Source organism: Panthera leo, chromosome D2 (genome assembly GCF_018350215.1).
Source record: "Panthera leo isolate Ple1 chromosome D2, P.leo_Ple1_pat1.1, whole genome shotgun sequence".
NCBI lineage: Eukaryota > Metazoa > Chordata > Mammalia > Carnivora > Felidae > Panthera > Panthera leo.
In genome coordinates this window covers 13,541,993-13,613,325 of record NC_056689.1, presented here as the reverse complement: position 1 = coordinate 13,613,325, position 71,333 = coordinate 13,541,993, and the positions used below count along the sequence as shown (strand labels likewise).

The 71,333-nt window shown below is 51.6% G+C and overlaps 2 long non-coding RNA genes across 2 annotated transcripts; both read right to left on the bottom strand.

Moving 5' to 3' along the window:
• Nucleotides 1-33,231: 33,231 nt before the first annotated feature.
• Nucleotides 33,232-35,335, bottom strand: LOC122202410. Its single transcript, XR_006194645.1, has 4 exons — nt 35,250-35,335; nt 34,768-34,967; nt 34,589-34,626; nt 33,232-33,429 (listed from the first exon to the last, which is right to left on the bottom strand). It is a non-coding gene; the product is annotated as an uncharacterized LOC122202410 (long non-coding RNA).
• Nucleotides 35,336-45,098: 9,763 nt separating this feature from the next.
• LOC122202597 lies at nt 45,099-49,584 on the bottom strand. The gene is made up of 4 exons (XR_006194755.1): nt 47,744-49,584; nt 47,022-47,169; nt 46,497-46,552; nt 45,099-45,326 (listed from the first exon to the last, which is right to left on the bottom strand). It is a non-coding gene; the product is annotated as an uncharacterized LOC122202597 (long non-coding RNA).
• Between the last annotated feature and the right edge of the window lie 21,749 nt (nt 49,585-71,333).

Genomic DNA, 71,333 nt, shown 5'->3' with positions numbered 1-71,333 from the left:
TTGCCTTTATCTTTGCAAGGAATGTAGAATGAATGACCTCCTCTCTCTAGATGGCCATTTTCCCTGTCTCACAACGTTGAGTTTGCTCAAGGATGGTGTTGGACCTAGGCTGATTATTTAATTCCGTATGATTTTTATTAGGAACGGTGATCAGAATAATGGTACTGGCGTCACCCATCAACATTGCATTCAACTCAATTTTATTTTTTTTTCTAAATTTTTTTTTAATCTTTACTTATTTTTGAGAGAGAGAGAGAGTGGGCTGGGACCCCTCAGATCCACTAGCAGAGGCGGCAGCAGTAGCAGGGGTGGGGTGGGGGCAGGGCTAGGGGTGGGAAGGTGCCGCTAATTCAAAATGGCGGGAGATGAGAAACAACAGAATGGACCTGTCTGGAGAACACAGGCTCTTTCACGGTAGAATTCACCCTTCAAATCAAAATGTAATGGGAGCCAAGTAGGTGAAGGCCGAGCTGTTTTTATTAAAGCAAGGGTGGAGGGGGTGGGGGCAGGAGGGAGGGCTCTGCTTCTGTTCTGCTCCCTGGACCCTGCATCGACCACTTGCCTGCTGAATGGCCTTAGGCAAGCTAACTGCCCCTCTGGCCCTTCATTCTTTCGCCCTTGAAGCAGAGAGAATGCTTCAGAGGACTATGTAGGAGAGTGAATAAAATGGCATACAGACAGCACCAAGCATAATGCACAGGACTTACTAACAGCTCCTACCCCTCCTCTTACCTGGGGTGGGTGAGGTGAAGAGGAAGCTAAACTTTGTTCCCTAAAAGGCTCCCGAGCTCCAAGCCCTTGTCTGGATAAACTATATGGGAGACCCCAAAGGCATCAGGGTGTCGGGGCTGGGTCTGCCTTAGACCCCAACCGAGACAGAACAGAGAGTGGTAATGTCCCTCACGGGGTCATAGGTCACCTGTTAATTCCATCTGCCTTCCGTCTCCAAAGGAGCAGAGGAGTGCTGGATCTCTATTCCCTCCTCTGTGTTCTGAGATCCTTCCACCGATGGGCTCTGGTGAGTGTCCCCGAAAGCTAAGGATCCACGACCCTAGGTGGCCAGTGTCCCTGCAGTTTTCTGGGTTTGGGAGCCAGCAAGAACCTTGCTCCTCACTGCCGTCGGTCTTGGGCATTTTCCTTCTGTGCTCTGGGGCTCAAAGGAGCACAACCACGTGCAAGTTCAGCACAGATTTTTCTCCACGGAACTGGCTCAGCTGTTACACCTTCTAAATCTCGGTCCAAAATGAAGCTTCCGAAATTGGATTCCAGCCCCCAGTTCCACTTTACTGAAGGCAGTTCAGTAGATCTCAGGAGGTACACTCTTCAGCCCTCCCACCCCAACCATGAACTTCCCCAAACCCCCTGGTGGCCGCCTTCTTGCCATTGCTGAAATATCCACTTGGGATAATTTCCCAAACCACATTGTTATTCTTTAAATTAAAGTCTTCCTGGAGCACCTGGGTGGCTCAGTCGGTTAAGCGTCCGACCCTTGATTTCAGCTCCGGTCATGACCTCACAGTTTATGGGATTGAGCCCCGGGTCAGGCTCTGCACTGACAGCATGGAACCTGTCTGGGATTCTCTCTCTGCCTTCCCTGCTCGTGTGGGCTTTCTCTCTCCAAATAAATACATAAGCATTTAATTAATTAATTAATTAATTAAAGGCTTCCTGGCAAAAACAACTACAAACAAGTTCATTAACATAGCCCGGTATACAACTAACATACTGGATGACAGCAATACTTAGATATACAAATAGCAATCAGGTGGAGAGGAAAATGGCATATCCTTCAAGAGATTTTTTTTTCAATAGCAACACAACAAAATATCTGCAAAAAACTTAAGATTCAGGCAAAATGTCTCAGAGAAAAGCCTTTAAGAAATTAAAAGAAGGGGCATATGGCTGACTCAGTCGGTTAAGCATCCGACTCTCGATTTTGGCTCAAGTCACGATCCCGAGGTCATGAGATCAAGCCTCACATCAGTCTCCTCCCTGGGCACGGAACCTGCTTGAGATTCTCGATCTCCCTCTCTCTCTGCCCCTCTTCAACTCACGAGCTCGCTCTGTCTCTCTCTCTCTCTCTTGCTCTCTCAAAAAAAAAAGAAAGAAAGATAAAGAAATGCAAAAGGAGAGTAGCACCAATGCAACACACGCCATGTTCTAACAGAGGAAAATTCGCAATCATGTCAAGAACCCCGTGACAATTAACACTATCATATCAATTATGTTAATTAATAAACAATGTGATTTCGATATAAATATCAACTTTTTTTAAACTAAATAAGCAGATTCTAAAATTCATATGGCAAATGAAGCAAACAAGAAGGGCCAGGAAAAGAAAAAGGAAAAGAAAACAGAGCAAAGGGGGAAAAGGGAAGGAATGAGAAGAAACAACCATCCCATGTATCAAAGTGCATCACAGAGGCTCAATAATGACAACAGCACTGTACCTGCCAATGGACAGCCCAGTCAATGGAGTAAACTATAAATCGACCCGGTTCTGGTCCGAAATTCGGTAAATTACAAAGTCGACACGCCTAATCATTGGGGAATAGGCCAATAAATGATGTCAAGATGATTGAAAAAGAGTTAAGGATACCATATCATACCTCATATTTTGCCACAGCATCAACTCTAAAGGGATCAAAGAGGGCTGCCTGGGCGGCTCAGTCAATTAAGCGTCCGATATGGGCTCAGGTCATGATCATGTGGTTCGTGAGTTCCAGGCCCACATTGGGCTTTGTGCTGACAGCTTGGAGCCTGGAGCCTGCTTCAGATTCTGTGTCTCCCTCTCCCTAACCCTCCCTGCTTGTGCTCTCTCTCTCTCTCTCTCTCTCAATAATAAATAACAAACATTAAAAAAATTTTAAAAAGGGATCAAAGATATAAAGTACTTAGATATAAAAGCACAAAGATATAAAAGTACTTAGAAGAAAACACGTCAAATTCCTCTAGAACCTTGGAGTATGGTTCTCTTTTATCAGAATCCGTTAAAAAATAAAAAGACATCGCAGTATTCTACCACCTAATTTTTAAAAAACGTATACATACACACACAACATAAGCAAAATCAAAAGACAAGAACATGGGGTAAATATTTGCAAGCCCTGTCACAGAGAGCTAATCTTTCCTTAACATAAAAGGAGCTCCTAGAAAATAGTTAAGGAAAAAGATCAAGCCAACAAAGCAATTTTTGTTTAGATGGGCAAAGGCTACGGGTGCAGAGGCAGCTCATAGAAAAGGAAAGGCAACGGCTCCTCAGAGAACGGAATGAAGCTCAGGTCCACTTTAATGAGAGAAAATGCAAATTAAAACTGCATTGAGATGTCTCTGCAGCAAGGCTGCGGGGAAAGAGGTCTCTCCTCGATTCCCAGGGGCTGCGTCTATCGCACAACCCCACTCAGAGTATCCGGAAAGCCTTGTAAATATCATAAGCACACTCACTTGTGACCCAACAGTCCTACTTGCCGGAATTCGTCCCACAGACGTACCTGCACATACAGGAAATGTCCTGGGTGGCACTGTTTGTAGTAGCCAAACCTTGGAAGCAACCCAAGGGTCCATCAGTGGGAAACTAGTTAAACAAATTTATGGTGTGTCCATAAATAGGACACTATAAAAGCTGTAAAAATGAATGGAGACACTCTTTAGGCACTGATTTGAAAGATCTCCAAGATATACAATTAAGTGAGGAGAACAAAGTCCAAACCCATTTGCGTAGAATGCTTTTGTCAGCCTTGTCACAAAGGTATTCTGCTGTCGGTCCAATTTGCACTTTTCCTAAGTGAGATGGTGGGTCCTTCCCGTTCTTTTATGACCATTTGTATTTCCTTTTCTTTAAAAAAAATTTTTTTTAATGTTTATTTATTTTTGAGAGAGAGAGACAGTGTGAGAGGCGGAGGGGCAGAGAGAGAGGGAGACACAGAATCCGAAGCAGCCTCCAGGCTCCGAGCTGTCGGCACAGAGCCCAAAGTGGGGCTCGAACTCACGAGCCGTGAGATCATGACCTGAGCCGAAGTAGGACGCTTCACCGACTGAGCCACCCTGGCGCCCCTGTACTTCCCTATCTGTGAAAGGAGGAAAGAAAAAGAAAATGCTCATGTGCATGCACACACACACACACACACACACAGAGGCATGATAAAAATGCCCAAGAAACTACCATCAGTGTTCACTTGGGTTGGGTTGAAGGGAGCAAGGGTAGAAGTCTAGCTTTTTCGAGTGTTGATTTTTGAACCAAGAAAATGAACGATCATTCCAACGTAAAAGCAAACTAAATTCGGTCTTTCCCTACCGATTCCTCAGGCTCCTGCTAAGCCTATCGTTTTCACGTCTGTCGATTATTTTTCCCACCTCTAATTGTGACTTTGGAGGAAGGGGCGAGGTCAAGGGTGAACGGGCAGCGGCAGGGGGGTGCCCACAAGACAGAAAGATCGCCTCATGTGAATGGACTCCTACCCAGTGAAGTCAGAAGAGGGGCTATTTTCACAACAAGGGGAACCAGTGCCCACTGTGGAAAGAAACTGGCCACTGAGTGGGGGGCATCTAGACAGAGCAACTTCAGCCACGGACCGCAGGTTCCTGCCGCCAGCCGGGGAAAGAGCAGGCTCCCAGTTCCAGAATAGTTCCTCTCCAGCCTTCAGTGCGGCGGCGGGACCCAGCCCCGACTTGATTTCACCGTTGTGTTCAGAGCTTTGCCTGGATGACGAATGTGCACCTGCTCTCACGTTTGGCTCAGTAATCTGCATTTCTCTTGGAGCGCCCGGGACAGCGGCCTGTCCCCGCCGCCCCCAGCTTTAAATATTTTCCCAGCCTGAGGGGACCCCGGCCACCGCTTTAAGGTTCTACCTTCCTTTACGGAAGAGCCAGGGCTGGCCAAGGCTCTGCAAGATGAGCCGGCTCATCCGACGCACACGGAAAGGAAAAAAGCAAACCAGGGGTCCCCAGAGCTTCGGGTCCCCGCAGGCCTGACGCCTGCATTTTCTTCACTTTGCTCGGATTTTATGAGCTCAGAGCACGTGCTAGAAGTTAGCAGAGCGGCTGCCCCAGGAAAGAATGTGCTTGTGCCCCCATTTGGGACTTCAAGGGAAAGCACGGAGGGGCGTGGGAGCGCAGGGAGAGGGGGAGACGCCAGCTTCTCCGGTTCCCACCAGCCTGGACGTTGTCCACATGAATGAGCTGGTTGGGTTTGGGGAGGCTCTGGTCCCTGAGAGTGAGCAGCAGGCTGGAGAGAACGCATTTGTTCTGTTGCTGACGGGGGGGGGGGGGGGGGGGGGGACAGATTTATCACTAGGATCCTGGCTCAAAGGGGGCGGGAGACGTGGACACTGGCCACCCAGGAGGGGTCCTGGAGACAGAGGGCTGGAGGCTGGGCATCGAGCAGAAGCCACGGCCCTCCGGCCCCTCCGCAACCCCGCTGCCCGAGGCATCCCCTCCGTGGGTCCCCACCATCAAGGGCTGCTCTGTTTCCCTAATTAAAAACAGCAGAGGAAGGGAGACCCTGGGCCTGGTTCACAGACTCAGTGACAGAGAGAATATGCCACGTTCCCTGGGGCTGGTGACTCATCCACTCTTCAGAGGGGACATGTGTTTTCCCTGCTGTCCGCAAAAGCACTGAAGAACCAGGGACCGTCAGTCAAGGCCAACACGCCGTTGGTATCAGGCATAGGCAGGCCACACACCAGGAGGCCCTGGGCAGGACATCCGAGGGCAGGACTTCCCTGCACCCAACCCACTGATGTTCCTCATGGGGGACGCACAAGACTGCAGCCTCCGAAGGACTTCACGGAGTGTGGTCCACCGACCGGACTAGTCTGCCGACTGGTCTTCCTACCCTCATCCTCCCCATCTGGCCGGGACCGGGCGACTCCTGGACCAGGCAGCTCATCTCCTCCCCAAGGGCCGTGGTTGTGCCTCAGCATCGATGACACATCTTTCTTCATGACAGGTGTCTCACAAAGACCCTCCCGCCCTTCGCAGACCTTGGATCCTGAGTGGGCACAAGAGGGCCCTTGGACGATTTCCAGACTACGACGTGCCTGCGGGCCTCCCCTGCAGAGTGAGAGCCCTCACGTGCCACCAGCCTCACCATTCACGCCCACGCCTGCTCCAACGTTCCCATGTCCCTCTGGAAGTGTGAGCCCCACGGTGCCATCCCCTCCCCGAGGTTCTCTGAACAGGACAGAGGGTGTCAGAGCGCGGCCCCTCAGTTACTCGTTGGCTGAATATGTGCCAAGCACTGTGCGCTCCAAGCTCTTCGAGTAGGGTTTCTAGCACAGGGTGGCTCTGCTGAGTCGGGGCAAAATGTGGCAACCCCGGACTTCTCTGGTTTGAAATTCAGAGTTCTCGGTCTCTCATACGTGCCTGTGGGACCAGGCTCTGTGTGCATCGAAGGTGACTGCCATGCGGAATCACCATGGGAGGTGAAGCTTCAGGAGGCGGCGGCTGGGAGCGCGGCAAGCCGGGGCTCTGGAAGCCGGCCCGCTGACGTGTGCCCTCCTGCCAGCCTGCTGCCTGACTCAGCATCGCCCTTCGTGTCTATTCACAGTCCGAGGGCCGTCGTGAGCGAGTATTCCAGCTTCCACACTGCGCCAGTGTGAAGTGAAGCTCCAAGCCTGGACTCCCGCCATGAAGCAAGTCGCAGGCACGTAAGGGACCAAGTGCCCCCGTTAGAGCCTGCGCGTCAACAGAGGCAGCACGGGGAGAAACAGGCAGATAGGCAGCAGTGCTGCATGAAAACTCCGGGAAGTGTGACCTATACCTGAGTCCGGACTGACTCCCAAGTCCCTGTGACCTACGGCGGATGTATTAGGCATCTGCTGCTGTGTAACAAATTAGCCTACGCGTAGCCGCTTAAACCAGCAATGGCATTTCTTATGTTGCAGTTTCTGTGGGTCAGGAATCCAAGAGTGAATTAGCTGGATGGTTCCGGTTTAGTGTCTCTCCTGAGATTGTCGTTAAAATGTCAGCAGAGGCTATAGTCCTCTGACTGCTTCACTGGGGTGGGAGGGTCTCCTTCTAAGATGGCTCTGCTGTCACACGCTGGCGGGTCGTTGCCAGCAGTAGAACTTGTTCCTCACACCCGTCCGTAGATCTGTCCACCAGTGGCCTCAGCAGTTGACAGCTGGCTTCCCAGAGGGACTTATCCAAGAGAACAAGGCGGAAGAAGCCTCAATGTCTTCCAAGACCCAGCTTCAGAGGTCACGCTCGGTCATTCCCATAATATTCTTTCGGTCACACAGGTCAGCCCCATTCATCATGGGAGGGAAATACACAGAGGCGTGACAACCAGGAGGTGGGACTTTCTGGGGGCCTTTCAGGGGCTGTCTGCCACATCGGGTGAGTCTGACTGAGAGCTGACATTTGTTTCACCAGATACCTCTCTACACCTCTACTCCCATGTCCCTTGGGGTTTGTTTCTGTAATGGCACTCCCGGTATCAAATATGTGTCAAAGGACACCCAAGCCTGTTCAGCAGAGGATGGAGGAACTCCAACTCATCTAGGAATAATGGGACGCATGCTCATCCAGGAATAATGGGACGCATGCTCATCCAGGAATAATGGGACGCATGCTCGTCCAGGAATAATGGGACGCATGCTCGTCCAGGAAAAATGGGACGCATGCTTATCCAGGAATAATGGGGCACATGTTCAATTCTGCCATAGAGAAACCACCACCGCAAAGAGACGGCAGAGGCCACATCCAACCAGCCCTCACCCCCATTCTCCATCGAGGCCCTGGTGAAGTGCTTGAGCTTAATGTAGAGACGGGGGCCAATTGTCAGGGGAGAGGGACAATTTCGGGCGCAATGCTGGGTGCTTCCATACATGTTGTCTTTCCACATATCCCCTGGACTTTGTTCTAAAGTCTTGAGGCACAGGGGACATTGAAAGAAAGGGAGTAAGTGAAACGTGGGCTTGTAATCCTGAGGAAAGTGTAAGAATTACCTACGTTTGGTCGCTGAGTATAAGCCGTTACTCTTGGGGGAGGGGGCTGCCCCCTCTTCCCATCAGGTGGCATGGGACCGTGGAGGAAGACAGCAAGAGAGACATCAGAGTGGCAGTGGTGAATCTCGAGGTCCCTTCACCAGCAGGACAGGAGCAAAGGACTCCAGAGCGGCAGCTGTGTGCAAAACTATCTCCCACCAAGGGGACCCTTTGAACCCTCCTGGGACCCTTACCTTCCAGGGAAAGGGAGGGCTTGGGTTCCAGAAGTTATGCGGGTAGGACTTTAAGCCAGAGCCTGCTGTTAGTAGGACACATCATCACTCGCTGAACATAAACCTCTGGAGAGCTGGGGAAACACAGGTTACCATGGCCACTGTCCAAGCTGGTATCAGATCCCGAAGCAGCAGCAGAAAGCTGATTTGGAGCCACCTCGGTTTCTCCATCTGCAAACGGGGTGGGGGTGGGGGGAAGGTAAAAAAACAGCTGTTCCCACGCTGGCGAAGACAATGCCCCCATGACCAGCAGGGTATCCCGGCTCAAATGTGGCCACACCAAATTTGTTAAATACCTCAAGGAGGACACAACACTGTCCATGCCACTGAAATTAAAACTTTTACTTTACTCTGGGGCATTTGGGTGGCTCAGTCGGGTAAGCATGCAACTTCAACTCGGGTCACGATCTCATGGTTCGTGGGTTCAAACCCCACGTCGGGCTCTGTGCTGACAGCTCAGCGCCTGGAGCCTGCTTCGGATTCTGTGTCTCCCTCTCTCTCTGTCCCTCCCCCACTTGCTCTCTGTCTCTGTCTCTGTCTCTCTCTCTCTGTCTCAAAAATAAACCTTAAAAGCATTTTTTTACTTTACTCCGCTTAAATGTTAAAATAGCATGTGGTGATGGAAAGAGCTTTGAGCTGAGGGTACCAGTGTCTGGGTCTGGATCCAGCTCTGCCATGAACTCGGTCAAGTTTCTGAACCTCGAATTTCTTGACTGCACAAACAGGATGGTAACGGCAAGCTCACGTGGTAACATTTGCATAAGTAGCCTGCAGTCCCTGCTTTCATGTCACCCGTCAGTTCTTCTCGCCACCCCGGGCTCGAGGGAGGGCGGGAGTGACACGGCCCACACACACGGCGCAGGGCCACCGCTGTCCTCAGAGTGACTTAGTGATGGCTCATGGGCCGACGGGGCAGAGAGGGACCCCAGGCACCATCACTACAAAGGCCCCTCGCTCTGTCCCCCCCCCCCATCACAGGTGGGCAATCCAGAGCCAGTCTGCTCAAAATTACATTGACCTGGTCTGGGCTCCGGAAGGCAGCCCAGGGAGCCGAAGCACAGGGCTCCGTGACTACCAGCTGTGTTGTCAATATTTCCTTTGAGGAAGACAAGATCTTCTCATTTCTGGCACTTTGCAGAAATTCATAAGACTGCTGAGTCGCCCGACACCTTGAGGCCTCCTTTCCTGCCGGTGCCCTGTTTTCCCGCACAGCTCCCCGGGGCTGCCCCTGCACCTGCCCAGGGGATGATCCCGCCCTCCTCCCTGCTCTTGGCCTTCCTCGTGATTTCCTCTTCCCTTATCAGCTTCAGACCCTGTGAAAGCTGCCCTACGCCTGGACTGGGTCCTCTCTGCTTCCCTCTCTCTCTCCTCCCCCCGTCTCTGCAGACGGCTCCCGGAACCACATCCCCAGCCCTGACATCGCTCCGGGCGGCCACGAGGTTCTGGTATCGAAACGCCAAACACCCTCTGCCCTGCAGACCAGCTCCCCCCCACCCAATGCTGGTGAGGACACTCTCCTGTTCGTCACCTCCCCCGGCACCTCAAAGTCCTTCTCCTCCACCCCGCATCCAGTTACGGCAAGCTCCTGAAGAGGCTTCCTTCCTAATGGCTCTCATACATATTTCTTTCTTTCCATCCCCACTGTCAGCACAGATCTTCCAGAAACACCCCTTCCCTATCGCCTTCCCTCCCGGGAAGCCCTCCACTCGCCCGTGTATCATTCAGGATGGGGTTTAATTCCGATGCCTCACCAGCCAGCCCCAATCTGCGTTTCCACACCTACCTGCTCCTGCCTGAAGCCCTCGCCTTAGCCCGACCACCCGTTTTGTTCCATTGTGGCTTCGGACGCTCGTTCTGTAAATGGCTGCTGCTTCTGTCCCTTTCTCGAAAAAGCTGATTACGGGAGCCCATACTTACGCGGGAATTTCCCCTGTTTCAGGCACTGCGCTAGCGGTTTTCCACCCAGCCAATCCTGGAATCCTTACACCAACAAGAGGAAGCACAGAGAAGTTAAGTAAGTTGCCCGAGGCCACACAGCCAGCACGTGGTTGGGTCAACCTTCAACCCTCTGCCATCCCTGGCTCCAGGGTCCCCGAACCAAGAACCCCACACTGCCAAACAAACCCGCTGGTGCAGAGGGTTTCCCTTACAATTCAGGATCTTAGCATTAACCAAGCCTGGCGTGGCCTTAAGTGATTTCAAAGAGTTCATTCCTGGAGGAGAGAAAGTTTTCCCATTGACCTTCAGGCCTGGGAGGGGATGATGAAAACATAAGTCATCCTGCCATTAAAATTAAGTTCAATCACCCCTAATGGAATGTCACCTCCAAGATAGCCATTAAAGCCACCCGCCTGAGGCACTCACGGGGGTCTACGTATATCACCATTACCTTGTCCGAGGACAGGGGAGACCGGGGGAGACACTCGGTGGCACTGAGAGCGCCCTGCAGAGGAGTCCACTGCTCGGCCCCGTGACGGGGAAGCCTGGTTTCCAGGTGGTGGAGACTGGAAGGTCTCCCGGGAAACGCAGGCTTGACCCCACACGCAGAGCTCGTGCTGCCTTTAAGCTGAAGTCAAGCTCCAGGAAGGGGTGGCCTTGCCTGGTCCCTGGGCACACACAGCTACACCGCCACAGCATTCTGGAGGTTCTAGCTCCCTCCGAGGTCCCCGGGTCCTCGAGGAGCACTCCCATGTCTCGAACATTTGTGGCACCAAGAGCCTTCATTCACAGGCACAAGGAGAGGAAGTTGTCGTTTTTATTCCATTTTGCAGATGAGACCAACAAGATTCAGGGAGGTGGGGTAACTCGGCAGAAATAATTGGAGTGCAGCAAGAGAGCCGGGGTAGGGCCTCTCTCCCACCCGGACCCCCTTCCTCACCCACCAGAGCTGGAAAGACCCACCACTCCCGAGCCAGCCTCCTCTGCCGTAGGCCAGAAGTCCCCTCCTGTTGTCCAGCCCTGCCCTTGTCTGCTCCCCCTTGGCTTGGCTGGCCTTCAAAGGCCTTCTCCTTGGTGGGTCCTCTCTGACCCCCTGCAAGGTGGCCCAGCAGGTCCTCCTACATGAACAGTGGTCCTCACTTCCCCGCCCGGACCCACTCCCACCTGCCCTGTGGACGAGCCAGACCCGGCGTCTTGCTCTGTCCTCCCTGGTCAGCACGGCCTCCTCCACTCCCCGGCAGGCAATGACGCTCTGGCCACTGATTCCCGGGGAACTCAGCTTCTGACCCGAGCCTTGTTCTGCACCCTCTGGGGTTGGTTTTGACCGGCCGCGGCAGGTGGACGTTTGTCCCTGTTCTGATTCCCCTGAAAGCACCTGCAGGGACATCGCGCATCGCTGAATTCACAGAGGCTTCCAGCTTTTAGTTATTTTCAGGAGCCTTTGTCTCCAAAGCCATGTGCTTTTCCGTGCCTCATCCCTCGGATGGATCCAGGGTGGCAGAAACAGCCCGCAACTTCGGGGCCTCCCGGACCCCCCCGTACCAGCCAGCTCTCCAGGGCTCTGCCGGGAGGAAGCCCGGTCCCGAATGGCCCACCGCTTCCCTAACTGTTCAGCCCTCAAAGATGCACCAACACCCTGTCCTCTTCCCAAGCAAGATGAGCCCAGGCGAAAGGTAACCTTGATTTCAAGCAAAGGTCCCTACACGAGTCGTTAACATTCATGAGGTACTTATCGGCACCAAGCACCATCTGGACGATTTTACCTGGACTGACCCCTCCAATCCTTCCTATGAGGAAGGCACCATTATTTCCCCATTTACAACCAGGGAGGTCGAGGAAAAGGGGCCAAGTAACTTGTCCCGAGTGAGTCATTACTGGAGTCTGCGTTCAAACCCAGAGAGTCAGACCCGAGAGCTGCGTCTTGGGCGCCTCCTCTCATGTGTGAAATGTAATCATGGCGCTGAGGGAAGAGGAGACTTCGGGGTCAGAATTGTCATTTCGCTCCTTACTCTGTGAAACTGGCGAGTTATTGAACCTGTCAGAATATTGGTCCCCTCCCCTGTAAAAACTGGGCAAACAATGACTGCCTCTGGTAGGGTGCGTGATCCAAAATTAAACAGCACTGCGTGTGGAAGTGTCTAGAACACTGTCTAATACGTGGTGGGTGCTGGGTCATTGTTGTTTCCCCTGAGGAGGTCTTCAAAGCGCCCGTTGCCATGGTGATCGCTTCAGGGCCGAGTACTTAGGGGTCAAGGGGATTTTCAAAAGCTCCTTGAACTATTCTAGAGGAACACTTCTAAGTTTTTAGAGGTTTTTTAACAATCATCTGACGTGAAGAGAAGAAAAGTCTTGGTCTTCCTGAAGATCGTGGCTGGATTAACTGCATTCACTAACACTTCACGTATACATAATAAAACACAATGGTTTTCACGGAATACATAAACCATCAAATAATCCTATTTGGTCAGTAGTCTGGTATTTCCAGCTTGTCAGAAGGCCAACATAACACAGTCTGCGTCTGCTTCAAGAAGAGAAACTTTTCCACTCTCTGAGATAAGGCTTGTTGCCCTTGGTTCCTGGTCCCCAGGAGCACCGTGGGCATGTTGTGAAGAGGCCGTAGGCAATTCTCTGCAATTCTGTTCTGGAACACAACCACCGCATGCCCCCTCACCCGGGCCCGGCCCTTCTATGACTGGCACAAGTGAAAATTTCAGAGGGACTTCACGGAGGGATGGGTGTTAACGTGGGCACCGAATAAAGTCAGGATGCTGCCCTGCTTCTCAGAGAATCTGTGGGCCTAATTCTAATTCCTCTTCCTCCCCTTGGACAAATCATTTAACATCCTCAAGGCCTATTTTTTTAATCTTTAAAAATATTTATTGGGACGCCTGGGTGGCTCAGTCGGTTAAACATTTGACTTTGGCTCAGGTCACGATCGCATGGCTTGTGAGTTCAAGCTCCATGCTGACAGCTCAGAGCCTGGAGCCTGCTTCAGATTCTGTGTGTGTGTGTGTGTGTGTGTGTGTGTGTCTGCCCCTCATTTGCTCGCATTCTGTCTCTTTCTCTCAAAAATAAATAAACATAAAATAAAAAATAAAAATTTTTTTAATGTTTATTTATTTTGAGAGAGAGAGAGAGAGAGAGTGCACAAATGGGGGAGGGGCAGAGAGAGAAGGAGAGACAGAGAATCCCAAGCAGACTCTGTGCTGTCAGCACAGAGCCCGATGTGGGGCTTGAACCCACGAACCATGAGATCGCGACCTGAATCGAAACCAAGAGTTGGATGCTTAACCGACTGAGCCACCCAGGTACCCCAAGGCATATTTTCTTTAAATTATTTCAGAAGTGTGAATGATATTACAAGTATCTCTGAAAATATAGGGTAAAAGAGAGAGAGAGAGAAAGAGAGAGAAAATGAAAATACAGGGTAAATATAATTTCCCTTTCCACATGTTATTCCACACCCTTGAAATATATCTGGAATGTTCTTCCCTCTTCCCCTTCCCCTTTCTCCAGTAAATTCCGATGCGTCCTTTGAGACTCATTGGACAAACTGCCTCCTCCAGGAAGCCCTCCCATACTCCAGCAGTCTAACATGGCTGCCCTTCTCTGTCTTCTATAATGTCCAGGCTTCCTTCTACCTTGGCACTAATGATCTATTTCATTAACCAGCGAACTCCTAGCTGGTAAAGTGGGCCTTGGCTACCTTTGGACTCCCAGAACCCAGGCAGGCAAGGCCTGGCCCATGGTAGGTTCGCAAAAGAAGCTTGTCGAACAAATGAATCACGAAGCTGAATTCCATAATCCAAGCCATATTTTCTCATCCGCTCTCAATACGGCATACAGATTATACCTCTAGAAACAACCAAGTCCGAGGTTGTGAGATCAGAGATTTGGGTCAGAAAGCAAGGTGAGGAGCAGGAAGCCCCACCCCCCGAACGTTCCAGGCCCTCAGCTCCACACAAGCTCACTAAAGACACAGCAACACGGGGAGGGAAGGATAACCTTTCTGTCCCTTGCCAAGCTGTAAAAAGGGATGGCAAGAAATCATGCCCTAATTTTCCTCCTCAGATCACGCCAGCTTGTGGAATTTAACCACGAGAAGACTGATAAATCCCAGGACAAAGCCGGAGGACGAAGTCGATGTCTGGCATCAGCCAGATTCTGGAACCCAAAGTCGCAGAGTCGTGCTGAGTCGTAAAGGTAATCTGGTCTGCCCTCTGCTCTGCATATGAACCTCACTGGACCCGGCAGTCACTCCCGGTCATGGCGGGGGGGGTGGCGATTTTCAAAAATCTTAAGACCCTAAGTTGTAAGTGGCAAAGAGAAAAGTCGCTCAGATACGGTGACATTTTTGAGAGTCAATGGAACACTTATTATGCACAAAGCGTCACGTTGGGAGGCACGAGGGGCCCGGAGATGAAGAGAATACATCACGCCTGCCCTCAAAAAGCTCGCGCTGTGGAGGGGACTCGGGGCCAGGACAGCAGTGGCCCAATCGAGTGCACCTATAATAAGGGCTGTAAGACAGCATAAATGGAAAGTTGGGGGTAGAAGCCATGTGTGGGAGTTCTTCAGAACAGCTAGCCGCGTTCCTTCAGAAACTCAACCAAATCACATGGTAGGCTTGATTCAAAAGAATCACCTGTGAGGGGGGAAAAAATTGGGACAATTGGAATCTCCGTGTGGATTGGGTATTGGATGACAGCAAGGAATCACTGGCCCTTTTTAGGCCCCGAACCAGAATATCACTATGTCTGAAAATGCCGGTAATTTTTAGAGATGCAAAGTCTAGTATGCAGAAGTGAAATGACATGATGCTATAAAAAAAATTCAGAGAGAGAGAGATGAAGCGGGTGCAGTAGAATCTTGATTCTGGATGACACATGGGTGACGCGCGTCGTCCTCTGCTCCCTAGCTTGCGGAATGTTTGAGATGCTCATAACGCAGAAAGGTTAAAACTGAAGATAAGGCGGCAGGCAGTGAAGAGAGACTTTCGGCTGAGCCTTGAAAGGCAAGCAGCATCTCACGGATGGAAACAGACAGAACCGTCATTGGTGAAGAGACCAGCCCAGCAGAGGTCCCTGGGGCGGGAGGGCTGGGGGTGGCTCTGTTTGCCTCTGTGTGGATCAGAGCTCCCAACCTCGGCCCCAGGGGTGAACATGGCCAGCCACCTGCATTGACCTGTTTCTCAAGGATGTGGTAAGCGCTGATCAACCAATAAGGCGAAAGACTCGGAAAATACTGGGCCCTGAACGCGGGCCGAGGGGAAGGGTGCCAGACAATTTTCCAAAACAACCTGTTTGTTCTTGCTGGGCTGACCCTTGCCTCAAGGACAGCCCCCTGCACCCTTCAGTGCTTGCACAATTTCCCCTCCTGCTGGATCCAGACTGTCTACAGAGACCACCGGCCCCACGTGAGGGGCGTCCCTCTTTGCAAGACTGTCTTCTTGGGAACACAGCCCTCATTCCAGCATCTCTGGAGACAGCAGACCAGAGGTGGCCATGCAAGAATACACCTGCATCCGCCTGCCTCTCCCCCCACCCAGCTCTCCCCACCCCCGATCTGGATCCCTCTGCTGGGGAGGGTGGGCTTTTAGGACCTGCGACCATGTCCTCCCCTCATCTCTGAACCTGATCTGCTTCTGGTTTATACAGTTCTGCTGAGATCATGGAAAAACGAAGCCCAGTCGTATCTACGGTGTGGCCTCAGTGTTGGCCTCGTGGGGTCACTGCATTTGACGGCCTGAGAGCCACTCGGAAATTGCCCGTGGTTCACTAGGGCCAGATGGGAGGTTCCTCTCTTGCGACCTTATCTTCCCTTTGCAGCCCTGGTAACTAATTGCCGAGGGTTGCAAAATCAAAGAGAAAACATTTACAATGAGAGTTGACCTAAAAAAGACTTAGATGGGGGTCAGCATACTTTCAGCGCGGCTTGACCTCTTCCAGACAAAGCCCCGGGGGGAGGGGGTGCCATGTGCTACCAAGAGCGTGGGTTTCAGAGTCAGCCTGAGAACCGGGTTTGAAGCCTGCCTCCCCACCTACTCGTTTGGACAACAGAGCTGACCTCAGATCACATTTCCTGTCTCAGAGGGGTTTACGGATTAACCGAGGCTCCCGCAAGCGAGATGCAAACACGCGTCGTCTCCTTCTCCCGCTACAGACGTCAGGTTCTCCATGTTGCAGATGAGGCCGTTGGAGGACGTGAACGTCAGGCCACTTTCAGCTCCAACTTCCTGCCATTCCACAAAACTCCAGGGGCAGTGGGCCACTCTCCTTGGTGGGCTCGGTAGTTTGGTGCATCCCTCATCCAGCCTGTCCCCACGCCCTGGGCGCAGCTGGTCCTATAAAACCACAAAGACACAGACCTGGGTGGAAGCTTAGCCCCACAGGCACACAGGCTACCAAGCTCCACGTGAAGAGGCTTCTCTGTTCTGTGGCCCCGTGGGCTTCTCCTTCCTGATTCCTGCCCTGCCTTGAAGGTCACCAGTTGGGTAGAAACGCATTGGAAGAAACTCAGACCTTAGCCATCTTCCTGGTAGGTAGCGTCGTGGATGGAACATTCCCTCCGCCAGATGCTGGGAAATGAATTCGCTCCCCGCAGGCTGAGGGCTTTAGGCCCATCTGTTCCTCAAAGTTCCTCACCTCTCAAGTGATAATCTGCCCTATCCACTCCTGGACGGTTGGGTGGGCTTTTCTGATTATATCGCGGATCCTATGAGGGTGTTCTGGAAAGTATAAAACCCTGGAAGAGTGGGCGGCATGATGACGATTGCAGTTTGGGTCTCCACACCAGACCTCCAGAAAGGGCCCCTTGACCTGTAGAGGAACATTCCTTTGTCCTTTTCTCAAGAGCACACCTGCTGGCCAACCCCTCTTCGGGCATAAATGCTGGGGCTCTTTCTCCCTGTGCATTAAACCCTTGTGAAGCAGCCTAGCCAACCCTCCCTGGGAAACCCCACGGGGTAAGCTCTACCATCAGCCTCCCGTGGCCTCCAAGAGGGTGACCATATGTCTCCTGTACCCAGACTGTCCTAGTCTTCTCCTGATGCCTAGTTTCATTACCAATAGCACCTCCTTTCATTTCCAAACAAGCGTCCCCCCCTTGTGTAAGAAAGCCTATGGTCACCCTACCTCTAGGCCAAGGGTCACCTCTACCGGCCTGCCATCTTGCCAAACTGTCATCCTCAGCACTGAGGTCACTTCACGGTGGCTCACCCCCTTCAGATGTCATCTAACACAGATGTTATCCCCTATTTCACTGCTACCAGAGGGGACACAGTTGTCGTTATACAGAAGGAAGATGAGAGGGCGCCAGGCCCCCGTTGTCCGTGAGGGACACAAGTCTGTTCTGCACCCCCGGCGGGGGAGCACTTTTCCTCTTCTCCGCAATTCTCCTCTTGCCCAACTCTTTATGTGAAGGCGTACCTCCACCAATATCATCCCCCCCTCAGCCAGGGCTGTCCCTGGTCGTGGCTCCCAAGGCCTTGAAGTGGCTTCCGTCTGAGGAGAGGCCCGCGGTTGCCAAGGACGTCGTGGGCCAGACAGACGGAAGCTCCTTATCCCTCAGGCTGACTGTTCTCTGCCGTCGCCACACCGCGTCAAGGGCAACTTAAACGAAGTTTGAGGATGCCACGGATAGTTGAACTGCTCCTGTTTGGACATTTTTTCCCCTCCTCAGCCGGCAACGCTGTGGCTTTTTCCTTACCGGATTGGAGAGGGGACAAATGCCTTCTAGATCACCTCATGTCTGCCATGGTTTATAGTTATGTGACTTCCGCCGCCGTGTGCCTTAGAGGGACAGCAAGGACACAGGCACTGCTCCCATTTTACAGCTGGGGAAACTAAGTTCAGATAAGGAAAGAAGTTCTGGTCGTCAAGTTGACCGACCAATCAGGCTTCCTTCTAGAAATAATCAAGCCTTTGACCAAATGGTTCACGCGCAAACATATTCTCTGTCTCTCTCTCTCTCTCTCTCTGTCTCAGACACACATACTCACACATTCACACAAACGCTGCTGTTCCCCAGGGGACTTCGTATGGTTTCCCTGGTCTGGTTTTACTCATGATACTTTCCTACTTCCTGGCTATAAATATACCAAGGTCAAACCTGTCTCTTAGTTTCACTCTACCAGCCAAATGAGCAGTTACTCCGAAATGAGACAGCAGAGAGCCGCCAGCCAAGGGAGAGGCAACAGATTTGCTCCGTCCTGGACAAAGCCAGCATTTTCTTTGTGTTTGGCCTTTTGGATGCAGCCGCGAGAGCGCTGTCCAGTGAAGCCAAGTCCCATCACCCACTCTTGGTCCCCCAAAGGCGTGGGCTGGGCAAGCACTTCAGATCCCACCTACCACAGACGGGCGGAGGCCGGGCCCCTCATTGCCAGCCACGAGCCCAGCTGAGAAAACCCACCTTCAGCCTTTTCAGCGGGGGCTTCAACCCTACCCCAGAGAAGCCACCTCTTCTAACTCCCCGTCTCCCTCTTAACGCACATACAGAGCAAATTCTTCCTCCCCTCCTCGTAGGCTTCAAATCAATGTTTCTTTCATTACTGTTGTTGTTTTGAATTAAAATACAGCCGTACGGTACCGTTGTTACATAGTCGTGATATTAGCAAGCACTCGCTGAACGCTTGCTACGTACCCAGTGCCCTGCACTCATGTTTGCATATAATCTTCTCAACAGACCTAGACAAGTTAAGTTTCAGCAATACTCTGTAGCCACGGTCCTCAAACTGTTTGGTCTCGGGAACCCTTTACCACCCTTGAAAATGTCTATTATGGAAACCTCCGGAGGGCTTCCGCTCACATGGGTTCCGTCTTTCAAATGCCCTGTCTTAGAAATGAAACCGAAGCAGTTTTAAAACCTGTTCGTTCACTTAAAAATAGCAATAATAAACTTCCTGCATGCTGACATAAATACCACGTTTTCACGAGAGAGGACTATTTCTAAAACGCAGCGGTGGCGAGAGTGGTCCTGTTTCACGGGTTTGTGCATCCCTTCGGTGCCTGGCTTCGGGACCGAGTTCTCATTTCTGCTTCTGGAATCGTGGTGCAGCTCTCTGGTGAAGCCCGTGGGAATCCACCACACACCCGTGAGACAGCACCGGGGAAAGAGGCAAATAATGCCCGAGTGTCGTTTTCCAAGAGCCTCGACTTCCCAGAGGCCACCCTAAAAGGTGGAGGTTTCTCCCCTCGGCGCAATGGGAAGCCGCAGAAGGGGTGAAGTAAGGAGTGACATGCTGCGAGCTACGGGTTGGGATGGGTGCTGTGTCAAAAAGAAACAGAGGGGGGACAAGGGTGGGAGCAGAGGGACCGATTGGGAGGCTCTCAGAATAGTCAGGGCAAAGAAGAGGGGGCCCTGAGCCAGGAGGCTGACAGAGATGCGGCTGGGTTCCGGAGAATGCTGAGTGCGTGGCTCCATGGGCCCAAAGGGGAGACGTGCGGGAAGGGAAGGAAGCCTCTAGCGCCACACTCAGAGGGGCCCAACACTGCCAAAGGACTTGGGGGAAGTGCCTCCCTGGATGCATGGCTGGCTGCACCTGCCATGTCCTGGGCTATGCTCAGAGCTTAGACATCAGACGGTGGGCTGGCCTAGGCCAGAGAGAGGGGCCTGCCCTTCCGGGAGCAAGAACAGGACAAGCAGAGCCTCAGTGCTCCCCTCCGTGCAGCATACCAAGGCCCCGGAGAATGTGGCCAGACTCGTGCCCATGCACCCTCCGGATGCTGGAGTTGGCATAGCCATGGGCACACAGAGGCCACAAAGCCAGGAACCAGCACCTTCACAGGCCCTGCTTGGAACACCTGCTTTCTCCAGCCCAGAAAACTAACGCAGTTCACGGCTGTACTGACCTGTGCCCACCCACCCCACGCCCCCCCCCACCGCCCTGTTTTAGTACCCCAACCACTGCCAGCCCCCTAGGCCCCTTCATGCTCCCCCAGCGGTCAGTGCCTAAGGGAGCTGCCCATGGTGTGGTGGATTGCATTATCAGCCCCATTCTTCCCTTCCATACATGTAGCCTCGCCATTCGGGAATGCTCTTCCCCGCCCCTTGGCTTCAGGCTTAGCAGTGTGGCTTTGTGTTGGCCACGGGCATATGGACAGAGGAGCCATTGTGCCAACTCCAGGCCTGGGTCTTGAGAGTTTTGCATGTTTCCACTTGCTCTTTCGTAGCCCTGTCATTATCGATAGAAGAATCTAGTGCCAGGTCATTGTGGCCCCTTAGCCTGGGACCTGGGATGGACCACCTTGGAATAAAATCAGCTCAACCAATGCTCACAGACCTACAGCCTGAAACTGAACCATCCCAGTTAACCCACAAATCTATGAAAATAGATGTTTATTCTTATACGCTCCTGATAGTTTTGCAAGGTTTTTTGTTACACAGTGATAGCTAGCTCATACACCTGTTTCCTCACCTACAGTCTCTTTAAGACTGAGTTATATGAAGGCTGGGACCGCATTTATTTTCCATCTTGTTTCCCAAGAGCCTAGCACACCGCAATTATTTAATAAGTGTTTTCTGAACATATGAAGGAATGTACAGATGCCCACCTAGACTATTCCAGGAAACCTCTAACCCGAGGATGGTCACAGAAAAGTCTAAATAAAGAATACCTACTAGGTACCCCCAAGGGCATGCCCATCCACCCAGGGTTGGGCCAGCATTAGGCCAGCCCTCAAAAACAGTCAACGGGCCAGGCAACAGCCGTTGGGATTGTATTTAGCTGTCCCTTGACCGAATTGGTATCCTTGGCAACCTTCCCATGGTTCAGAGCAAACAGCCTCTGTTAGGGGCAATCCCTAATGATTACTGGCCATTCTGTGCCCCACATCACCCTCTCTGAGGTAGAGAGTATATTCCTATATACTGAATGCTTATGCTCCCAACAAAGTTCATATACTGAAACCCTAATCCCCAGTGTGGTGGTATTAGGAGATGCAGCCTTTGGAAGGTGATTCCATCATGAGGGTGGGGCCCCCACGCATAGGATCAGTGCCCTGAGACACAAGAGTTTGCTTCCTCTCTCTCTGCCATATGAGGACACAGCAAGAAGTTGGCCAACTATGAACCAGGAAGCCCGTCCTCACCGGACACTGAACCTGCTGGTGCCTTGATCTTGGACTCCCCAACCGTAAGAAATAAATCTCTGCCGTTTAACCTCCCCAGTCTACCATAGTTTGTTCTAGAAGCCCAAACCGAATGAGACACGTGGAACAGCCAGCATCCCGAGAGGATCCCATTGGTCATAAAAGGAAGGAGATGGAAGGAGACCAAGTGAGGCCCTACTGAGAAGCAGAGGGAGGCTGGGGTGGCTGGTTGAACATCCTGAACTCTCCCAGAGTGACATCTCTGGATATGGGGCCATGTCCCAAGGATGTGGGATGTGGGGCCCCCGAAAGGGACAGGCTGAGTGGGGTATAGGAAGGACGGTGGAGCCTGCTATGACCAACCACCCTCACCAGCTCCATGGCATGGGGACCCAAGGCCACACCCCAGTGAATGCATGGAGCCCTCTGCTGAGGGTCAGCAGCCTAGACGGGGGCAGGGTAGGTGGACCCCGACTCAACTTTAGGGCTCCTTTCTCTTTCCTGCTGCCTGTGACCTCTTGGATGTCCAGGAGCACAGAGGAGATGGACAGCCCCAGCTTCACCTGGAATGTTCGATGTTATTACTGTTCCTGGAGACGAGGCCCCTTCCAGTCCAGGGAGGGGAACTCAGAGAACCAGAGAAGTTGTTAGACCGTTCCTCTGTGGGGGAAAGCACATCTGAACCATGACCATGAAAAAGCTCCACTGTTTCTGGAAACAAGTTTAGGGGGAACGCTTATAAATTACCTCACTATCTGAAGGGCAACCCCAGATCTTTTAAAGGAGGCTGTGAAATAGCCCTTGTCAGTTTCCTCCGGGTTCGGGATTGTGTCTCTATTTTAAGCAAACGAACACTACCATGTCGAACCCGGATCTATGAAGACAGAGTTAACTGGGCTCAAATTATGAACGAATCTGGCCATTTGGTGCCGTGCAGCTGCAGGCAGAGCTGGGAAGCGGGTCCCAAAACATCATCTTCCTGTCCAACGCCAAGAGCTGTCGGGTTAAGCTGATCAGCTCGCACAGAAGCAGCTGAGCAGTGCAGACACAACCCCACGCTGGAAACAGAAATGGGTCCCCCAGAATTCAGTCTTCCGGAAAGAGGATGTCACCCACAGCCCTACCTCCTCCACAGAAATGCTGTTGGTTTCGGCTTCAGCCAATGACCCAGCGCCATGAGGCCCCTGGGCCTCCGTGTGTTCACCAAGAACCTGGAGGTCATGCTGAACTCAGAAAAACTCCCCTCACGTTGGGCTTATGTCTCGATTCTGAGTTTCAGAAGCTGGGAACCAAATGACATAATGGAAGGGTGAGATCCGAGCGCTTATTATCCCCGAGCCCATTGTCCGTGCAGCAGATGCCACACGGGAGAAGTCACCCACAGAAGACGTATTAGGAAGGATGTCACCCCCTGTTAAAGCAGCACATTGTGTCCTGCGAGGGCCGGTGCAGTAAGTGGGAACGGAGAGAGGGTTGACATTTCGATTTAAAGCTCCAGTAACTTGCAGGTAACGTTTCAAGGATGTTCGGAGCACAAGAGGCAAAGGAAGAAGACTGAGGGACAGAGATTAACCCCTTCGCCTCCACTGCACATTGGCCGTGACCATCTCAGCTACAAATAAGGGCAGAAGGCACCGCCAGGAAAGAGGGGGGGTGGGTGTTAAGAGGTTTCCATACCTTGGGACCAAGGCTAGGCGTAGTCACAAATAATTCTCATGCAAGAACACGCTGCACGATGTATCTATTCCTTCAGACTTCCATTAACCGAAACAAATATTTATTAACTGTCCAATCTGATCAAAGATAAACATTGAGTACCTGTGTGAGGCTCAGTCCGGGTCCTCAAACAGCCGAAGACAAAGCCAACCCACTTAAACGAGTTAGAGCGGTCAGAGGCAGCAGACTGAAAGAGCTAATGCAAAGGCAAATCAGAGGCCCGCGGTCCAGGGGCCTGGGGCAGGCGATTCAGCCTCTCTGGGCTGCTCTCACGGAAGCAATCTAAGTCCTCACCTAGCTATAATACACCACGCTTCTAAATATCCCAAGCCAGCTGATAGCTATAAAAGCTCACGTGTACAGGGGAAGAAGAGCAGAGATAAGAAAAGGCAGAAAGACAGGTCAGGAGAAGAACTGAAAGAACCCTCTGAAGGCCCTGGGCTCTGGTCGAACAAGGACACGAAAACCAGAGTCAGTTTGCTACCCAGCTGAACCCTGGACCAAACCCAAGGTGTACTGGCCTACAGCTAAGACTCACTGGAACGATGCCTTTTCTCCGGGCTGTGTTTATCAGATGCTGACAACAATCCTGCAAGATAAAACAAGGAGTATTCGCCCATTTCACAGATGGGAAGCTGAGCCCGGCAGCCCAGGAGCTGGCCCGCCGCCGATGGTTGAATCCCCCTTAGACAGCCTCACCAGGGAACCCAAGAGCCCCATTTTGAACTGAATCCCAAAATACAGATTTTTTTTGGAGCCTAAAGACCTTCTAAGACTGCTGAACCAAGACATCAAAATACTCTCCGAACAGAACTGTCCTTTCATCCATTTCTGGAAACTTCTATAGATAGGACCACCACATAGCCCTTTGCCTGAGGGTAGGGGCAAGCCCCCGAGGTCAGCTGGGAGAAAAAAAAAGCCCCTCATCAATCAGTACAAGGAGGCCAGCCGTCCACCGGGCTAGAATCCCTGCTGTTGGGATGGCTTTTTTCAAACCCAGGGTATAAAACGAATTAGGTCTGCAGGAATATTGAACTGCAAGATGGGGCACACACACACACACACACACACACACGCATGCGCGTTCCGTTGAAGCTTCACTTGGGAACCACATACCCACAGAAGATGTATGGACGAACCCATGTAGGGAAGATTCAGAATCATGCACTCTGGATTCTTGGATCACGGACTAAGGAACTTTATTGTTTTTTAGGTTTACTTATTTATTTTTGAGAGAGAGAGAGAGAGAGAGAGAGAGAGAATCCCAAGCAGGCTCTGCACTGTCAGTACAGAGCCCAACCCGGGGCTTGATCCCACGAAGTATGAGATCATGACCTGAGCCGAAACCAAGAGTCAGAGGCTTAACCGACTGAGCCACCCAAGCACCCCCCGCAAGGAGCTTCAAAGAGCCTCTAACGCCTCCTTCATTTTGGGAAAGAGGAAACTAAGGCCCAGAAAGGTCGAATGACTTTCTCAAGGTCAAAGAGCTCGTGTTCAAGTTCATTGCCAGCCTGCCTCTCCAAACCACAGGCCACAGCCTTCCCCTTTACGGAGCTAAGAAGAGCCGACGCCCCCTGCTCTTGCAGCCCCGCTCAGCAGGGGGTCGCCATCAGCAGCCCATCAACACCAAGCTCTCCCAGGGGTCATGGCACACCTTCCACCATGGAGGTGAGCAAGGACTGGGGAGGGGGGGATGAAGAGCAGGGCTGGGAGAGGGGACGCCAGGAAACAGACTCCCTGGGAAGGGAGTTGATTCGGGGTGGAGTAGAGGCGTGCACCCCAGAGGAGGCTCAACGAAGTGAGGGGCTGGGCCGTCTGAGCGGATACACCAGCTGGGCACAAACGAGGTGACAAATGATCCCAGTTGCACAGATTTCAAAAACAGGCGAAACTAATCTAAGGTGATCAGAGGCAGAGAAGTAATGGCCCTCGGGTGGGTAGTGGGGTTGCTTCCTGGAAAGGAGTATGAAGAAGCTGGCTGGCTTGGTGAAAATACTCTCCATCTTGATCTGGGAGGTGGCTCTGGGGGTGGATGCGAACGGGACTGTTTACTGAGCTGTGCATTTACGGAGCTGTGCGTATGTGCACGTTTTATCGGGCGTAAGTTGTGCCTCGAACAGAATCCAGTGGAAAAACAAAGAATGGATCCAATAGGGCTATCCTGTCCCTAGAAGTACCAGACACGGGGTCTCTGACTATTCATTTGGGCCGTTTTAAAGGGGGGTCTGAGCATCAGAAGGGGGAGTGGGCTCCACAGGTTTCAAGGACCCTATAACCACATCCTCACACTCTTGGGCTGACATCTGCCCAAACCGGTTCTCGCCCAACCGTCTCCTGGGGACTGTGGGTCCTGCTACTGTCCTGAGTACAAGGCTCCCTTCCTCCCTCCCTGCCCCTACCCACCCCAATCACACACACACACACACACACACACACACACACAGTGGCCCCAGCTAATGCCTCCAGAACCCTCTCGGCCAGTTGCCAAGCCCTTTCCCATATCTTCCTTAGGTCCACGGTCAGCCCCAAGCCTCCTCTTGGTGTTTCAGAATTTTCCTTGCTCCATGGCCTTCCCTTGCCCAGGAGAGGGACCCACAGCCCAGGCCGGCCCACCCTTACCCAGACGGCGGCCCCTCTCCCCTGGGTACCCAGGACTCCTAGGCCCCAGCCTCGTGCCTTCTGAGACGAGATCACTCCAGGCTGGCCCGACGCTTCTGCACAGCGACCCTCAGGTATGTCATGAAACCAGTGTCTACAGGACAAAAGTCTCTGTGTAAACATGCTTACTTAAACACAGAATTACATGCCGCTCACCCACCCCAGATTCCACATCCAAACCACTTGGTCAAATGTCCTTGTCCCAATGCTATACACCCATGGCTCAGTGTGGTGACGTAAGTAAACATGGGCTCAAAGAACTCAGCCCCAAGGTTGCTGGGTTTGAGCACGTGACTGTGATCAAGGAGTTTCGTGATAAAGCCCAAGTGAAAAGGGCTTGCAAAGATTACACACCCGACGACGGCAACAAATCAGGAAGCCGAGAGGTAACATCTAACACGATGATGTCCCTGCCCCTGGGAGGCTGCCTCCATGGACCGAAGAGGGAGGACATCCTGGAGGAAACGGCATTTGAAGCGGATGACTGCAGTGAGAATATTACGGGAGCCCTTCGCCCAGGACGCGTGTTGAGTCCTCTCAGTTAATGCCGTGGGGCCCTCGCCGCCCGCCCTCCCTCAAGGCGCTTCCCCGCTCGTGGTGTCATTCGTCCTGGCCGGCTTGGGCAATGAGAACACCTGCGGGAGGCACGTACAGCCAGAGGGCCGAGGGGCTCCGCGCCCCCAACCCACACCCCACTCCCCCAAAGGCCCGCCACACCTCGCCTGGAAAGCGCTTTATGACTTTCCAATCACTTTCACATATGTTTCCTCCTCTGAGTCTTAAAACCGGGATGGGTGTTAGGATCCCCATTTTATTGGTGGGAAAAACAATACAAAACCAAACGTGAAATGACTCAGCAGGGCACACGGTGAGTCAGCATCCAGGCTAGGTGAGCAGGTCCGTGACATGGTGCCCAGGGCTCCAAGAGGCCAAGTCGCACGCCACAACTTTTATTTTTATTTATTTATTTTTGAGAGGCAGGGAGAGCATGAGCAGGGGAGGGGCACAGAGAGAGGGGGACACAGAATCCGAAGCGGGCTCCAGGCTCTGAGCTGTCAGCACAGAGCCCGACTCGGGGCTTGAACTCATGAACTATGAGATCGTGACCTGAGCCGAAGTCAGACGCTCAACCGACTGAGCCAGCCAGGTGCCCCCGTCACATATTTAAAAAGAAAAGAAAACCAATGATATGCAGGGCTGGGTGGGGGGGAGGGGGAGGGGTCCGTCAGCTTCTCTTAGATGCCCCAGATTCCTCCTACCTTCCTACTGCGGGGGTTTTCCACCGAAATCCACGTTGGCCACCGTGCCCCCTGGGATTCTGAGAAAGCCTTGCCAACCTTCCCAACGATGGAAAAGCTGGCTTTTCCTCAAGACCCCGAACGCCTGCACACAGAGCGGCCAACGATCGTGGAAGAGACGGTGACATAGCCTAGAAAGCTGTGACTCCCCGCCAGTGGAGGCGATCGCAGATTCAGGATGCACACCAGACTTTTCCACAGCTGCGTCAACAATAGCTATAGGGGAGAAATCAAGACGGTGCGGGAGGCTTTGGCCGCAGATCCCAGGTACCTAAACCAGCCAAGCTTTGGAAGGAAGCCACTTCAAATGTTCACGTTGAAACAATGCTTCGATATTTCTTTGTTTCCACTGAGATTTCCACTGAATAACAGCTGTCAACAACTCAGGAAGACGGTGGTCCGTTCCAAGTCTTTCTTCTTCGCAAGTGTTCTTTTATAAACAGCATACTGCTCTTTTCAGCAAGAGCAAAGCAAAAGGCATCCACGGTTGTTCCGAGGGGGGCAGAACATTTCCACGAACGTTCAAGCCTCTGTTTTGTGCCTCCGTCTGAGGGATCAGAGTTCCTATGTTAAGAAGACAGAGCTCGGGGCACCTGGGTGGCTGAGTCGGTTACGCCGCCGACTTCGGCTCTGGTCGTGATCTCGAGATCCGTGAATTTGAGCCCCGCGTCGGGCTCTGTGCTGACAGCTCGGAGCCTGGAGTCTGCTTCGGATTCCGTGTCTCCCTCTCTCTCTGCCCCTCCCCCACTCATGCTCTGTCTCTCTCTCTCCTTTAAAAATAAATAAACATTTTTAAAAAATTTTAAAAAGGGCTCTTATTATTATTATTTTTAATGTTTATTTATTTTTGAGAGCGAGAGAGACAGAGCATGAGTGGGGGAGGGGCAGAGAGAGAGGGAGACCCAGAATCCGAAGCAGGCTCCAGGCTCCGCGGGGCTCGAAAAGATCCGCAAGATCATGACCAGAGCCGAAGTCGGACGCTTAACCAACTGAGCCACGCAGACGCCCCAAGAAGACAGAGTTCTTAAATATACTATTGAAGGAAGTGGATATTTGAAGCACCTTCTATTATCTTCTAGAAGCCTCCTTTGGTTTCTACAAAAGTTTCAGTGGAGTAAATGGTGCTTACCAGGGGTTGGGAGGAGGGGGGCGGGGGGGTTAGTAGTTCATGGGGGCAGAGTTTTCAGTTTGGGAAGATGAGAAAGTTCTGGAGATGGAGTGGGTGATAGCACAGCAATATGAATGCCCCTGAGGCCACTGAACTGCACACCTCAAAATGGTTCAAATAAGGGGCGCCCGGGAGGCCTAGTTGGTTAAGCGTCCGACTTCGGCTCAAGTCACGATCTCACGGTTTGTGGGTTCGAGCCTCGCGTCGGGCTCTGTGCTGACAGCTCGGAGCCTGGAGCCTGCTGCGGATTCTGTGTCTCCCTCCCTGTCTGCCCCTCCCCCGCTCGCTCTCTGTCTCTCAAAAATAAATGTTAAAAAAAAAAAAAAGCTTTTTAAAAAATGGTTCAAATGGTACATCTGACGTTAAGTGTATTTTACCACAATAAAAATCATGCCTAGAAAGCGTCCACGAAAGTTTTAAAAACTGTCCGCGTGCTGAAAAGAATCCAAAAGGTTTTACACGTGTATGTTCCTGTTCTGCTTCCTAGTTAAAACCAGCCTGTCTGGGTGAGTTTACTGATTATTAACTCTGCATTCAAAACTCCTGATTCGCTGAGCACCCCAGGGGATAACCCAGCGCCCCCCCGCCCCAGGCCAGTCCTGTGTGGGAGCCCCCAGCCCCCGCAGCGCAGCTCTGTTCCGGCACCTTCCTCCTGCGTAGAACTCTCTAGACATTGTCTCACCTGTCCTTTCCTCTGGATAGCTCTGTCCTCCCCACAGGGCTCAGGCGACCTGACTATGAGGTCGCGGTGAAAAGTCAATAACCAGTTCTTCGAACTCTCTGCTCCGCTAGCCAGTCAAGTGGTTCCAGACAAATGTTTTGAAGAGGAAAACAGGCAGCCAAGCGCGCCAGCGTCCTGAGTCAGCCCCATGGGTCGGCTGACAGGCTGGACCACGGCTCAAGGGCCCGGTTCTGGGCACACGTCCCTCAGCCGGTGTCCAGAAGGAGCACCCTAGGGGACTCACCAGAGGGGCACGTGGCGAAGGACAATGAAACAGGAAGCCCAGACATTCCTGGAAGGACCTCTGCTTTCTACTTCCACAAGCCTTCTTTCTTCCTTCCGCTCAGATTTTGAAACAGTGCCTTCCAAGTCACTTTGCCATAGGATGAGACAGATCGCCTTTTCCAAGGCACCTTCCTAGAGATCTCTTGCCTATCCCCAACAGCCCTGCCAGGGTTCTGACCGACTGGAGAGATAAGGGCACTGAGGCTCAGAGATGTTAAGTAACTTTCCCCAGGTCACACAGCTGGTGAGTGGCGGGGCCAGAATCGAACCCGGATCCGCCTCACCGCAAGGCCACACCACGTCCGCAAAGAGAAGTGAAACGTGGAGCGCTCGCACGGGGGCCGCGTCCATTTATGACACCGAAGATCTGGGGCCTTGAAAGACTCTGCGCAGCTGTTGGAAACGCTCTGTTCTCAGAACCGGAGCCGTCCCAGACGCCAAACGCTTCGTGGCCCCTTGCGCGGTCCCCGGCACCTCGGAGGCCCCCAGGAACCATGGCGGGTCATGGAACGGAGTCAAGGGCTATTTGCGTTAGTTGCTTGGATGTGGCCCCATTCAATAATTCGGTGAGCGGGCGAAGAAACCACATGAAAGAAATGAGCACATCCTTTGGAAGACTGCTTGACAGAATACGACAACACCAAGGCATCAGGCTTCCCCTAAAATTAGAGCCGCCATACGGTACTAATAACACCGTCTGGGCTCAGGCAAAGCGCTGGTCTGGCCGCGTTGGCAGCGTCCCTTCAAGAAGTACCTTGCCACCGCATACCTGGGTAATCACGGGCGTAGATGTCCGCAAGGCCCTGGCCAGCCCCTGCCCTGCAAGGAGGAAGTACCTTCGCGTGGGCTGGAGCGCAGCTCAGCACGGGGTCTGCACTGCACCCTTCTGCTCCCAGGGAAGAAAGAACGGCCCTCCTGGCCGCGGGAGCGGGTGGTAGTAAGCCAGGTCGGGAACGCTGATCAAAGGCCCTTGTCGGAGCGGGAGGAGGCCCAGCTCAAGGGTTCTGGAGCCTTCTCTTGCATTCAGGCAGGCTGTTTTCGCAGCCCCAGGCCACAGGTATCTGCACCAGCCTCCGTGGCCCTTGAGTTTGGAGACCCTCCCAAATCACATCCGGGAACAAGCAAAAGAATTGACCTTGAGCGGTGAGGTTTTGAAAAATATTTCCAATTCAGAGGTTCTCCAGCTCCGTGGTGCATTCGGAATCCCCTGGAGGCTGTGTGAAAACAGATTGTGGAGGCTGCCCCCAGGGCTTCTGAATCAGTAGTCCTGGGTGGGGCCCGGGATCCACATCTCCTAAGCCCCAGAGGAGCTGCTGAGGCCGCTGTCCCAGGAGCCACACTTTGGGAACCGCTGTTCTCATTATTTAAAGAGAATGATTTAAGGGCATGAGAACGTTGCTCTGAATAACAAGGATATTATTATCAAATGCCTCCCGTGTGCCAGATACTTCGCTGCCTTTGATATTTACAACACTCCTGCCAAGAAGGAATTAATATCCTGCTTTGCAGACTAGGATTCTGGGACTCGGGAGTTCAGGGACGTGCCTAACGTTGCACAGCTAACCACCAGCAGAGTGGAGATTTTAACCGAGGTCAGAGAGACTGGAAACTCTCTTTCTCTCCACCTTCTTTCACGGCCTGTCTGGTGAACCGGAGGCAGGCACTGGAGGGGGCCGGGGGCGGGAGGAAGTTACATGCCAAGCAGGGGCATCGGGTGTGATGATGGGCACCTGACAAAGCCGTGTGCCAGGCAAGCCTACAGACCACCCAGCTCGGCCACCTGCAAACGAGTCAGCCCCCCGTGGAGGGTGTGAGGGTCACGGGCACCAACAGAGGACGTGGACGCTGGCCCAGTAGAGAGAGAACACCTATCCTTGGAGAGACACGGTGCCTTCCATCTGAATTAAACTGTCTCTGAAGATCCTCTCCTGCTGGGATGGGAAGGACGCTTGGGTCCGTGGTTGAGTGCACTTGAGAGAAGAAGGGACCGTGTTGCCCATGTGCCTTTGCCAACTCAGAGAAGGAGAGGGAGGGAGCACAACCACCATTTACTGAGCATCTACTGTGAACCAGACGACTTCTCGTACCAACTGTCCGTTTTAGGGCTAAGGAGACGGAGGTGCAGAGAGGTTAAGTGACTTGCCCCAGGCCGCACAGCAAGCAAAAAAAACTGGCAGATGGGACTTAAACTCAGGTGTCCAAGAAGACAGAGCTTGCACTCACCCCCTGACTGACACGCAGGATCTCAGGGGCAAAGTGGGTCCTAAAAATCCCTGGAGTCTGGCTCCTTCATTAGATAACTGCATTAAACTCATCAGACTTCGGCCAGGTTCTTTGGTTCCCAAGGATAACCAGCCTAAACATGAGACTCCTCCCATTAAGGAATGCCAGAAAAGCTCTCTATGGAGTCTCTAGCCTGAATTTCCAACGTCACCTCTTCCCCCAAAAGGTTCTCCCCTAACACGCGAGAACATCCCGACACCTTCCTGCCAGTGGGAGTTTAGTGAGATGGGAGCTCTTACCGAATCCGTGTGGATTGCAGGTCGGTGAGGCCAGGCCACAGGCAAAGGGACTCCCTCTTTATGTCCTCTCCCTGTCTGCCTTCCAGCCGAGAGAGGGCTTTCCTCTCTCTCCCCTGGGCCACAGTGGAATCTGAGCTGGGGACCTCAGCTCTGCAGAACTTGTAACAGGAGAGAGCCCCCCACAGTCACAAAACACTGATCCAGGCGGAGCAACAATGCAGAACCACGCCTGCGCCCCAAGCGCCAACACAACTGTGCATTGTGTTGTCAGGTTCCCACTGGGTGGCGGCCCACTCCCCCACCGACCCCCCGAAAGGAGCCGGCCAGGCCCTGCACAGACACCCACTGGGGTCCAAGTCAGCTTCCGCTGCACTGTCTCAGCCGCATATAGGCCTGAGGACATCAACCAGCTCCTGGAGAAATCATCGAGCCAGTCAGCAGAAATGCAAATACCTCCATGCTTCCGAGTGTAGGGAGAGCCTCCCAAAGTCCATCGACGCCCAACACAGACATTGTCACATTTCCCTACACTGACCTGATCAGGATTTCTGCCAGCTTAAACGCCCAGGCAACAGCAGGTGGGGGAAGCAGACTCTGAGGCTCACTGCGGCTGCGGTCTCCTACCGCTGAGTATTGTGTCTTGCCTTGTTTGATAACAAGCTGTTGTGTGTCTCAATGTAAATACAATCTAAGGCGGCATATGGCTCGCAAGGCACCATTGACGACTCTCCCCGTGCGCCAGCTTCCTGCTCTGCGAGGCTCGCTGCCCCCACAGTGCAGCCGTCGGGGTCCACCTTCCCTTGGCCTCAATCTGCCTGCCGAGGCTCCCGCTGACGCTAACGGAAGGGAAGCAAGCCTGGGGAGACCGGGCTCCGGCACGGGGTGCTACACGAAGTCAAGCAACTGTCCAAAGTGAAATACTGAAGTGAGTCGGCTGTTCCGCAAGAAGATGTTTTTGGCTAAGGCCGCTTAAAAATGAGACCCAACCAAAACATCTGCGACACCACAGAAACGGGGTATCCTTGCAAAGGACCGCACGACCGTTCGACTTAATCTATTCTCAGTGTGGTGTTAGACGCACCTAATGTCACCAGGCACAGAGCTCAGTTTACGGAGGAGACACATGAATCGCAGGAGTTGTTACGGTCACGCGTTTTCATCGTGAGAGCCTTGGGACCTTCTCAAAGTGTGAGGCTGCCAGGTGATTGGAGGGACTGGGGCCAGCAGGGCCCGGCAAGGCTGGTCATGGCATCCTGACCTGAGAGCATCATGGCTCTCCCTGGTAAGCCTCTGTTACACGGACACCCACCAGAAATGTTGTGTGGGCCTTGCCATCTACTCCCGCCTTCGTTATTTCTTTCTTTTCTTTTCTTTTTCTTACTTTAGAGACAGAGAGAGAGAGAGAGAGAGAGAGAAAGAGCGGGAAAGGAGCAGAGAGAGAAAGAATCTCAAATAGACTCCATGCTGTCGGTGCAGAGGCCGACACAGGGCTCGATCCCACAACCCTGGGATCATGACCTGAACTGAAACCAAGAGTTGGACGCTCAACTGACTGAGTCTCCCAGGCGCCCCTGCATTCACCTTTTTTTTTTTTTTTTTTTTTTAACTTTGCCCATATGCTCTCTCTCTAGGTGGGAATGTCTGTCTCAACCTGTCAGACCCTCAGGAACGAGAATTTCAAACCCCTTCTCCATATCTTTTGCTTTGTATTCTCGGGGATTGAGGGAGGCAGGGAAGCTCCCAGGACAACCATCATCAGCCAGGAGAAGGAATCCGGAGTCCAGGTGAAGTTATCGGGTGGATAGAGCTCAGGATCTGGGGGGAATGAAGATACAGTAAATGGGAAGCCGGGTTAAGGGCACAGAAGGTGAAAGCCAGGTCAGCCGTGCCTCAGACACAGTCTGGATGAAGACCCACGGAGCGGGTTTCTGAGTGTGAAAAGAGGCCCTAATGGTTTAAAAATGCCTGGCCTGTCACCTTCTCACTGTAGTGCCCAGCTGGCTGGTTAACCCTTCGTGTCCAGCCTGTCTGCCCTGCCGGACCTACGGCTACAGTAAAGCACCCGATAAATACCAACAGCCCTGACTGGAGTCTCGCGATTATCTCCCTGTATTTCAGTGGAACATAATATTGAAATACAATATTTATTTTTTGCTTGCACACAGAATATTCCGGTTCAGCTTTGCAACCAACAACTAGAGAGATGACAACACAGAACCGTAACCATACCTGTGAATTCCACCACAGAAGCACCATTGGGAATCGGCACAGAGCACCCCCCTTCCCACTACTGGCTGGAGCTAGGCTAACCTGGGGATGAGGGTCTAATGCGGGGTGAGAGCAGATGTCCTGCTGCAGTCAGGAAGCCCGCGGGGTGCAGCCCAGCCTTGCGATAGCAGGGCAGAAGCATCCCAGAAAGAAAGCGTGCCTCTGTCCAAGGCCTACCCATCATGCAACTTCATGCAAACCACAAAGGATACTTTTATTCCCGGCCGACTGTACAACCTTGACTTCAACTCTAATGCCACACTGCTCCAGGAAGCAACCAGGATAGAAATGAGCCATGAAGCAGGCCAGGCCTCCAGAAAGTGCCCTGTCCAGAACCTCCCACCCCCCAGAAGTGAGCAGGGCAGAGCCACCAGAGGGTAAGAAGAGCCACCAGCCAAGTAGGAAACCCTTTCTGGGATCTTGCTGTGTTTGAGTGCTGTTGACATTCCCGGTAGACTGAGGGGGTTAAGATCCTGTCCTGAGACCCAAGGCTTAGACAGCCCCACACTCACAAGAGCAAAAATGTCGCTAATGTTCACACGGCCCCCCCAGCCACTGGGGATCCAGTGCTCAGGGCTGGCAAAGCCTCACTCATCACCCTAATGTCCACTCCTGTGCCCAACACAGCTCGGGCCCCAGGCAACAGCTTCTCCATGGCTTCTCTGTATCTTGTGTCCTATGTCTTTGGGAAAAAAGAAAAACTCACCGTCTGCAAGACATGAAGGTCTGTGGGTCGTACTGTGGCTGCAGAGACAAGGCAAGATGGTATTCCAGAGCGCAGGGAGGATTTGACCGGCAGACGCATGCAGGGGAGAGAAAACACAAGCAAATTAACCGGTCAGCTCTTTCCCCTCCGACCCTCCACTTCCCAGGAGAACTACTCACCCATTTCCTGGCTTCAACTCCTGGTCCTGTAGCTACTGGGGAATTACCACGATATTTGCACCAACATGGCAGCTGAGAAACGTGATGATGCGCCTCACAATTCCTGTCACCCTCAACCCCGTGTCTGTGTGGGTCTAAACAGTCCATGTGTGATGCATGATACGGATCCCTTCTGTTAGCCACTGGGTGAGAGTCGGAAGCTAGCAATACGAAGCATGATCGGCATGAATATTTAATCAGATTTCAGCTTTTAGAAAATTAAACTTAAAATTCAGTTTTCTTTAAATAATTTTGTCGTACCATTTTCCACATTTATTAATTGTAATCTGTGTTTTTCCCCTTCCCGTTTTAATTTTTATATTTTATAGGAAAAAGTAACTTTCTTTGAAAATACATATGAAAAATTAATTTTGATATTTTTACATGTACTTCACACTTTTTATGAAATACACCCACGTGTTGCATATTTTAAATACACTTACATTTTTTAAATCCTTGAGCTCACTGCCGTCGACAGAACAAACTTATGTGAACACATTTGCAACACTGACAGAATTCGTGACCATGCTGAGCTGAAGACAAAAATTTAAGGAAATAAACATGAAATAATTACAAATTATGCGCCTTCATTTTGTTAGTCATTCAAACAGAACAAAGGAACATTTAAGCACGTGTAGTAATAGTTAATGCAGCCGCTTTGGGACAGCTGCCAAACTTTGGTCATGTACAAATCACAGCTTTACACGTTTTTCAGTTGTCCTTATGAACGTGTGGGTTTTTTTTTTTTTTAAGTTTATTTATATTTATTTTGAGAGAGAGAGAGAGCGAGCACAGGTAAGGAGCAGAGAGGGGGAGAGAGAGAATCCCAAGCCGGTTCCATGCTGTCAGCACAGAGCCTACTTTGAATCCTCTATACCCTCCCCCTGCCCCTCCCCTGCTCACGCGAGTGTGCACTCTCTCTCTCTCAAAAATAAATAAAGATTAAAAAAAAAAAAAAAGTAAGAAGACAGAGCATATTTTATTTAACCGTTGGTAGGCTGATTTATATTCCTAAATACTGGGACACACGATGGTCCCCAATTGTACCTGTTCGGAGCTCTGCTAACGCCCAGAGTTAAGCCCACAAGTCTGGAGAGGATTTGGCCACACGCATTTACAAACACGGAAGACAGACGCCATTATACATTTTCCTTTATTTTTAAAAAAAATTTTAATGTTTATTCATTTTTAAAAAATTTTTTTTAACATTTATTTATTTTTGAGACAGAGAGAGACAGAGCATGAACGGGGGAGGAGCAGAGAGAGAGAGAGACACAGAATCGGAAGCAGGCTCCAGGCTCTGAGCCATCAGCCCAGAGCCCGACGCGGGGCTCGAACTCACGGACCACGAAATCGTGACCTGAGCTGAAGTCGGACGCTCAACCGACTGAGCCACTCAGGCGACCCAATGTTTATTCATTTTTGAGAGAGAGAGACAGAGCGTGATCAGGGGAGGGGCAGAGAGAGAGGGAGACACAGAATGTGAAGTAGGCTCCAGGCCCTGAGCTGTCAGCACAGAGCCTGACTCGAGGCTCAAACCCACAAGCCGTGGGATCATGACATCAGCTGAAGTCAGACGCTTAACCGACTGAGCCACCCAGGTACGCCTTACACGTTCTCCTTCAAATAACCACCTCTAAGTAACTTCAAAACACCTCCAGCTTTTGTTCATAAGAATTTCTTTGGGCCTTTACAATAACTTTTCTCACCATCTTGCCGAGTAAAGCAGCCCAGGACACGGCTCAGTGCCCGACACAGAGATCTCCTGTAAATATTTGTTGACCGAACGCACTTTACCGACCACGGATTGTGCTCTGGCTTCGACCCCTCTATGCTGCCCGCACCTCATTCATTACCCGTAGGAAGAGAACACAAAACCTCAGCAGAATGTGAATGAATCTCGGATGGTTCGATCGACAGCTTGTAAATCCCCCCGAAAGGAATTGTGACTTCCATTTCACCCATGTGTCACAATCGGACACCTACTGTAAGCTGTCACCATCACCCTCAGGCACGGGTGGTGCCACCTCTGCCGAAACGGGGGTCCCGACCGTCGTACTGTGACGTCTCTTGGACGGCCTGCATCACAGGGCACTGGAGCCACAGAGCCTTCCCCTCATTTCGGGAAGAAAAAGAACGGCCGCGTGTGCAGCTGTGCTATGTCACCGAGCACGTCCCCAAGAGGACGTGAAGAGGCTGTAGGCAGAAGCAGAAAACAACACAACAACCCAAGCTGGAGAAAAATAGCTGAGCTTCACGTCGAGAGATGATGCATTTTCAGCCGGCCACACGCTGTGCACGGGTTGCCGATGGCTCACACTCAGATTGATCTGGAAGCGACGGAACCACCGGGTAATTTCACCAGGCAACGAAACACGCCAAACCACTGTTTTCTTATCTGCACAAAACAGATGCATTTCTCCCAAACGGCCAAGAATGGCACTGTCTTTGCCCCCAAAGCCGTGCTTCCCAAGATCTTGCACAAAAGGGCACACATACGAAATCGTATTTGTGTGGGCACCCCCGGGGGTAGATGGGAGGCTGTTGCTCAAAGCAGAAAATGATCAGCTGGGGATCTTTGGTTACACATGCTCCTTCCTGACCCCCGAAGAAGGCCAGCGCGGCAGGGGGGCGGGGGGGAGTCGCACTGTATTGGCACAGCCGAAACCCGTTTGACATGCCTCAGTCCATCATGAAGTCCCAAAAAGTCAATGGAGAGAGGTCCTTTGTAATTCTAGGATGCAAGGCTCACCAGGGGAGGGGATTAGGAAGGACCCACCAGGAATTATGTGAGGAGGCACTGCCTTCTTGGGCAAGTGCATGGCCAAGCACAGCCCTGTCCTTTGTAGGAAAACAGGATCCATGGTAGAAAAGCATAAGAGAGGCTGTGAGAGGCTTTATTCCGGGCCTCCTCTTTGCCCAGCCCAAATGATCTCCTGCACATTCTCAGATTCTCTGCTGAGCTCTGCCAGTTCTCCCTCAACCGAAAGAACGGGGGCACCCTTGTTGGTGGCTGTGCCATCCTGAGACTCTGCCTGGAGAGCCCCAGAAAGTAGGTGCTCCTAAATTCATAGCAAGCCTCCGGAGTGGCCCCAAAGGTGACCGATTACAAGTGTTGATTAAATTGCGCTTCTGAGCAAACCTTGAGAGGGTAAGACAAAAATAATGCCTGAAAAGCATTTTTATGTCCTGATTAAAAGTCAGGCATGCAGTGGATCAGACACCCAGAGCAAATCAGTTTTTAAAACTCCCCTCTCTATGCGGCCAAGTTATTCATCTAAGAATCACATAATAATCGGTAATAGCCATTACCCTCTTGATGAGTTCGTTAGCTTTAAAATGAACCATTAAGAATTGAGAAAGAGAAATGAATGCCAGTGTGAAAAACAGCGCTTGGGCTCTGCGAAACATTTCATGTATGAACCGATATTTACACTACCAACTAAAAATGTTACACCTTCCCCTTCACCCTCAGCCTCGGCTGGGCGAAATTCTTAGCATACACGAAATCGCCAAGCAGTCACGCGGATGACAGAATTGAGGTAGCTCAAGTACGTGTCTTTGTCTTTAAGATCACTGTACTACCATTCATCTTGTTTTGTTGTTGTTGTTGTTGTTGTTTTGTTTTGTTTTAAGTACGCTCCACACTGGGAGTAGATTCCATGCCCAGCATGGAGCCCAACGTGGGGCTTGAACTCAGGACACTGCGATCAAGACCTGAGCTAAGATCAAGAGTCAGGAGCTTAACCGATCGAGCCACCCAGCGGCCCCTACCGTTCTTTCTGAATCTAGCATTTCTTATTTGTCCTTTGAGAGATTCTATTCATGTATAAAACATACATACGTACATACATGTCACTTTTTCAAATATTTTTCAGTGTTCTGTATAGTGCTTATTTCGCTGAACGCTGCATATTGGAGGTTATTTTTGTATCGTTATATATAGATCTGCCTTATTCTTGTTGATCATATTCTGCTAAATTGATATACTATTTTTAAAAAGAGGAATATGTCACACCTCGGTGGGGGGCTGTTGGAGACAGGGACAGCACCCTAAGTGAGCTTGGATACTTCCAGACCATTATGATGAATGTACTCCCGAAATAAACCGTGTGGCTGGGTAAGCATGTGTTCAGTGGGCGGGGGGCCCAACTGCCTACTGGGAGTTCCCCAAGTGACCTTTCACAGAGAATACAATGTTTAGGAAAGGATAGGTAATAAAAATATGCCAAAAAGTCTATATATATTTTATTAAAACTCAACAGCCATTGTGCCAACTGTTGAGAACTTAGAATAACAACACTATTTTTGCGGGGAGGGATATTTTATCAGATACTGTTTGAAATTGCCCACACGGTGCCTGTGTGGCCCAGTCAGTTATGTGTCTGACTCTTGATTTCGGCTCAGGTCATGATCTCACAGTTCGTGAGATCAAGCCCTGTGTTGGGCTCGGTGCTGACAGCGCGGAGCCTGCTTGGGATTCTCTCTCTCTCTTTTTCCCTCTCTCTCTCTCTCCCCTCCCCGACTTGTGCTCTCTCACACTCTCTCTCTCTTTCTCAAAATAAATAAACTTTCAAAATAAAATACAATTGCTCCTATACGGTGACCATAAAAAGTAGACTCACTTTTGGCTTTATTTTATTCTCAGTCTTAAAGTCCCTTCAGATAATGCACCCCGTCTTGCTTGCAACCAGCGGAAGATGGCCCTACCCCTGCTCCCCTCCAGTTCCCCGCTGCGCTTGGCTGTGTCGTTGGTGTTCATTCTCATCGCAGCTTAAAATCAAAGCTCTACCCCTGTATTTATGAAAGCTGTCCAATCAGCTCCCTGTTTTGAAGCGACGTCACTAAAATGGATGGTGGAGGGTTTTCCCGTGACGAATCCCAATCTCCCCTATGCTGCCTCTTCTCCAGCGCCAGCCAATTGACATAAAGGTTATGTACTTGAAAGGCAAAAGAGAAAACCATGCCTGTACGTTTCCGACTCTTGCCCGGCGAATCCATCACTGGTGTGGCTGCTGTGTGCCTACCACCAAGAGCATTTTCTTCATCTCGTTGAACTCTGCGGACGCTGGGAAGTAGCTATAAAAATGATCAGCATCCCTGTTTTTCAGATAAGAGAGCGAAAGCTCGGAGAGGTGAAGTGAATTGGCCGTGGCCTCAATCCTGATCCATACCTGGCTGGTTTAGCTCTCAACTGTCAGTGCGGGCCACTCAGTGTGCCTGCGAAACGTTAAATCTCTAACGTTCTAGAATGAATGTGTTCATCAGGTTTATTGGAAGATAAAAGGAGCAAAGCATTACTAAGACTCTGGCATGAAAGGCAGGCTCCCAGCTCCCCCTGGGCCACCAGGCGTGAGGAATGAAGTCAGAAAGAACACATAGGAGGTGCCAAGTGTCACTTAACCTTAATGGTTCAGAGGCGAACATCATGAATGCATCCTTCTCACAAACCTTGGTTGAGCACCTTGATTGTAACAAGTGCTTCCCCAGACGCCACAGCAGAAACATTTTCCCCTCCACCCGAGATGGGGCTGTCCGAGGAAGGCATCACCATGAGGAAATGTTGAAGCCCATGTGGCCCAGGCCAGATCTTAGAGAACTCGCATTCCATGTGGAAAACAAGGGGGGAAAGTCTGGCTGTTTCCACAAGCTAGGGAGACAAGGGACTTCATCCAATTATAGGCTTCCTCCTTGAGAATTCGTTTTCCATCAAAGATACACTTGGCCTTGGGGTTGGCCAACCCCTTACTCACAGCATTGGCTTGGTGATTTTGTGTCAGGCTGTTGGTCCTGGACCTAATGCTTTTATTTCCTCAGCTGCTCTCACCCCAAAGCACAGCCATTTCCAGAAACACTGGCAGCTTCCCAAGTACGAAGTCATAAGTTTCTAAGATTCTCTGGTGGATCCAACACTCAAATTTCCCGGACCACCACCTTGACCGCAAGTCCCATTGTTCCCTGGACATCCATATGTTCCGGTGATTGGAACCTTGAGCTTTGGGACACTGGACCTGTTTCCCCTCCTGAAAGCAACTCCAAATCAGCCCTTAGCACACGCAGCCTTCTCCCACAATGCCCTTGGTGGGAATGGTCTAAGTCCTTTATGACCAGTATAGAAAGTTACGTAGAAAACTGTAGCCATTACCTGGATACATTTCGGCCAAAATAGCACTTGGGTCTGAGATACTGGAAAGCTGAGACTTTAAAGGGGTTCTTGGGGACTTTTCCTGATTCCCCCTCAAATGATCCTTAGGACAGTCATGATTCCCCATTTCTCCCTTGTATAGCTCAGTCTGGGTTGCAGAGGCATTTAGTGCCCCATCTACTCAGAATCCCTGGTAGACCCCAGAGCTCCATGAAGGGACTTCCATGAGAAAAGAGAAAGGCATTGTCTCTCTCCTGCCTTCCGTGTACCACAACTGCCTGTGCCCACCCCACTCTGTGGTGGCTGCCCCCTCCCTTGTTCAACCTCTGCGTTTCCACTTTTTGCAAAGTCAGTCCTTCCTTGGATGGAAACCACCCGTTGCTTCAATAGCCCAAGGAAAAACTCCTTCCTTTGGGGCATCCGTGGAGTCTGCCTTGTCCAGTGACCCTAGAGTTGTCAGAGCTGGTCCAGTGAGCTTCTCCTTATCATGCCATTGGGAATTTGGCTCCTTTGAAGAGACTGCTCTGTGCCCACCAGAGTGCTGCTTCCAGATGGGCTTCCTGAGGAAACTGAGGCTCAGAGAGTTGAAATGGCTCATCTAGGGTCACTTAGGCAGCAACGGTGAAAAACCCAGCCCCACACCATGTCTCTCAGCCAAGGCTGTGTCCTCATTCATTATATCGTTAGATATGCCCTGAGTTTGGCTTCAATGACCCCCAGAGCTCCGCTCAGACACCCTTCTCTCCTGATTCCATTTCTTCTTTAGTTTTGTCAGTGGTTCTGTCTCTTCCCACATGAATCTTTCTACATCAAAGTCACTCAACAGTTCCTAAGAGTCCCTGGAGTACCCCATATATTGCAGAGCCCCGTGCCAAGCAAGTTCCATGAAACGTCTAGAAAAAGACTCCTTGTTTCTGCCTCACGGCATTTCCTCCATGCCCTTCCAGCCCATCCAAATCCTCCCCACCCTTTCAGGGCTGGCTCGGGGTCCCCTAGAGCTACGCTGCCTGGTACAATAGCCACTCACCACTGGTGGCCACTGAGCACTTGAACGGTGGCTGGTTTGAATTGAGATGAGCTAAAAGTGTAAAATACACATACCAGATTCCAAAGACTTAGTATGAGAAAAAGAATGTAAAACATTCCCAGTAATAATTTTTGTATCGATTACTTACAAAAATGACAACATTTGAGTATGTAGGGCTCAATGAAACAAACACCTAAAATTAATTTCACCAGTTTCCTTTTGCGTTTTTTTTTAAATGTGGCAACTAAAAAATTCAAAATTACATATGTGGCTTGCCTTGTATTTCTACCGGGCAGAGATGCTTTAGAAAGAGAGAGTTTAGTCCAGGAGAGGCAGGGAATCATTCTTCGTTCACCAAAAAATTCAAGGAGCAGACATTCATTAAATACATGAAGAATAAAAGCAAAGCATTGTGCTCGTTATTATGGGGGGTACACATTTAATAAGACAGGTTCCTGCTCTACGAGGGCTTGTGTCGTCAAGGACTAGAAGCTCATACAAATTGCTGGGTTCCCGAATGGCCATAGGACAACACTAACTGAGGTAAAATTGCACACTTTGGGGATATATAGGTAGAGGCAGGTTGGGGGAACTTCACAGCACAGGAGGAGTTTTTAGGATATCAGTTTTTGGATTCTCTAATGCAAACCAAAATAACAATAGCTTGAGAAAGACAGTGAGAGAGAGGGAGGAAGGGAGGGAGGAAACTTTCGTTTTCCCTCAGATTATTGCTTGGACGCCAATTATCCAGGACTGATGGGACAGTTGCACCATGTTGAGAACCCAGGCACCTTCCATCTTGTTGCTCTGCCAAGATACCAAGTCCTGACACCAAGTTCACGTTCCTGCCAGCAAGAAGGGCGGAAGGAGCCAGTTCTGAGTCACACAGCTGCACTTCGCTTTAGGGATGGCTCGGAATGTTTCACTTTTTGCCATGAGTCCAGCTCAAGCTCAGGGTGTCTATGACCACCAGAATCAGAAGAGAATGGATCTTGCAGAGTAGCTCACATTCTCTGCCACAGAGGGATTATCTGGGCCGAACCAGGATGAATGGATAGGATTTAGTGGGCGGGGATTTAAGAGATGCCAGCCTGCAGGAACCTCATTAACGAAAACACCACAGTGTGAGAGCATCTGACAAGTTTGAGGGATGACTGAGTGAAACATGAAGGAGATGCCTCGGTCTGCGATAAAGAATCGGAACTCTTTGGAATGTCCTCTGTACAGCCAGAAGCACTATTCGGTCTCCTGGGTTATTTCTCAAGCGAAGCTGGGTGTTCCTTTAAAGCTCCAGGGATATCCGTCACCTGGAAAGGAAGCAAGCTAAGGGTGGGGACCCACAGAGCTGCCGAGCCTGTGCAGACAAGGACCAAACAAGACATCCAGGACTAGAGGATCCCCAAGGGCGGGCACAACAAAGTCATCCTAACCAGGAAAAGCCTCAGTAGGCATAGAGACCGTGGATTTCCCATGTCACCGGATCCCTAAGTTTGGTTAAGTCAGGTTTGGAATCTCCCCAATGAATCTGTCATTAATCACCTGTACAGGTAGCTTGTGCTTACCATATGTGTGCAGTCTGTCTCCTGTCGCTAGAATATGCCATGAATAAGGGCAAGAGCTTTTGTTTGTTGCCTGCGGGATCCCCAGCATGTAGAACATAGCAGGGACTCAGTAAATATTTGTTGGATGAATGAATGAATAAATCATCAGCACCCACGGTAAAACCCCTGTGTAACACCAAAGAAGACATTTGAGAATGTGACGCTCTTGTGACAACTTTGCTGCAAGAAATAAGAGAGGTCATATTTGTTGTTCCATAATTTCCCATTAGCCAGACTTCTTATTTGTTTTCCCCACAGCGCTCTGAGAAGGGCATTGTTCCCATCTCAAATGAAGACACTGAAGCTCAGTAAACCTGCAGTTGACCCTGAACAACAAGGGTTTGAAATGTGGGGTCCACTTACGCGTGGATTTCCTATACTGCCGAACTAGAAATGTATTTTCTCTTCCTTATGATTTTCTGAATAGCATTTTCTTTTCTCTAGCTTACTTTGTTGTAACAGTATGCAGGGGTGCCTGGGTGGCTCAGTCAGTTATGTGTCCAACTCTTGATCTCAGCTCCGGTCATGATCTTACAGTACGTGGGTTCGAGCTCCGCATCTGGCTCCACATTAATGGTGCAGAGCCAGCTTGGGATTCTCTCTCTCTCCCTCTCTCTCTGCCCCTACCCGGCTCGTTCTGTCTCTGTCAAAGTAAATAATAAAATTTTTTTTAAAAAACGAATACAGTATATAATACATATCGTCTACAAAATATGTGCTAATCGACTGTTTGTGTCATCGGTAAGACTTCCGGTCAACAGTAGGCTATTAGTAGTAAGTCTGGGGAGCAGTCAAAAATTATACACAGATATTCAACTGCGAGAGGGTCAGTGCCCCTAACCCTTGTGTTGTTCAAGGGTCAACTGTGAGTGCCTTGCCTAAGGTCACTGAGGGAGGAAGAGAGAAGTCTGAGATTCAAACTTTCAGCTCCAGAACTACTGTTCTTTCTGCCTGTTTCTTTTCTTGCATAACACTCCCAAGATTTTCGATCAATGTCTCCACTACAGACAAGCCCACACCAGAGGCTCCAATGTCCCCGCCCCAGCCGATGCGAGAATCTGTTGGTCGGGTATCACGTGACCCTCCTCAGGAAAAGAACTGGCCTTGCCTGAGACCACGGTGGGTACCAGGCACTGTAGTCGATAACTTTCCACGCAATGCCCTCTTCCGCCTTTACACAACCCCATGAGGCTGGGACTATCACTTAGTTCCGTTTGGGGAATTAGTGGGATTCTGAAATCGCCTTTGCTTTTCCTCCAGGTGCCAAATCCCTGAACTGCTAAACGAGAATGGGGTAATCCTGGTATTCGGAGCTAGTGAGTAACTTTGCCAAAGTCTGTATGAGCAGCTGGAAAAAACACTAGGAGAGACGCATGTACCAGCCAAGGAAAAACTCTTGTGGTTGGTAAATAATGCAGGATCTGTATGGTGGGTTCCAGACAGAAAGGGAGATTTAATTTCTCCTTATGCATTTTTCTTATTAAAAAAAAAAAAAGAGAGAGAGAGAGTTTCAGCACTGAGCGCTTTAATCACAGCATCGTGGCATATGTGTGGTGCTGACATCTGGAAATATTTAGCAGTACCACAAACAAATAGTTAAGGAGTTCACCCAGAGCATCCAACACAAATTTGACTCTAACCCAGATTCCTAGCAGCACCTATCAAGAGTGAAGGAGCGTGAAATTCCTGCATACATCTCACCTTCCTCTGTACCAGCCACAAACACAGTTGGATCCGACTCCTGGGCCTGGAAAAGACAGGGGGATCCTGGTATGTTTCCCACCAGCAGGATCAGTGGGATCTGGCAGAGCCCCTCTTCCCCATAGATGCTATGGAATGGGCTGGGCAGACTCACCAGCTTTAGTTCCAGATGGAGCTAGACATTGCCACACACATACACACACACACACACACACACACTGGCCAGGGCCTGCTGGGCCTTCTTCCCTACTGGGCCGGACCAGCCCCTTCCCCTGTACTTCCAAACCCAGGCTGCTACTCTGGGTTACTCCAGTTCAGCCAATGAACCTGGCCTGCTATTTCCATTGTCATCGGGGCTTTCAGAGTCTTTGGGACACTCCTGTTGCCCCAGGATTACCAAACTGTTCCACCAAAGAACACACGTACCCAAACAAAATCTGAATCCCCTCCTCTTCCAGCTCTGCCGGACCCCAATCCCACCCCAACCTGGCCCTCGTCGGCTTTTGCTCTTTAGTTTCATAGAGAGAACGTTGGGAGATTATATCAGGTCCCTGGATATACTTGCGTATGTCCCTTCACTACAGAATTAAACTCATGCTCCTCCCCAAACTTACTTTCCTTTCTATATTTAGTCCTGACTCAGTGATTAGCAACGCTGTCTGCTCAAAGATAGAAACCAAGAGGCCACCCCAGACTCCTCCTTCCGCCTCATTGCCTCCATATCCAAAGAAATACCAAGTCCAATGACTTTTTTTTATCCTAAAAAACTTCTCACAGTTGTGCCCTCCTACCTATCTGCCTCTGTTAGCTCTCAAATAATTATTACAATACCCTCTGAGTTGGACCTCTAGCCCCTAATGCCTTCCACAACAGTCTTCCTAAAACATGAATTGGATTACGAGCTTCTCCTCCTTGGAAGCCTTCGTTGACTTCCCAAGTGAGTGATGAATGATCTTCTCTCCTGGGAAATGTAGCCCAGCTCTCCAGCCTTTCTCCTCTCTCTCCCTCCTGGCTTTAATCTCCAGATCAAAGGGCTCCAACCAAGGTCTTGCAACCAAGGGCTGCAAAGTCCATGAGCCACTGAGATGTGCAAAACGCCCGGCATATGCATGGTTTCTAGAGCGATTTCCCATCGTGTTCTAAGGGTTCTCAAGAGTCCATAACTTGAACAGAAGTCACGAATGCCTTCTCATGTGGCATTCCTTCACAGGCTTACCTCCACTCGTCTCACACATAGCTTGTCAGAAACATCCACACATATTTGACCATAACCTAGGGTAAGAAACAGATTTTATTTATATATAAAACAGAACCAAACCTTTACCGAAAAGTTCTTAAGCTTACTATATCCTATGCATGTTAATCCTTCCTATTTTTGCTATTTCCATTTTTTAATACTGACTGTGACCGCTTAAACTCATTTTACAACCCACCCGCCAATGGATCCAACCTGCAGTTTAAAATTTAGGTCTTGGTACTATATCGTCTTTGTGGTTCTCTATTATTTTTTGTCTTGACTCCCAACTGGACTGTAAACTCCTTGAGGGCAGGGATCATGATATACACATTTTCAATATTGCCCATCGCACAGATTAAATGCCTTAGAAATGCAGGAAATCCCCTGGAAGGAATGTGGGAAGGCCCTGAAACAAAGGTTTCCTCGGTATAGAAACTGCCAACTATTTTATGTATGGGGATGTAAAAATAATGATTTAATGGAAAAGAATTCCCTGGGCCGTACCTGGGAATAAGGTGGGGTCCTTGTGGTGTTGGTTTAGTGTAATCACCGTCCATGAAGTCCAGTCTGGGTTTATGCAGTAGGAAATACATTGGCCCATGAATAGCTCAGCAGAACAATAAAGCCTAAACACTTTGAGGTCTCTCTCTCACTAGACGTAGGAGAAAAAAACTAAATTATTAATGGAATTAAAACGCGGCTTTGCAGAAGACACAGAGGTGAGGAAGTAACTTTTTTTTATTATTAAATCTATCGATCAGTCTTTGAGAATTTGTCATTCTCTGCTATACCAGGCAGAGGATTTTATTTTATTTTAATTTTTTTAACGTTTATTTATTTTGGGGAGAGAGAGAGACGGAGAACAAGTGGGGGAGGGGCAGAGAGCAGGAGACACAGAATCCCAAACAGACTCCAGGCTCTGAGCTGTCAACACAAAGCCCTATATGGGGCTCAAACTCATGAACCACGAGATCATGACCTGAGCCGAAGTCAGACGCTCAACCGACTGAGCCACCCAGGCGCCCATCCAGGCAGAGGATTTTAAATACATGAAGCCATCCCTCCAGAGCTTGATAAACCAGTAAACGTGTGGAAACCAACAGACCGAAATGGCTAAGGGTTCAGCTGCGGGTACGGACATTAAGGGGAAAGTTCAGGAAAAGAGATCTTATACCCCACAGAGGGAAATTCTTCCTTCCGCCCCAAAGCTAAGGTGCGGGTGTTACCTTGGCATAAACATCAATATCACAGGAAAACAGAGGCTGGATAAGCCGGACGACCTTTGTCAACCGCAGTGTCTGCTCCCAAGGGCAGGAAGGCGGCGCTGGCCGGTTTGTGGAGGGAACAGGTGCTGCCACGTGGGAGGTCGCTCCGCCCCACAGCCCACAGAGCTCCCCGCGCGAGAGGGAGAGTGCCTCCTCTTTCCCACAGAGATGCCCCTTGGCAGCATTCATGGGGCTAGGCTGCTCCCCAGCTTGAGGATCCCACCTGACCCCCAAGCCCCATCACACACAGACCCGGAGGCACATCACCCGACTGGTACGACCCTGTTCTCCTGACCCCCGAAGTGAGAAGACAATCCCCGCCTTGAGGAGGTGCTGAGATCTCGGGCATTCAGGACCTAGAACACAGCATGCGCTCAGTCGAGGGCAGGTGCTGTTTCTCTGGATTTTGTTCGCTTCGTTGATTGACTTACACTGCACGCACTCCTGCCTTTGTCGCTCTGGCCCGCCGAGGAGTGTGACGGCTGAGAGGGAAACTGACGCGGCTCCCGAAAGGAAGCCCGGCCCTGGGCATCAGCCCAGCCCAGAGGCACACACCTTGAGCACGCTGGATCCCGCACCATCGCAGCAATGGCAGTAACGGGGACGGCCCAGGCCCCCGGGCCATAGGACGTGAGGAAGTCGACTTGAATAAACACCAGCAGTTCACGTTCAAGTGTACTTTGGCTGAGACGCCAGCCCATCACACTTCCATTACCGGTAGCGCCTGCTTCTCCCCGGCGCCCCCAGTCCGCACCCACGCTGACGGCTCAGGAGCAAGGTGATTCGCCCTCTGGACACGAAGGGGGAGTCCCTGGCTCACATCCTGCTGATGATGCTTTCCGGAGGCCAACGTGCTCTCTGCATTCTTGAGTCCAGAAGCATGAGAACAGGAGGAAATGTCCAGCCTGGCATACTTCAGTAAAACAAAATAAACTCAGCTACAAGTAGTTACAAAACTGCTCTCCGGGGAGCGGTTCCCGCCTCCGGCACACTCCCCGGAGACTCATGCTTTTAAAAAGAGATTTAAAATTCCCACCCTATAGTAAACGCTCTTTCAATCACGACGCAGCAAAACCGTGGCCCCACCATGAACTCATACTGCCTTCCTCCCTGCTCACCGCTGCCTCTAAGCCCTGACAGATTTCCCTTGGGTTTAGGGTGGCTTTTTTGTTTGTGTGTTTCTTAGGTTTTTTTGGCCCAGCGCATTTAAGTGCAGCCTACTCCCTGCAATTTGATATTTGCCTTGTGGACAACCTCGTGCCATTCAACACAGATAACCCAATCACAGCACGCTGCGGCCAGCTTGCCCCGCTCCTAGGAAAAGCTAACGATGACCCCGCACAGGAGCACGGGGCCTGAGACCTTCCACTTGGTTCCCACCCTGCACGTGAAAGAGGGAGTGAGAAGGAAGACACGCGACCTCTCCCCAGACGCAACTGTGGCAAAGATTGCTGGTGGCCTGACAAAACCATCGTTGGAGCCTCTCTACCTGGGCGGGCACATGGCCGCCCAGAATAGAGGTTACATCCCAGCCTCTTCTGCAGCCATAGAAGTTCTAGATAATGGAATGTAAGCAGAAGTGTCCTGTGGCTGCATTGTTGTTTTGTTCTCTGCGGTTCCCCCTCATTCTGCCTGCTGCCTGAAACGCGGGTGCTGCCATCTTGGACCAGGAGAAAGAGAGTCAAGGGCCAAGCGAGGGCCAAGTGGAGGGTCGGGGAAGGCTGGGCCCTAAGGATTCCGCGGATCGCTTCCCCCTGGGCTCGGTTTATGTGAGACAGAAATAAACTCCTGTCTGGTTTACGCCACGGTGATACTGAATTTTCTGAATCTTGGAATTGAATCCTGCCCTCCTCGTTCCAACAGTTCCGTCTCAGGACAAAGTCGCCACTGAAAATGGCTGGCAGGTCTAATCCACTATGGTCCATCTACAAAGCTATTCCTCGCAGCGAGCACCGAAAAGTACACGTTGTCACCAAAGCTACCTGAGATGGTTTCTAGAACAGCAGAGCCACAAGTTCACCCGTTCGTTTATCCACTGTCCCACGTGTGCGCTCGGTGCCGGGTGCGAGGCCGGATCCCGGAGGTATAGACATAAACAGGATGCACTGGGCCCTGTCCTCCCAGGAAGTGCTCCCACTCTCACAGGGAAGAGAAGCCAGAGAACAAGCAATGAGATGAGGGGAGGAAAGCGTGAAAAGGACAGCGTGGTGTGGAGATTCAGCCCTGTGAGGAAGCCCATCCGCTGACAAGCACGACCAGGTATCCCTCGCTTGTCGGACTCACTTTCATGGGAGGAGAGGGCAGTCTGCAGGGAGGAAAAATGGGTGGGCGGGCCAAGGGAGAAACGTGCACAAGATCAGGGCAAAGGGGAAGTCGCCACCATTGTGCTGGGCCACCTCCACGTCCCGGGCCAGGTGTGGGTACAGGCCACTGGCTTCTCCTCTAGGTGCAGTGGGGACAGACATAGGCCAAAGGTGTCCCCTTGGGAGCGACCTGGCCTTTGTTCTCTCCTGCTTTGTAATGCTTCCTCCCCCAGCACCTCCCCGCTTGCCTACAGAGACCTCAGAACCAACACTCCATCAGGGAACAGCCCTCTCTAGACATCTCCCCACTCGGCTGTCTGGTTCTCACTCAGCACTGTCCTCTGATCCCCACCAATGTCCCCTCCAGAACCTCACTCCCCAGGCTCCTCCCATCATGGTGTAAGGGTACATCCCTCTATTTTTTAAAAATGTGTATTTATTTTTGAGACAGAGAGAGAGAGAGAAAATTCGAGAGCTGGGGAGAAGCAGAGAGAGAGAGAGAGAGAGAGAGAGAGAGAGAATCCCAAGCAGTGTCTACATTGTCAACACAGGGCTTGATCTCACGAACCTTGAGATCATGACCTGAGCCAAAATCAAGAGTCAGAGCGTTAACTGACCAGGCCATCCAGGAGCCCCAGGGCTCATCCTTCTAATCAATCTCCAATTCCTTTTCTAATCATTCTGCTTCCCTTTCCAGATATTGATGCTGTGACATCCAAAGAAAAGCGACAGAATCTCTGTAGGTTCAAGGAGACGAAAGAATCAGGACAAGTAAATGCAGTGAACGAGTCGGAACTGGATTGTGGAAAGAGGGTGGGGAGTGTTATAAAAACATTATCGGGACCTTCCTTGGTGACATGTGAATATCGACTTCATGTTAGATCATAGCATTGGATGAGATCATCGTGTCATGGTTATATAAGAGCAAGGCCCTCTTGGGAGATATTTGCTGGAGTATTTCAGGGTGAACAGCCATATTGTCTGCAACATAATCCCAAACAGTTCAGCAAAATAAAATGCGAATACTATGTATTCAAAGAGAGAGAGAGAGAGAGAAATCTGTATGAAAGGTATATAGATGTTCCTTGTACTATTCTTGCAACTTTTCTGAGGAAAAGAAAAATTCTTTTCTAAGAATTTCTTTCAAAATACAAAGTGGGGGCGCCTGGATGGCTCTGTTGGTTAAGCGTCCAACTTTGGCTCAGTTTAAGATCTAGCAGCTCATGGGTTCAAGCCCCACGTCGGGCTCTGCGCTGACGGTACGGAGCCTGCTTGGGATTCTCTCTCTCCCTCTCTCTCTCTCTGCCCCTTCCCGGCTCATGCTTTCTCTCTCTCTCTCTCAAAATAAATTTTAAATAACTACAAAGTAAAGAGAAACATCTTAAAGATTAGAGAGAAAGAAGAAGAAAAAAAGGAACCCAGAGGCAGGCGTGGAGGTATTTCCAAAAGAAGAGTCTGAGAGTCGCCCGGGTGGCTCAGTCAGTTGAGCGTCCGACTTCAACTCATAATCTCATGGTTCGTGAGTTTGAGCCCCGCATCGGGCTCTGTGCTGACAGCTCGGAGCCTGGAGCCCGCTTCGGATTCTGTGTCTCCCTCTCTCTCTGCCCCTCCCCTGCTCATGCTCTGACTCTCAAAAATAAATACACATTTAAAATAATATAAGAATAATAAATAAAATATTAAGAAGAGTTTGAAAGACCTAAAAGGTCACCCAGAAGGGAGATGACCACGGGAGATGTGGTCTAGTCTGAGAAGCTCTCAAGACCGGGGACAGAGAGAGCCTCATGGTTTCCCGGGCTCCAGACCCCAGCCTCCCCGCATGATAACAACCCTCCTTAACTTTGTTTGCCCTGCTATTTATAGAGCGACTGCTTTCTACATAAAGCCCCGAAATAGAAATGTTACAAGAGCGGCTGGTGCCTCACGGGAACCTAATAAAACGTCTGTTTCCAAACAGTCCTGCTTCTGTCATAAATATTCTGTGGTTCTCGCCCCTTCCTACTTTATTAGCAGGCGCATTTGCATCAAAACGGGACTCCATTTATTAAGAATTTATCTCTCCCTGCTGTTTACCACCTGCCTGAAGATTCACGGGGCCGCCTGGGACGTCGCCCACGATGGAATCACACTGGCCTTAAGCCCAAAGGTGAGGGGCGCCCGGCCAGCCCAGTGAAGACTCAAAGAGGGATGCCGTGTTCTGAGGCCTCAGCAAACTGAACCTAAAAGCTGATGCGTTCGCACACATGTACATGAGAGAAATTGCGGGCCATGTCCCTGGGGAAGGCTTGGTGGGATCCGGGGAGGGCAGCCCCCATTGGCTGGCAGACAGATCCTCAGATGGCCTGTAGGGTCTGCTTGCCCCCAAGACTTCCGGGTCCCTTCATCTTTCCAATTTATCGTTGGATGATGTCTTAATTTGCTCAAGCAGATTACCACAGACTGTGTGGCTTAAACGAGAGACATTTCTTTCTGGAGGTTGGAGGCCCAAGATCAAGAGGCTGGCCCGTGGGGTTCCTGGTAAGAGCTCTCCTCCTGGCTTGCAGATGGCCGCCTCTTCTCCGCGTCCTCACATCTGGACTGTGGGAGGGGGCAAGTGAGAGGGGACTCTTCTTACAGGGACACTAATCCTATCAGGTCAGGGCCCCACCCTAATGACCCTATTTCACCTTAACTGCCTCCATAAAGGCCCTGTCTCCAAATACAGTCCCCTTGGGGGTTGGGGCTTCCACATATGAATTGAGTGGGGACACCATTCAGCCCCGAACAGACGAGCTGTCGCTGAGGCCCCCAAACCCTTCTTTTGGTGAGAACCAAGGCTGCCCCCTCCTTTCGGCTGCCTTCGGGCCTTGCCTACCATCTCCCCGCTCTTTGCCAGGTCGTGGCCTCGGCCTGCCTCACACTGAGGGGACCGAGGGCCAGACCAGAGGCAAGGTGGCTGGACAGGCCCAAGGCGCTGCATGTGGGAAGCAGGCAGGGGCGCAGGCTGCCAGTCAGGTTGGGCCCTGTACGTGAAGCCCCGTCTGGGCTCCGACCCTCCTCAACCCAGGGCAGCCTCTGCCCAGGAACTGACCGTGAGAGAGCCACCGAGTGACCCCGGCGCCGGGCACTCAAGGGCTCTGAAGGGCTCCGAGCACAGCAGTCCTCACGTGTGATTGCCATTCAGCTTTTTTGCTCATTGTTGCATGCCTAACAATCGGGAATGTTTTACTTGGAACCGGCGTGCAATCCCATCATGCTCTACTTCCTTTGTACCGAACAAGTGTTATTTAATGGGGCAGTTTTGATTGTTTTGGAGATAGGCACATATTTGGAAAGAGGAGGGGTTTGTGTGCCTTGATTATATTGGCCGGCTTCCTTTATTTTTTCTGGGAAATCCTTCTTCCCGTGTGTAGATATGGTAAGTCTCACAGAACCGCACAACAGAGCACATGAGACCCTTGCCCCCTCCTCCTGGGGCAGTTTCATCCCAGACTGCCCGCTCGGGGTCCTGGGAGGCCACGGGGCAGGGGCAGGGGCTGAGTCAGTGGCGCCTCGGGAAGCTGTAACGTCACACTTAGGTGAAGCCATCCACGTGAGCTGTCCTGTCTGCTCGGTACTGGAGACGGGGACATATCAAATTGCGAGTGTGCTCCAAAGGCCTCGTGCTGGCCCCAGGTCAACACAAGCGTCTGGGGCCCCCTCCCTTCCCTTTCCGCTCCTTTCCTTCAGCTCTCCCCCGCCCCCCTCCACCGGGAGGCCTTTCCTCTCTCACGGAATGTCAGCCTTCAATGGAAGAATGACCATTGTTCCTTCTCAGGGAAGAGGCCTTCATGACCGCTGTCCTTTCTCGCATCCTGTTCCTGGATTCTGAGTCCCACCGTGGGGCCGCCTAGGCTTTCTGCCCACCTGGGAGCCCGCCTGCCCTGGGATTTGCACCCCCACCCCCCACCCCTTGCGCTCTCCTTCTCCCCCAGCCAGCTGGCTCTGGCCTTTCTCCTCTCCCCTCTTCAGGGCCACCAGACTCCTTGTGGGGAAGCGTCCTCCAGGCGTGGGGGTGGGGAGGCACCTACCTGGGCGGCTCTGCCTTCTGCTTCCCTATCTTCATGCTCTGTGCATCATGGGACACACTTGTCCAGGACCTCATGTGAAAAGACCCACAGCCAGCTCCCCCACCAGGGTCCTGGGTGCTTCTTGGTGGCACCACCTGGGATGCCGACCACAGAGGGCTTGCTGACTCACCAGGGATGGAGGTGACTGTCTCCCATGTCTTTCAGGGCAAACGGAGGCCTAGTCGGCATCATGTGTCACAGACTCACAAAGTCCCCTGCTTGCTCGCCAGCCCCTAGTCCCGGGGAGCCATTTCTGCAGGCTGATTACCACCTAGGGACCCAAGGACACCAGGCCTGCGTCCTGCTCCACCCCCAAGTCCCAAGGCCCGGGACAGGGGTGGCTGGCTTGGGAGCTGGAATCCAGAACATTACTCCTATTTTTGCAGCTACATTTTCTCTTCACCATCTGTAGGTTCAGTTCCTTCTGAACCTTCAAAAAGTCAAATGTGATCACTTCCCTACACGGGGATATAGGCGTGGAACCCAGGGATCTTTCACGGAAAACACCAAACCTGGAAGGTGGCCCTGAGAACGTTCTCTGACCCCTGTGCGTGTCCAACTTGTCTCCTGCTTGGGGGCCACAGCGCGAGCGAGGGCAGGAGGAAGAGCTTTGCACGCAGCTTCTTGTACGGTGCGCTTCCTGTCCTCTGCCAGTCTCCTCTTCGTCATCTTCACCGGGAGAGAGAGAGAGAGAGAGAGATGTGCTTCACAGATTTTGTAATTTCATTTTCCCGCCGTTATGAAATGTCCTAGTAAGCCCACACTTCAGCCAAGCTCAAAGGAAAATCAGTAGCGTTTCCATCCCTGGACACAAAGCGTACCTGCTGAAGCAGGTGGGAGCTCCCCTGCTCGGGGTCCCCAGGGCACAGCCTGTTTGGACCCCATCCCCAAATCTACCTCTTTCCCTTCTTCCCAAGGAAGGGTGTGGAGGTAGAGGCTAGAGCCCCCACGGGACCCAGCCAGGCCGCGGCCAGCACCCACACGAGGCCAGCTGTCCCCTTCAGACACAGGAGGTCAGGTCAGCGCAAGCCAGAGGCCTTGGGACCGAGCCCCGGGCCAGAAACTACACTGGCTGAGATATTTCTTAGAAACAAAAGAGCCGGCGGCCCCTCTGTGACGGAATAGTCAGCTGGGAGCAGCGTGCAGATTAACTGCTGTGTGTCAGGGGTTGTACCCGCTTCAGAGAAACTGTGGCCCTGTTTCTTTCATGCTCAAGGGAACAAGAGGCCTGGAGAGGCCCAGTGTTGACCCAGACCAGGAGTCACAGCTGGAAGGGAGAAACACTCTGAATCTAATCTAAGGGCTTCTGTTTCCTTCTGTTAATGGGCTCCCTAATCCAGGGCTCTCCTCCCCCTGAGCCCCTTCTTGGCCAGGGTGACTTGTTACCATGCCAGCATATGCAGACAGCCTCGACGGTAGGGTCTCTGCTAGGTCTCCATTAGGAACCTTCCCACCATGGCCCACGACTGTCACAAATGCTGGTGCTTTCCAGGGGTTTCTCCCTCCACCCAACCTCTTCTGCTCCATGATTCCAATCACCTGCTGCTTTCCATGGCTCCTGCCTCTAGCATGAATTTCTCCTCTGAGACCCAAACCAGATGCCCAGATTTCTACTGGACAATGGATTCTCATCTCAACATGCCCCAGAACCAACTGTTCACCTTTCCCCCCATTCCCTCCCCAGAGAATAGGACCCCCATCCACCTGGCCACCCAAACCAGCAACCGGAATTTACTCACCATCCAGGTCCTGTAGATTCCACCTTTTGTGATTTTGTTTCGACCCTCTCCTCTCCACCCCCACCACAATGGCACTGTCTCCCCAGGCTTCAGCACCTCTCTCGTCTGAACTCACACATCCCTCCAGCCTTCCTCTGGGCTTAATTTCTTCATCCAACCTCAGCAAAGCCACCGGAGTATCCCTCTAAAACATGAAGTTCTGGCCACATTATCCCCCAGCTTGTACCTTCAATGGCTCTCCCTGGCCCATTGGGAATCATATCCAGCCCCATCCTGCCCTGGACCCCTCTTGTTCCTAATCTCCAGCTACACTGAAGGCCTGTCCTTTCCCAAACATGGCCTTATCTCCCACTCAAGTGTCTCTGCCTACCCTGTTCCCTCCTCACCCCTCCCAAGAGATCCACAGCAGAGATCTTTCTCTCTTTCTTTCTCAAGCCTCCATTCAAGAAGGCCCTCTCCCATGAAAACACTTCCTGACACAACAGAACACATCAGTAGTGCTCACTGCTTCAGGGCGAAGGGGCCCACATCTCATGGCTTTGTTTTCTCCTCATCTGTTCCATCTTGATGGACATTTGGGCTGTTCCCAGTTTAGGGCTAGTACACATGGTGCTGCTATGAGCATCCTTGTGCTTGTATACTGGTGCGTGTATTACCTCCAAGCCTTTCCTTTCCTTGTGGAAAAGTTTTAAATTATGGATTCGATCTGTTTAACAGTTATTAGACTGGTTAAGATTCATATTTTCCTTATGTCCATTTCATAAACTGTGTTTTATAGGAATTTACCACGTATCTGAATTTTCAAATGCAATGGCATTTTACTGAAGGTGGGCTCTGTTGTGATGTCTCCTTAACATGCCTAACATTAATGATGTTTACCTGTTCTTTCTCCTCCCACCCCCTTGTTCAGTCTTGCTAGGGCTTTATTTTTTCAATCAGATTTATTATTCTTTCCAAATAATCTAACTTTTAGTTTTGTCGATGTTTCCTATTTTATGTGTGTTTTCCACTTCATTAAATTATTCGTTTATCTCCTTTTTTTCTTCTTTTTCCTTTCTTTTGGGTTCAGCTACTGGGCTGTAAACTCCTTGAAGGCAAATGTTATGTCTTGGCTGTTACATTTAGATGTTACATTATCAGCCTAGCATAGTGTCTGGCACATAAAAAATGTATAGTAAACTTTTAGGGAAGGAGATGAGAAAAGGAAAGGAGAAAAAAAGAAGAAGGAAGGGAGAGGGTTGAAAGGGCAATAGAACTGGAATATAAACTGCCCATATGTCTGTGAGTTTAGTTGTAAGACACCTGCATATTTCTATGTATGTGGGTGGGTGGGTGTGTGATATACTAGGGCCCTTTAATTTAAACATTCTGCTGTCGGGACTCCAATGCAGCTCATGGTGTGAATCATAAAGATACCTTTTCCTTGGAAGGTCTCACGGAGTGTTACTCAGCACATACCAGGAATCAGGTCCCATGCTTGAACACTAGACAGGCAAACATAAATAAGGACTGGCTCCTGCCCTTCAGAAGCTCAGAAGAAAAATCTGGACAGTAAACAAATGGACTCAATCTGGCCAGCGCCTGTTTTGTAAATAAAGTTTTATTGGAACACATCCGTGACATTCAACTGTGGCTACCTTCACGCTACAACCAAGTTGAGTAGCCGTGACAAAGACACAGGGCCCTCAAAGCAAGAAATATTTACCATCTGGACCTTCGCAAAACGTATCTGCCCACTTGCCCGAGATAATAGACCCAGAAAGCTAAGCCATGGCCTTGTCCACCACGGACGGAGCAATACCTGGCCCGTGTGTGAATGCTCAGCAAATGTGTTCTCAAGGTCCCAGGAACTTTCTGGAGTTGGGCTGAATGGTGGGTATGAATCATTCATTATGGTAAGTGTGTACCTTTTCCTCCAAGCAAATGTGGCACAATACCCGGCAGCTATCAGTGACCTCTCTGTAAACTCATCAGCTTATCCCAGGCAGGACCAGAGATCTCCTCCAGAGATCTCCTCCAGGCCCCTCATGGCATGTGGCCCGAGTTCGGCAAATCCTGAGACCCAGAAGCAAAAACCAAGGTTCCTATAGAGAAGTAAGGGTGGCCGTGTAGTGTCCACACCACACTGCTAACTTCAGTCTCCACGGCCTTATCTTTTCTTTTTTTTTTAATGTTATTTATCTTTGAGAGAGAGAGAGAGAGAGAGGCAGAGTGTGAGTGAGGGAGAGGCAGAGAGAGAGGGAGACACAGGATCTGAAGCAGGCTCCAGACCCTGAGCTGTCGGCACAGAGCCCGACGCGGGGCTTGAACCCACAAACTGCGAGATCATGACCTGAGCTGAAGTCGGATGCTTAACCGACTGAGCCACCCAAGCGCCCCTCCACGACCTTATCTTAAATCAAAAATTCCACCAGAAGAAACTTCTTCCTTCAGCCAGGATTGCATTAACAATAGTCTCAGAACTTGTGCCCAGGACAACCTCAGAGACGTTCCGTTCTCCTGCTCTGGGCATTTAGTGACCATCCAGGTGGATAAAAAGGCAAGGACAAAGGCTGGGGACAGGAAAGTCCCACTGACCCCTCCAGCACCGGAGACACACAAATGCCTTTCCAAAGCCACACCTTCTCTGAAATGGACATACATATCGTCTTGACAGAACGATAGGAGGTATTCATCCTCTGAGACAAAAAAGTATTTACAGCAGGCAGGGCTGCAAACTATTAAAAATTCAATCTGTGAGGGCACCTGGATGGCTCAGTCAGCTCAGTGTCTGACTCTTGGTTTTGGCTCAGGTCACGATCTTATGGTTCGTGAGTTCAAACCCCACTGTCAGTGCAGAGCCTGCTTGGGATTCTCTCTCTCTCCCTCTCTCTGTGCCCCCCTCATTTGCTTTCTCTCTCTCTCTGCCTCTCAAAATAAATAAATATACTTAGAAAAAAAAGTTCGATCTGTGTTAATTGGCTACACGGAGAATTTTCATCCCAGCCCTCACTCTCGGAGGGCAAGCCTTAGAGCTTAGCCGGTTCTGACACATGGCTTGTTGGGTAGCATGTTTTTCTTTCCCTACACGCGTGTGCGCACATGCGCTCAACTTTTTTAAAACCGTGGGTTAAAAAAAATAGCAAGTTGATCGGTAAGTCAAAGTGTCAGAACGGTCTGGGTGAGAGGAGACACCGACAGGAAAGCCAGAAGCAGCCTGAGCGTTTAAGAGTCGGCGAAGGAAACAGAATCTCCATTCAACCCCAGCAGATCTCTGACAACAGAGCCCACACAAAGCCAAACGTCATTTTCTTTATCTTAATTTATTGATCTCTGCTGGCGGTTGGAAGCCCTCAGAGAAAGAAGTGTGGTGAGTCCACGGCAGCTAATGCGTCTCGCTGTTCCCACCATTAGGGGGTGGGGGCTGCAGGGGGGACCGCAGAGTGCATGAACGTGGTGGTGGGGATGCCGGAGAACCCGTGGTGCTAGGAGCAAAAACACGTGCCCGCGTTTCTCCCACAGCAGCATTTTTGAAAGTAGCCTGTTCATTTAGTTGGAAGAGAGCTCACACCAAAAAAAAAAAAAAAAAAAAAAAAAAAGACGACATCATATCATCCTCCCCCACCCGCCCAGTCATCTTGAATCACCAGCCCAGAAACGCAACCGTGGCCAGGGGGTGCACCCCGAAAATTCACCATTCCAGAGCGCTCGTGAAAAAGTCTGGGATCACAGAAATGTGAATTACCAGAGCTGCGCGGAAAATCTTCACCCAGATGTGGCTCCCTCCCAGTCGCCGGGGAGGCCCAGGTGCAGGCGTCGGGGAGGCTGGGTGGGGGAGGCAACCCAAGGTCAAGGTCAGTCTACGACCCTCAGTATTTGGCCCTCCGGATGTAAAGAAAGCTGGTTCTTCGGATTTCGGTTTTCCCTTCCGCTGCTTCCAGAGGGCTTTGGGGTTTCGCTGTGCTGGGGTTCGTGAGCACTCATCACAAAACCGAAACCAAAGTCACAGAACAATGTGAAATCACCAGCCCGTGGCACGGTCAGAGCCGTGCATGGGACCGCTGCAACTCTCAAGTCGTTTTTTGGGCGAGTGAAGTGACCTCCCACCACGGGCTTCCCCAGGCTGCTCCTGCTTTGTTTGCAGGGTGCCTTCCTCTCCCAGAGAGGCCACCTCGCAGGTGCTCACCTCGGGCAGGGTCACCTCTGCCCAGTGGCCTCTGAATAACCACCGACGTCCCTGACCGTTCTGTGGTCCTCCAGGCACCCGGCACCTGCCTCCTACGGGACACCACCACCCTGAAGCCCTTCAGGTGGCTCCCCTCCGGCCTCATTCCTCTTGCTGTCTGATCTGCTTCCAGCCCACCGCCTCCCACAGCCAGAAGGCCTGGAGCCTCCCCTCCAGGATGTCTCCTGGCTGAGACCTCCCTGTGACACACACTGCCAGCCCCCCTGCCAGGCACAGTGTGGACTTGGGCCTGATCCCAGGAGCGCCTCCCCCTGTAGACTGGCCTCCTCCCCAGTGAGCCTCCTTCGACACCCACTGACCCTGGTCTCCAGCCAGGCCTTGAGGACGCCCCCAACCAGTCCACACCACCGTGCCAGGCATCCCTTCTGCAACCGAGGCCTTGCCGCCATCGGAGAAGACCTCGCGGCTGTCCCCGCGACAGGGCTGTGACCATCTGCGCTCTCAGCCCTTTGCACACATCATAACCCCAGCTGGACATTTCTCTCCCCCTCATCTGCCCACTCCATCCCCTCCTCAAAACCCGCTGTGGCTCTGCCTCCCTGCCGTCACCCTCCGGGGCCGGAGAAGGGTGACCTCTCCTCTTCCTGAAACCCCCTCGCGCTCACTGCCTGCACGGCCTCTCATCTGACATTGCGCCTCTGGGACAACGTTGTATTGTGATGGCGTGGCTGTTCCTGTACTTCCCGGCCCCCTAGGCTCCCACCGGCTCACTTTCAAGTTCAAAGTCTCCTCCTCCTCAAAACGCTACCTCTCCGATGACCCTCAGAGCGGACGCGAGCCATTTATGAAGACGGTGATGAACGGTGGCCCCTGGGGCTGCCGGTGCCTCCCTCCCTTGCGGGTACCAGTGGCAGGATCCTTCCCCGACCCCGACCCCGTGCCTTCCAGATCCAATTCTCAGCCTTCTGGCTCTCGGGTAGGCTTCGTCTACCTCTGGCTGCACCGACGGTCGGACAGCACTTCTGATTCGCAAACACCAGGCCGATTTAAGAACTTGATCCCTCTAAGGGGCGTCTGGGTGGCTCAGTCAGTTAAGCTTCCAACTCCTGATTTGGGCTCAGGGCACGATCTCACGGTCCACGAGATCGAACCGCATCCGGCTCTGTGCTGAGCGTGGAACCTACTTGGGATCCTCTGTCTCTGCCCCTTCACCTGCACTCACTCTCTCTTCAATTTAAAAAAATTAAACAAAACAAAACAAAAAAAAACGGATCTCTCTCAGAATTCCCAAGGATGGCCTTCTCACATGGAGAGCTGCGCTCCTCAGGGTGTGGGTTTATGCCAGAACGGGAGGGTGGGGAGGGAATGGAGCACGTAGGGTGGTGACGGAGAATTACCCGAAAGGAAATTACGGATTCACAGTAGGCGGGAAGAAAGGTATCCACAAAAATACAGCACGCACACTTGGGAAGTAGCTGGAAACGTTACGCTTTTCCGGGTAACCCCTCCACGCTCGCGCCGCCCACCCCGTGATGCCAGCAGGATGAGGCGATGGAAAATGTCAGACACCCCCAGATGGGTCTGGAAAGAACAAAAAGAGTTAAGAGCTCCAGATATCATTCACCGTAGTCTGCGTTTTACTCTCATGGGACTGCATCTCGCTGACGACTGAATGAGTCAGCTCCTTGGGGCAAGACGGGGGCTCTCCTGGGCATAGACCTCACTGCCCTGCGCCCTCAGTGCCCGGTCCCCCGCGCCACACCTCCCAACACACGCAGGTTGGCTCCTAACAGGCCCGGGGGCCGTCCCAGGGCCTGGCGGGTCCAGAGATCGCTGACCCTGTCCAAAGAAGGGGCACCGGGGTCACTCAGTCTCTGGTGTGGGAGGCAGAAAAGGGGGGCCACCACAACTTACAGGAGCTCACGGGGGGCGAGCAGTGACGTGTAGCCAGAGAGGGTCAGGTGGCTTCGTGGAGGAGTGAGGAGGGAGTGGTGTTCGTTCGTTCTCCACCTTCCTGTGGCCCAGGGAACAGGGCGAGAAAGAGTCCCAACAGGAGTAGCCAAAGCCTCGTGTCACATCCCCCGCCCCTGCGCCCGGCCCCTACAGCACCCACACCAGGCGGGGGGCCCAGCTCTGCCTCACTCCTCATTAAAAGATTTCGAGGGTGCCCAGTCGGCTGGGCGTCGGACTTCAGCTCAGGTCATGATCTCACGGCTCGTGGGTTTGAGCCCCACGCAGGGCTCTCTGTTGTCAGCACACGTCATCCGCTTAGGACCCTCTGTCCCCGCTCTCTCTCTGCCCCTCCCCCACTCACGCTCTCCCTCTCTCTCTCTCTGAAAAATAAACAGGAAAAAGATTTTTTAAAAAACAAACAAACAATTTCGGTCCTGGCCCTCTGAGCTCACCGCCTGCTCCCCCGGGGGGTGGGGGGTGGGGGGTGGGAGGGGAGCACGGGGTCTGCCCGGGTTTGGCCATTGGACCCAGGATGGGTTACTCCTCCTCTGAGCCAGCTTCTTCATCCACAAAATGGGACGATGATGGAGTCTCCCCCTCACCAAGGTCGTGCAGATTAAATGAAGGGTGGGCTTCCTTTCCCGCTCTCTTTGAGAGGGGCTATGGAAGGCGAAAGCTGAGGAGACCCACGGGTCTGTGACCCAGGCCCTGCATTCCCGGGAGCTGGGTCGGGGGGTGTCCCCTACAGCCCCTCAGGGCCTCAAGAGGTGACTCCTCACCAGTGGCTTGTCCCCAGGCTACGCCACACATGGCTTGACCCAGCCATTCTGCCCTGAGGTCTTGGGACGGCGCTGCGACACCTCCCCGGGGCCGTCCCTGCCTGGCTGGTGCCCACCCTGACCTTCCGCGGCTGCCTGGGCAAGCAGGTGCCAGGGCTGGGGACCCCAACCCAGAGACGTCCCAGCTCTGGCCACCACATCCGTGGGGTGGAGGCCCACAGAGGAGCGACCCTGGGCCCTCAGCAGCCAGCTCACCCCCCCCCCAAACACACACGCCCACGACACGCCCTTGTTTGGCCAAGTTCTGCTGTCCGGGCTCCATCCCAGGCCAGGAGCTGCCAGGGACACGCGCCCTCACTGTGAAGACGTTTCCCATGACAAGCTCCGGGGCTGTGGCATCCACCTCCCCGGCTCCTGTTAAGGACGACTCTCACATCACGGGGGGACAAGTCTCTGGGATGATGGCATTTGTTGTGTTTGGCTTCTCTGGACGCCCCAACCATCAGGTGTCGGGTTTGGATTTCTGTTCTCTCGAGAAGGTCTACACAGCATACACTAAGCAGGTCTCACTGGGATGGAGTTGACTTGGGGAGGCCTAGCCTGGATCATCAGCTTAGCTGCGGATTTTGCCTCAGGGTCTCGCCAACCCAGCAACTCCAGTGTCCCTGGCAGCTGCCTCGGGGAGTCAGGCCCCCAAGCCCTGGGAAATGTGGGGTCTGCTCTTCAACTGTCATAGGACCAATGTGTTTTAGAAAGCGCCCCTGTGGGCGCCTGGGTGGCTCGGTCGGTTGAGCGTCCGACTTTAGCTCAGGTCATGATCTCGCGGTTTGTAGGTTCGAGCCCCGCGTCGGGCTCTGTGCTGACAGCTCAGAGCCTGGAGCCTGCTTCGGATTCTGTGTCTCCCTCTCTCTCTCTCTCTCTGCCCCTCCCCTGCTGGTGCTCTATCTCTGTCTCTCAAAAATAAAAATAAATAAACATCAAAAAAAAATTTTTATTAAAAAAAAAAGAAAGAAAGGCCCCCTGCCTGAGTCTCTCAGCTGGGTTTGCATGGAACATTCCTATCAACAGTAAATGAGGGCCAAGTTTCCCCATACAGATTGTGGGGCCTTCCTCCAAGCACTTTTGCTTTTCTGAGGCTACTAACATTCTGGCTAGAGCTGGACAGGAGTCTCAGGGCGTCTCAGATGCAGGGTAGGTTCCTACCCCTGGGGTTCTGTCCATGTCTCCAGAGCAGGCCAAGAAACTTTCAAATGACACGGTCAGGCTATTTGGTCTGGGACTGGAGGCTACCATTCCAAAAAACCAGAAAGGAATATGATGGGAAAGAAAAGTGGCAGGATCGCAATTGCTGGTTTAAAGTGCCTAGATCTTTCTAGAAGTCTGTATGCTCGTTGGAGGGAAGGGGCTCCATCTTCCTCATTGTTGTATCCCCAACACCTTAGCACAGCCTGGGGAAAAGAGCCAGGGTCCCCCAAGCCTTTAGGGGGCCTACTAGCCTATATGACAGCTCTGTAGAACAATGCCCTTGTGCAAAGAAAAAGCCGCCCCTCTTTTCAGGTGAACGAAGCCCCCTAGCATATCCTGTGAGAAATCACAATCTGGATTTCAGTGCCCATTCACATTCCATCTCCCACACCTCGCACCCTTGGCCAAGCCAAGAACCTTTGTGCAGTGCACAAACCGCACATCTGTACACGGCCATCCCTGAATGTAGAAAGTGTTCAAAACATGTCATTAAGTTGAATGCACGCAGTAGGGAGATGTACCGTGGCTTTCCAAACCATTTGACTTGTTAATGCCAAGTAAGCTGCCTGTTTCCATATGAGTTTTCATTGATTGGACTTTATACGGCGAATCAAGCCTTTTGGAAATCCCAAACCCAGACCAAATAGCCCGACCACATCATTTGAAAGTTTCTTGGCCTGCTCTGGGGACACGGACAGAACCCCAGGGGTAGGAACCTACCCTGCGTCTGAGACACCCTGAGACTCCTGCCCAGCTCTAACCAGAAGCTCCTACCGCAGCCCTATGTGGCAAGAAAGAGCAGAAACACGGCTCAAGGTTGCTCTGGGGGGAGCCCCCACCTCCCGGACCTGGCCGCATCCCCAGGGCTCCGACCCCTTGCAGCAGAGGAGTGGTGACCCGCCACAGCCAGCACGGGGCAGGGCTCTGCTTCCCCGAGGGGAGACGGGCCCCCAGAAGGGCTTGCTCCCACCTACCTCACAGGATGGCGCGGGGATTGGTGCCGTCATTTCAGAAATCCACGCCCCGCCTCCATCCGTCCCACGCGACGCCAGGTCCCCGCGCACCCGACGCACGCTGCCCCGTGACACCGCAGCGAGGCCGTGTGGCCTCCAGACGCACTGTGGGTCTTTCTCACGATTCCCGAGGCGGAGGCCTCCGCTCGTCTGTGTCCTTGCACACCGGTGGCTCCGGCAGACGCCCGGTCACGTGACCGTCTGCTGAGGTCACTTTGCGCTTTCGGCCGCCATTCCTCTCCACGAGGTGCAGGAAGTGCGGGACGGGGTGCTGGCCAGGACGGCCGTCAGCAGAGAGCCCCGGGGCTGCTCTGTCCCCCTGGCCGCTCCTCCCGGCCGCCCCGGGTGGGTACTGGCGCTGGGGAGGACTGTCTGGCAGCCAAAGGTAACCCCCAACTGTGGGGACTCCTCTCCTCTGGAGCCACCAGAGCACAGGGACCCCTGCACGGTAGCACACTGCACACTCACCTAGCTCTGCGCAGAAGAGAACACGTTCCACACGTGTTGATCGCACGCCTGTGACACGTGGCATGCTGTTCCCCTGCGCAGGGGACACGGGAGTGGACCGCCGGTCCCCCGTGTCCGCCTGCGCACAGCTTAAGTTCGAAGTGACCTCGGTCCTTGCTGGGCACTGGTCCCCAGCGCGCCCCAGATCAGCAGGCTCCCTCCCGGTTCCCCATTCACGTTCTGCCTGACATTTACCATCCAAAACGCACGGGGTTGAGTCCGGCTTGGCAGGTGCCGACCCCTCGTGAGGGGCCACTGCCACCACCAACAGTAATTCCCCCCACCGGCGGTCTCTCTTCTTTTATCTTCCTCCCTGTCTCATGCCTCTGGATCTTCTTTCTTTGTCCTGTACCATTTCCTCGCTTCCCCTCTCCCGTCCTCTCACCTCCCCTGCTCGCTCTTGGGGCCCCTGGATGCTCGGTGAAGAGGCTGCCGACCCCGGCCCAGCACATCCGTATCTGAGACGCTTTCCGAGAGCAGGGGAGTTGGAGATGCCCTTCCGTTGCATGCTGCAGCCGGGTGCCCCACGAAGGCCCTGCTGACCCTGTATGTGCACTGTTCGTGGACAGATCCCGTGGCTCCGAAGGTAAGGGGCTGGGGACGGGCCCCCCAGGCCTGGCTGACCCATCCGAAGCCCAGAGAAACCCTAACGAGAGCGGACGCCGAAGCACGAGCACCTTCCACCATGCTTTCTCCAACGCAGCCCAGAGGCTGTGACGGAGGCTGGCCCCCAGGCTCACTCCGCCTCTCACCCCACTGCCAGGAACGCAGGACCCAGGGGGATGCCGCGCCCACAGAGGACGCACCTCCTAGATCCTGCGGATGGATGAACACTGCAGATGCCAGCCTCTGGACCCAGAGCAGATGAGGGTCACCATTAACATCGGAACACCGGCCTCTGCAGAGGCAGCCATTCTAAGAAATATTCTAGAAATGCGCTGCTGACCACACGAGAATATCCCGCACTACATATACATTCGCGTAGGTTGAATTACAGTCTTAGAAACGGAAATCTGTTTTGGACAACGGCAAACGAAGACGTGATGCTGTACAAGGAGTCTGCAAAAAGGAATCGCACAGGGGCGTCTAGACCGGAACGAGCCAGGGCGTCTCCCGAACACCCAGTGAGCACAGGCTGAGCCGGACCCACACGGCCTACGCACGTTTGCAAAGCTCTCTCAAAAGTGGCCCAGGGGCTTGAACCCATTTTTTTTTTTTTAAAGCCAAGAGAGGGGCCTGTGGGCGATTCTGTCAGTTAAGTGTCCAACCTCGGCCCATATCATGATCTCTCGGTCTGTGAGTTCCAGCCCCGTGTCGGGCTCTGTGCTGACAGCTCAGAGCCTGCAGCCTGCTTTGGATTCTGTGTCTCCCTCTCTCTCTGCCCCTCCCCTACTTGCACTCTGGCTCTCTCAAAAATAAACATCAAAAAAAATTTTTTAACTAAAAAAAAAAGAATAAAATTTCAAAAATCGTAAATACAGATGAGTTTAAGTGCAAAATATAAGCATTCCCAACATCAGGAAAATAAAAGTTTTTGTCCATTTTTATGTTATAATATTATAAAATATATATACATTGAGGAACTAAAATTGAATAATAATATGCTTTTTTTCTTTATTCACTATGATTTGCATTTTTTCTCACATAATTCATCAAATAAACTAAGTGGTATGCATCACTAAGTGAACAAAGGACATATATCATGAGTATCATTTTAAAAATTATATTTAAAAAAACTTTCAATGCAAAAACTAAGAATACACTAACCTATAAAAGATGGTTTTTTGGTTTGGTTTTTATTTTAGAGTGAGAGAGAGCACGAGTGGGGGAGAAGGGCAGAGGGAGGGAGAGAGAATCTTAACCAAGCTCCACACTGAGCACGGAGCCCGACGCGGGACTCGATCTCACAACCTTGAGATCATGACCTGATCCAAAATCAAGTCAGACACTCAGCCAACTGAGTCTCCCAGGTGGCCCTATAAAAGATGTTTTACTCAAAATAATTTCTTTATCAAACACCACTTAATAAGGAAAAACATTTTTCCACTCATAGGAAGTTTTAAGAGATTGTATTAGGGGTCAAAATATGGGAGAAAACTCTCATCAGGACCTGTTAGATTCAATTTCAACTTTTGAGTTCCTTTTTTGAGCAGTTCTATCTATCTGTTAGGATTGATATTACTTGACTTTTTTTGTTCTTTATTAGAGGCTTTCCGAAGGGGGGGGGGGGGGAAGTGATTACTTACTTTCTTAAAGGAATTCTGTAGCATAATTAGTCCACACATTCATTGGACCCTTTACTGCTTCTAAGTTACATTTGAGGATCTTAGGGTGCTTGACTTTCTTATATGCTGAAACACATTTGCTATTGTATTGATACTTATGAATTATTCTGAACAATACGAAGAAGGATGCAGCGACCCGGGTTAGCAGGAAGATGTCACAGTGAGATAAGCCATCACAACGGCATCCTTCGGAGTCTTCCCGTGCAACTCGCAAAAGTATGGCATCATCTTCAAGAGGGTATAGAGGAACACCGGAGACACCATCTTTGAAGTTTGCATTGAACACAGTTGACAATTCAGAATCTTTTGCTTTCTGACGATAACGGCAAAGAGAAGAAAAAGAAAGGAAGCTATTCCAACAATTCCTAGATGAATCAGGAGACGAGGACAGAGACAGTAGGACCCTAGACCTTAATGACAATGATGAAATTGATCAGGTAAGTGAAGTCTCAGGCCCAAGTCTTCAGAGATCCGTGTGTTCAACAAAGTCTCCCAGACTCGAAGTCTGATGGGCGAATGATTCATTGCCATGGACCAAGAGGCATTATGGTGCTCTCGTCCCACCAACCATTCCACCCGGGAGACTTCATCCTGCAATGTTTTATCCCATGATCTCAGACCCTTGCATCCGCTCACAGGGCATTTGGCAGTATTCTTTCATCATTTACGACGTCTATGCCATTGGGAATATACTTGAGTGGATAAATGTTGAAGGCAGGTACGTACAGAGGTGGCTGAAAGGAATCAGAGGAATTTGTGGGGTTGATCATCTTAAATCAAAACACAAAAATTCTTGGCAATCATGAAGCAAAGAAGATGGCCATCTCCTCGTCACAATGATGTGCTGGCAGAGGCTTCCCTTTTTTTTTTCTCGTATGTTGACGACGAAAGTGCACGAAGGAGGAGCGGAAGCAATGATAAATTAGAACATGTTAGAGAGAAGGATGAAGCCTGAGTCCAGTATTTACGAGATGGATGTCCCAGAATCGTGCACAGACGGGCAGCTGGCTAAATGCGAAGGGTGTTCCTCCCTTCCCGTGTTTACATGTCCCAAATCAGGAAAATACGGGGAAAAAATGTGGATGTTTTAGGTTCGATTCTCGTGTCTGCGTTTCGAGCAGGGTCATTTTTCGCTCTCCCTTCGCTCTTCTGCAAATTATGTGTACCATGACTAGAAAAATGCTTTAAAGGTTTTATTGGACCCAGAAGGTAACCAGGGATAACTGTTTTTCCTGGGACACCAAGGGCTATACAGGTAGACATTTCCCAAAATGTATTCCACAGAACCCTGCTTCGTGGCCAGATATGTTTGAGAAATGGCAGATGAAACAGAGTTTAGTGAGATTTTTAACTGCACCTTCTCTGGACTTTAACATGTAAGATGTCCAAAACTGGCTTGACCACAAAATTCTTCGGGCGGGGTGGGGGGGGGGGGGGTGTGCAGAATATTTTCATGGGACTAGTAGTCTATGAAAGAGAATTTTTTAAAGAATTCTTTTAAGGTTTATTTATTTTTGAGAGAGAGAGGGAGACAGAGTGCGAGCAGAGGGAGGGGCAGAGAGAGAGGGAGACACAGAATCTGAAGCAGGTTCCAAGCTGTCAGCACAGAGCCCAACATGGGGCTCGAACTCACGAACCGTGAGATCATGACCTGAGCCAAAGTTGGACGTTTAACCAGCTGAGTCCCCCAGGTGCCCTGAAGAGAATTTTTAAAAAACTGCTCTACAAGATAAAAAGACAGTAAGCCAAACCATATTATTAATTAGCTAAGATTAAATTTATGGAAGCTTTTCTCCTTTCTTAGGGAAAAATTAAAGTGTCAGAAGCCCAGGGGACAAGCCCTGCAAGAGGGCTGGGGCAAGACGAAAGGGAATGAGCTAGGAGCCCTAAGGCAGCCCTACTGAGAAGCAGACATGTGGAGAGAAATTTCCATGCTCTCAGACAAAGAGGGCACAAAGAGGAATTAGTTTATTAGCTTTATTTTGAAAAGCAGGAACGAGGTTATTCTAGAGACAGGGAATATAATCAGACCCTTGGTATTTAAAGGATTTAACAGAAAAGCTCTCGGACTCCTACAGAGCTTCTGAAGAGGGGCAGGGGAGGAGACTGGGGGTACAGGGAAGAAAGGAAAGCAGTGGGGGGAGGGTGTATCTTTTTTAAAACTTTTTGACACAGAGCCCTGGGCTCCCAGCACCTGGACGTTGCTGATGTGAGTTGAACAAGCCCCCTCTGAGACTGGGGTGGCTTCCCTCAAGAGTCCTGGAAGGGGGGCCGCAGCCCTCACCACTGGCTCCCCTGCCCCCCCATCCCCATCCTGATCCCAATCCTGGATCCCCACCAGCCACCAGTTCTCTCCACGAGCCCAAGCACACACACACGAGCCCAAGCACATTAAGAAATAAAACAGGGGCGCCTGGGTGGCTCAGTCCGTTAAGCCTCTGACTTGGGCTCAGGGCACAATCTCATGGTTCACGAGTTCAAGCTCCACACAGAGCTCTGCACTGACAGTGCAGAGCCTGCTTGGGATTCTCTCTCTCCCGCCCCGTCTCTCTCTGCCCCTCCCCCAGGTGCGTTCTCTAGCCCTCTCTCTCAAAATAAATGAAGCTCAAACAAAATTCTGCTTCCTCAGAACCCCCTGTCTCTGCCAGACCTTGAAAAAGTAGTTGAAGGTCCCAAAGTGCTGACATGGTCTCTTCTCTCTTCCATATCCACAGCCTCGTCTGGTCCCAAGACTTTAAACATCACCGATATGCTGGCGACTGTTAAATTCTATCCCTGCGCTGCTTTCTTCCGAAAGCCCAGACTGGTAAAGTCCAGTTACCTAGCTCAGCACCTGGGCTGAGGCGCTTCAAACTCTGCATGACCAGAGCGTAAATCTGAATCCCAACTCAGCTCCCCAAACCTCCCCGTCTCCACCTTCAAAGACCCTATTTTCAAATAAGGTCACATTCCGAGGTCCTTAGGTAGAGTGAATGTTGGAGGGCACCACTCAACTTAAGGCAACCTCCCTGCTTAACGCCTTCCGGGGACTTGCCACTCTAACCAGAACAAAATCCAAACTCCTGTAAGGTCCTCAAGATCTAGGGCCTGTGCAGCCCCGTGACCTCACATCCCTTCTCTGTCTGTCCATTTACCGCATTCCAGCCCTTCTTTCCCTCCCTCAAACCTGCCAGCGAATTCCTCCCTCCAGCCCTTTGTTCTTACTGCCCTTCCTCTTGAAACAATACCACCCCCAGACCTCCACACGGCTGCCTCTTCATCGTTCAGAACTTAACAAAAATGTCACACCAAGAAACCCTTTCAGGGTGTACGGGTGGCTCAGTCAGTTGAACGTCCGACTTCAGCTCGGGTCATGATCTCGCGGTTTGTGAGTTCGAGCCCCAAGTCGGGCTCTGTGCTGACAGCTCGGAGCCTGGAGCCTGCCTCGGATTCTGTGTCTCCCTCTCTCTCTAACCTTGCCCACTCACGCTCTGT